Source organism: Mus musculus, chromosome 2, assembly GCF_000001635.26.
Source record: "Mus musculus strain C57BL/6J chromosome 2, GRCm38.p6 C57BL/6J".
NCBI lineage: Eukaryota > Metazoa > Chordata > Mammalia > Rodentia > Muridae > Mus > Mus musculus.
In genome coordinates this window covers 90,191,451-90,263,539 of record NC_000068.7, presented here as the reverse complement: position 1 = coordinate 90,263,539, position 72,089 = coordinate 90,191,451, and the positions used below count along the sequence as shown (strand labels likewise).

The 72,089-nt window shown below is 40.5% G+C and overlaps 2 protein-coding genes, 1 long non-coding RNA gene and 2 pseudogenes across 4 annotated transcripts; 2 read left to right on the top strand and 3 right to left on the bottom strand.

The window, feature by feature from the left end:
• Positions 1–10,553: 10,553 nt before the first annotated feature.
• On the top strand, positions 10,554–11,471 carry Olfr142 (olfactory receptor 142). Its single transcript, NM_146984.1, has one exon. The coding sequence runs from the start codon at positions 10,554–10,556 to the stop codon at positions 11,469–11,471; it is 918 nt and encodes a 305-aa protein (NP_667195.1).
• On the bottom strand, positions 22,117–24,059 carry Gm18953 (predicted gene, 18953; annotated as a pseudogene).
• Positions 39,069–46,145, top strand: Olfr1506 (olfactory receptor 1506). Of its 2 annotated transcripts, none has more exons than NM_146265.2 (2): positions 39,069–39,197; positions 41,019–41,973. In NM_146265.2, exon 2 carries the CDS (start codon positions 41,044–41,046, stop codon positions 41,971–41,973), a length of 930 nt encoding a protein of 309 aa, NP_666377.2. In that variant the 5' UTR covers positions 39,069–39,197; positions 41,019–41,043. The 2 variants fall into 2 exon arrangements, with proteins under 2 accessions (NP_666377.2, XP_017173795.1); XM_017318306.1 differs by lacking the exon at positions 39,069–39,197 and adding an exon at positions 46,129–46,145 and having other exon boundaries at positions 41,044–41,941.
• Positions 46,146–68,365: 22,220 nt separating this feature from the next.
• On the bottom strand, positions 68,366–70,496 carry Gm38718. Its single transcript, XR_866515.1, has 2 exons — positions 68,838–70,496; positions 68,366–68,658 (listed from the first exon to the last, which is right to left on the bottom strand). It is a non-coding gene; the product is annotated as a predicted gene, 38718 (long non-coding RNA).
• The window catches only part of Gm13768 (predicted gene 13768), a 17,941-nt pseudogene continuing 17,354 nt past the window's right edge, over positions 71,503–72,089 (bottom strand).

Below are 72,089 nucleotides of genomic sequence, written 5' to 3'. Positions count from 1 at the left end.
TCTTATATTCTATGAAAGACTGTAAGTATTTCCTGTTATCCACCTGATCCTACTAACTGAAGAGAGAACATTTTGACAAGTATTTTATAGGTGAATGATTACTTCTTGTCCTTCTTTCTGCCTTCCTCCCTTTCTTTTCATCTCCTGTCTTTCTTTCTTCTCCTTCTTTTCTTTTCCATTCCTCAAGATAACAACTTGTGTTTAGAAAAGGAACCAAGCAATGGAACTATCATGGCATATTTGGCCATGAGAATATTAATCTCTTTTTCTCTTCTAATGTAGACAAGTACATATTTCTTTTCTGATTGACGATGCTGATTGTCATCTTCTACCTTGGGTCATCTCATCATGATCATCAAAAAAGTTTGTGAGTCAGTTTTACTTCTTGTGGCACAATGGTGCAAAAGACAGACATTGTGCCCTATTATCATATCTAACACTCATACTAGAAAATAACATTAAAATGACAGTTATTCTGCCTACCAATCAGAATGAAGTAAAATAATTGTTATGAAAATGAAATAATTTTTGGCTCATCCCAATATAAAAATACAGAATATTATAAATTTATATATTTTCTTAATTCAGAGGAATCAGGCAGGAGTGAACTACTCGTGTTGACCACCATACTTAATGGATGTTTAACTCCAGACCTATGTTTCTTCTTTTAAGTTGATATACCAGATTTATTGCCTTCAAAGTCTGTTAACATTTCTTGGTGAGAAATACCAGAGAAGTGTGCCTAAAATGCCATTTCACCTTTCAGAATTTCCATGTCACCCACAATCTCTCTACAATGGACAGACTATCATAAAGTTGGCCCCTTTCAGCTTTGAGATGACTGTGGCCTGCACTTCATTTTCTGTGCATCTGTTGATATTTATCCAGACCAGGTAAATTAATGCCAGCAGCTTCCAGAGAAAATGGATCAAGCATGCTAGATGTGTGATCCATTTCTCTTAGGGATACCGGCTCAATATGTAGATGAGCAGTAGCTATAAAACCATCACACCAGTTTCATTCTCTTTGGTGTCTCCATTAATTGTTAATCATGGATGGTGTGATAGTTTCCATAGTCACATTGACAAAATCTAGAATCACCTGGGAAGGAAATTTCAATGAGGAATTGTCTAGTTTAGCTTGGCCTATGGGCATTTTGTGGAAGAATTATCTTGATTAATAGTCAACTCATCCACAGTGTATGCCACCATTCCTCAGGCAAGATATACTACATTTGGTAGAAGAGGAGTAGACAAACTGAAGAACAACAAACATGCTTGACTTAATCCAATGCTTTCTGCCATTAACTGTGGATATAATGTGACACTTGATTTTTGACAAAGAAGCCAAAACCATACAATGGACAAAAGGAAGTATCTCTAACAAATGGTGCTGGCTTAACTTCTGTTATAGGATAGAGAATATTTTAATATTTGCATACAAAGTATAATAATCATTTTACAGTGATAGGTTTATTGTTATCTTACAAAGTCAGCATATTTCTTTTAGTTTAAAAAGGTCAACATTCTTTTAAGTAGTCATTTTGAAATACTTACCAGTCATGGTTGCCTTACTGTGTTATAAAACATTTGGAATTGTTTTTCTTATCCATCTGGTTAAGGTTTAAATAACTTTCATTCCACTTGTTCATAAGTAACTTATGTTCCATCTAAAAGCAAGCCTACTGAAGGTATTAGCAGGAATTAATTGGTGATGCAGTTATGAATTTTTCATTTTCCTTTTTTGTTTTTTTAAAGAAAAAAATCATCAATATTTATTTATTTATTTTTCAATTTTTTATTAGATATTTTCTTCATTTACACTTCAAATGCTATCCCAAAAGTCCTCTATACCCTCCCTCTGCCCTGCTCCCCTATCCACCCACTCCCACTTCTTGGCCCTGGCATTCCCCTGTACTGGGGCATATAAAGTTTGCAAGACCAAGGGGCCTCTCTTCCCAATGATGGCCGACTGGGACATCTTCTGCTACATATGCAGCTGGAGACACGAGCTCTGGGGGTACTGGTTAGTTCATATTGTTGTTCCTCCTATAGGGTTGCAGACTCCATTAGCTCCTTGGGTACTTTCTCTAGCTCCTCCACTGGGGGCCCTGTGTTCCATCCTATTGATGACTGTGAGCATCTGCTTCTGTATTTGCCAGGCCCTGGCATAGGTTCATAAGAGACAGTTATATCAGGGTCCTTTCAGCAAAATCTTGCTGGCATATGCAATAGTGTCTGGGTTTGGTTCATTTTCTTTTTATTCCAATTTTAAAATTATTAACTTTACATCCCACTCACTGTCCCCTGCCAGTTACTCCCTTCCATAGTCCTTCCCCCATATACCCTCCCCTTCTCCTCTGAATGGGATGGGCCTCTTGGAAATCTTCTCTCACCCTGGCACTTCAAGTTTCTGAGATGCTTCTTCTCCCACTGAGTCCAGACAAGGCAGCCCAGCTAGTAGAAGATATCTCACATACAGGAAACAGGTTTTGGGATACCCCCTTCCAGTTGGTCAGGACCCACATGTTGGTCATCCTGAATGCTACATATTAGCAGGGAAGTTTAGGTCCAGCCAGTGTATGCTCTTTTGTTGGTAATTCAGATCTGAAAGCTCCAATGGTCCAGGGTAATTGACTCTGTTGGTCTCCCTGTAGAGTTCCTCTCCCCTTAGGGGTCCACAATGCTTCCACCTATTCTTCCATAAGAGTCCCCAAGCTCCATCCAAACTTTGGGTGTGAGTGTCTGTATCTGTTTGAGTCAGCTGCTAGGTTGAGCCTCTCAGAGGACAACATGCTCCTGCCATGCATGTCCTTTAGGGCCTGGGTTGCCTCACTCAGGATGATACTCTCAAATTCTGTACATTTACCTACAAAATTCATGATGTGTTGGTTCTTAATAGCTGAATAGTATTCCATTGTTTAGATGTACCATGTTTTCTTTATCCATTCCTCGACTGAGGGACATCTAGGTTGTTTCTAGTTTCTAGCTATTATAATAAAGTTGCTATGAATATAGTTGAACAAGTGTCTTTGTGGGGTGGTAGAACATCTTTGAGTTTATGCTCAGGAGTGGTATAGCTGGATCTTGATGTAGAACTATTCTTAGTGTTCTGATAAGAAGCCAAATTGATTTCCAAAGTGGTTGTACAGTTTGGACTCCCACCAGGAATGTTTCCCTTTCTCCACATCCTTGCTATCCACATGCTATCATTTGAATTTTTGATCTTAGCCATTATGATGGGCATAAGATGGAACTTCAGAGTTGTTTTGATTTGTATTTCCCTGATGACTAAGGACTTCAAACATTTCATTAAGTGCTTCTTGGCAGTTTGAGATACCTGTGTTGAAAATTCTCTGTTTAGTTCTATACCCCATTTTTAAATTGGGTTATTTGGGTTGTTGGCATCTAACTTCTTGTGTTCTTTGTAAACTTTGTATATTAGCCTTCTGTTAGATGTAGGGTTGGTAAAGATCCTTTCCCAATCTGTGGGATGCAGATTTGTTCCATTGACAGTGCTCTTTGACTTACAAAAAGTTTTGCAGTTTTAAGAAGTCCCACTTATGAGTAGCTGGGGTTCATTCTGGTTGATGCCAGCCCTGGGCCACCTTGGGTACCAACTTGGCAGACAGTCCCACGGTCCCCAGAGGACTCTATGCCGCAGGTGCCCTAGCACACCCAGGATCCTAGGATCACTGGTCTGGGTTAAAGATGAAGCTTCTTAGAAAACCAAGAAGATGGAATTATAAGAATTGTTGCCTGGCATTTGAATGATGGCATCTACGTTAGAGTTGTAATTTCTTTTTTTAAAATTATTTTTGACTCTGCTCACCTTCACCGCCAGAGGAGAGTCAGCCTCCAGGGAGGCCTCTGACCCTGGAACTCATGTGAGAGCACTATCTTGTATCCTGGGTCTCTCAGAGACCAGTCAGCTCAGGAGAGCATTCAGGCTGCATAAGCAACATAACTTCTTGAACAGGGTCCCTTCAGGCCTTGATCTTCAGCCCGGAGGTGGATCTGAGCTCCAGACCTCTGTGCACCTTCCCTGCAAGAGGATAGTTTGCCTGCAGAGAGTGCTCTGACCACTAGGACTCAGGAGAGAGTTGGACTCTCAGGACTACTGACAGAGGCTAACAGAATCACAGGAGGAACAAGCTCCAGCCAGAGACAGCTAGAACATCTAACACCAGAGATTACCAGATGGTGAAAGGCAAACATAAGAATTTTACTGACAGAAACCAAGACCACTCGGCATCATCAGAACCCAGTGTTCCCACCACAGCGAGTCCTGGATAACCCAACACACCCGAAAAGCAAGATTCAGATTTAAAATCGTATCTCATGATGCTGGTAGAGGATTTTAAGAAGGGCATTAATAACTCACTTAAAGAAATACAAGAGAACACTGCTAAACAGGTAGAATCCCTTGAAGAAGAAGCACAAACATCCCTCAAAGAATTATAGGAAAACACTACTAAACAGGTAGAAGTCCTTAAAGAGGAAACACAAAAATCCCTTAAAGAATTACAGGAAAACACAACCAAACAGGTGATAGAATTGAACAAAACCATCCAAGATCTAAAAATGGAAGTAGAAACAATAAAGAAAACCCAAAAGGAGACAACTCTGGAGATAGAAATCTGAAACCATAGATGTGAGCACCAGCAACAGAATACAAGAGATAGAAGATAGAATTTCAGGTGCAGAAGATACCATAGAAAACATGGACAAAACAATCAAAGAAAATGCAAAATGCAAAAAGATCCTAACCCAAAACATCCAGGAAACCCAGGACACAATGAGAAGACCAAACCTATGGATTATAGGAATCCAGTCCTCAGAAGCTCTGGGGGGTTTGGCCTGTTGATACTTGGGGCTGCAACCTCCCTCAGCTCCTTCAGTCCCTTCTCCAACTCCTCCATCAGGGACCTCTTGCTCAGTCCCATGGTGGCTGTGAGCATCTGCCTCTGTATTTGTCAGGCTCTGGCATAGCCTGGATATAAGCATGTTTTGAGAATTATACCCAGGGACTTTTCTATTCTGATTGGCTATTAGATTCTTATATTGTAGACCATCTGATATCAGCCACCACAATAGACAATTTTACTTCTTGAGTTAAACTGGTATCAAAGAGTGTCTTTTTGCTCTCTCACAACATTCAACATTTGTAAATCAAAGTACTATTAAAATGACAGCATTCTACTTATGAATTCAGAATAACTCAAATGTTTTCACAAAAGAAAATGATGTTAAGCCTATAAGATATTAAAAATAAACAATATTAAAAATGCTTATCGTCTTAACTTGAAGAATGAAAGACAAGTTGATTCTCACTAACCATCTATGAATGCACTTAAAGCCTATGTAACTTCCTGCCTCAGTGATCACCTGATTAGCAGAAGGACTACATGCAGCTAGGGATTTTTCTGGATTGTTTGTTGAATGAATGAGTGGATGGATATTATGCTTGAGGCAATTCTTGCATATTCAGTGGCTATGACCACTATCATCATAAAGAGGCAGAACTACAGAGAGACCAATGATTTTAAAAATAAGCATTATACACAAATATGCAAATGTGAGACTGAGAAGGTGAAGTGAAGACAATGTAGATTAACAGTACAGTTTTCTGTGAATGTGGCAACAGGAGAACTGGAAGTTGGTAGGCGATAAGCTGTCTTCGGTTGAATATTTAATCAGTAGCTTATCAAAATCTAGTGCCTAGGGACTTTCTTTTCCTTAAAAAAATTAAGATACTTCATTAGGTCAGAAACTCTGTAAAGCAATATTGTAGTGTCACTAAAATAATTGCAAAATATTTGTAAATATTGCCCAAGTCATTACTTATTCGGCTAAATTTTCCTATAGGGAAAAGAAATTCCAGGGGGAAGATAGACTCTTGATTATATGCGTGAACACATTTATCATGAATAGTCCAAGTATGTGAGCATTTATTCACAGCCTTGGATACTCTGTGGATGGAGAGACTACATTGAAACAAGAATTTTTAACCCCTGAGAATTCTATTCTTATGATTTTTCTTTATAGCCTAAGTATTGTAAATTTAAATATTATTCCTGATACAGATGCCCTACAATTTTCTTTCCTTGTGATTCGCCCCAGTCATCAACCTTGTTTTCTAAATACTCCATAGGTGTCTGACTTAGGGGAGAGATCTAAGCCTCAAATGACAGGACCATTTCCACCTCATATCCTCAAAGCATAATACATTGGAGAGAACATTGGTTAGACTGTGGCTTTGGGAAATTAATTCACCTCCCTCAGACTCTTCCCTTCTCTTGTATGTTCAGGACATAGACTAGTTTATTTCAAATTATTCTCCAAATTGTTGAGGGCAATGCTCCTAGGCTGGTTTAGCTGAGTGTGACCTGGGCTAAGCACTTTGGTGGAAAATCTTCTTGGTGTTAACATTAGTCAAGAGACTTCATTTATTGAAGAAATCAGAAGCTGCATGGAGGAATCTGATACTATCCCCTTGCCAGCATAACATTTCAAGCCATGCTCTGTTTCATGTGTGCAGAGAATCCTATGGTAAATTTATTTGAAATCAATTTGATCTGTTCCTTGTTCCAAGGCAGAGCATGAACACACCAGTTCTTCTAACCTGAAGGTAGGTGAAATGACTAGAGTCAAGGCACTAAGTCTATGGGTCACTATCAATATCAATTAACTCATTTTTCTCTATCCCTGTCTTTATAGGCTTAACATATTCATCTGAAGATTCTCCCCTTTGTTTCCATGTTTCTTGGTGAGTTATTCATTGCAAAAAGGGGCAGAATTTATCAATTGCTAAATGTGTTAGAGTAGAAGAGAGAGAGGAATAAATACAGAAAGGACAGAGTTGATGAATAGGAACAGGTCACCTTAAAATAGATAGGTTATCAGATGTGCTTCTTCTTCATGTTGGGAAATACATCCTGGAAACACAGGACCCTGAAAAATTTTTCCTACCTCTGAGTTTTGTCTCAAATTGGTGTATTAAATTAACATGGTATGTACAGATACTTGTATTTTTTAGTGGATCAGAAATGATGTTCAACCTCAGAGAAAAGGCATTACTCTTCTAGGTAAATAAATATGCACAATGACTTCTTTTAACTCCTTTGTTTTGTATCATGTTTATACTACTAATGATGTATGATTCTCGGTAAAATGGACAGGCATAGTGGTTAAACTGGTTGATATTAAATTCTGAATCTGCTGTTGTGTAGATATTCAGAAGCTATAAATAATACAAGTTAATTCATTTATTTGTGTTTGTATTTCTTCATATGAAAAATCTGATAACAGTCAGAGGCAGTTACAAGTTCAATATCAAAGTTGGGATGGATAAGCATACATGATTTCAAGCATGATACATAAGAAACACAAGACAGATCAATGGGTAAAGATACTTTGAAATGTGATGATTTGACTTCATTCCCTCACATAAGTTAAACAAGGTGGAAGAAGAGAAATGACTTCTGTAAGTTGTTCTCTGAGCACCACATCCACACTGTGGCACACATACACCAATAAATCAAGAAATGTCATTTAAAATGTTAAAAAATATCTGGAGCTCTGTGCGGGCATTAAAAGTATAGTGATGACTCAGTTGTTAAGAGCACTACTACTCTTGGAGAGGACTTGGTTTCTACTCTTATCAGTGACATGGGTGCTTACAACTTCTTGTAACTCTATTTTCTGGGTATGTGATGCTCTGTTTTGATCTTTACAGGACCCTGAATTCTTATGGTGTGCCTTCATACACTTAGAAACACACATATAGACACAAAATTATAAAAGAGAGCTAGCTTTTTGTGTTCACTAAAGTACAAAAAAAAATCTAAGAAAAATAACAAACATAGTTTTGAGTAATATAATATACTTTTGGTTGGAAAACATAAAATGCACACTACAATGGACATGCATACATACATATAATGCACAAAATAACATGCTAATTGTTATGCATGATAAGGTATCACAGTGACAGAGAGGCATGAGAGCTTTATTCTGTAGCAGTGAAATTCTGATTACCCTGTAGAGAGAAAGAACAGAGAGGGACCACCTTATGATAGGCAGTTGCTCCACTGTGTCTACTTGGGAACTGACTATAAGGGAGTAAATTGAGTTAGTGCAGTCTGAGAAAGACCTTGAACTCCTGGGAGCATGGGAATTTGTTCTGTGGGGCACAGGGAGGTTCTTGTATAGTTTAAAATGAATTATTCTTTGATCAGAGAACAGAAGATGTATTGTGGTAGCATCACTGAGAAAAGTCTCACTGTCTAAACAAGACTTGAATTGGACTTGCAAGATGGGTAGGGTTGGAGAGGACAGGTGAAGATCGTTTGGGTAAGTGAGGCTCTATGGTGGGAATCAGCAGTGTGCATGAGTGTGGTGGGGAGAGGACTCTTGAGTTGAGCAATGCTAAGTAGAAGCCCGGGCAGATAAGGGTGTGAATTCTTGAGGGACCTCAGATTATGGACAGAATTAATATTAACTGAGAAGGTTTTACAATTGCCCTATTTTCCTGGTTGCTGTCTTTATGATTGCTGAACTAATAAATGCTAAAACTTCAGAGAGAGAAGAAAAGATTCTTGTTGCTGACAGAGATGATAAGGAGGATGGAGGTTTATGTCACAAATGACTGTGGTAAAATTTAGTCCCTGAATTAGGAAAACAAACACACCTATCCACTCACCATGTTCAGTATGTTTAAAGTTGTTTTAAGAATATTTTTCTTTGCACATGATTTTAGAAATAATGCTTCAAACAGAAGACATCAGTCAGGAAGAGAATTGTGTAGGGTCCAGAGTTTCTAGGCATCAACTCAAATAGAAGTAATATATAATGGCCTCTCTCTTCAAGCATAACATTTTTTGGTTCTATAATACATTTTTATTGATTTTGAATGTCTATTAATTATTTTTTTCATTACAAATTCATACACTATATTTTAATAATATTTTCCAGTCCCCCCCTACTCCCAGATTCCCCTCCTAACCTAACTTCATGTTCTTTTTTCTTCCAAAAAAACAAACAAATAAACAAGCAAGAGTAAACACCCTCCTAATACTAGCATAGAAACCTCCACCATTCAAAAACCCCAGGAAAGTCCTGAGTCTGTTTTGTGTGGGCCAGTTACTTCTTGCTGTGAAGCCTGTCCTGGAATGTAGTTGATATACTCAGTATTATTCAATGGGAGAAAATTGATTTTTCTCCTTCTTAGAAGTTTTCAATGAAACATAGCTTTTTGGTTAGGGGTGGGACTTTCACCCACTTCTTCCCCTTCTCCATCCTGGGATTTTATCTGGCTTGGCCCTGTGCAGGTCTTGTGCATACTGTCAGTTTCTGTGAGTTCATATGGACATCAACCCTATTGTGTCTGGAAACATAACCTCTCCCTTTCAACCACTCTGTGTTTTCTGTATCTAATCTTCTCTTAGTTGCTCCTACTTACCGGATCCTACTGAGCTATTGAGAAATTTCTCTGTCTCTTTGTAGTGACTGACCCTCAATAGACTTAGTGGGAGATGGTGGCAAATGATTGTTGAAGAGTGTGGAGAATTTAGTTATTCCAATACTCTCAGAGATATGAACATTCGTTAGAAGATGTAGAGGATTCTGTCTTGAGTAAAGTGAGGATTGGCACAGCTGAGGATGGGACACAGCATGGAAGACATTGGGAAAGGTCAGAAGGAACAGGAAAATAGTCCTCTATAAAGTGTAGTTTTATTTCCTGGTGAGTTTATGATTTTGGGAGTTTGATCTCTAGTTGGTGACTGAATCATGCTGGCCTATTCTGCTTATGCTTCAGTAGATGTGAAGACTGAGCGGCATTGCTCCAGAGGGAGCTTTTCTCCTTAGGTTTGTTCTGAGTTACCATATGATATCTCTGCCATGCCACGGCACAGAGGGAAGGCAAGCCCCTTGATTCTGAACTTGCTTTGGTCTTCTCAGCTTGCAGAACTATGAGCTAATAAATGTCTATTCTTTGTAAATGATCAAGTCATATGAAGCATATGAGGCATTTATTTGCTTCAGGTGTAATAATTCTCTGAGGAACAGAAGAACACAAAGAATTGGAGCAGAATGGCATCAAAAGGAACATGCAAGAGGAAGACCTATTAAATGCAATGAAGATAATACAAATACATGATCTATGTATCCAACTCCCCACCTTTCTACCTATAATGTATCTTGAACTCTTAAATTTGTAATGCCTTTTGATGATTATAGAGATACCTGGGCTGAAAGTTAGAAAGACTCATTCTGAGTTATATTTTTTTGTGTGACTATGGATAAATAACCATTCCTCTGGACTTCTATTTTCTATTAATAGTAAATGAAATTAAAATATAATAAATTAACCCACTAGAGTAGTAACATTTAATGCTAAGTAAGAATGTACTGGCTGAGTAGTAAGTATTTAGCAAAACAAACAGTCTGAGCTTTTGGGAGTGCTTTTAGTGAAGTTAACTTGTGCTGCAATGCTTTGACTTTTTTTCAGCCTTCCTATCATCTGATGTCCAACACACGTGAACTGACTCCATGGCCAACAAAAATAATGTAACCGAGTTAATTTTCACTGGCCTTTTCCAGGATCCAGAGGTTCAGAAGGTGTGCTTTGTGCTGTTCCTTCCTGTGTACCTGGCCACATTGCTGGGCAACAGTCTTATTCTTGTGGCAGTCAGCATCAGTAAGACTTTACATTCTCCCATGTACTTCTTCCTCAGTTCCTTGTCCCTGGTGGAGATCTGTTACTCCTCTACAATTGTCCCTAAGTTCATCACTGACTTACTTGCTAAGGTTAAAACCATCTCTCTGAAGGGCTGTCTGACTCAGATATTCTTTTCCCATTTCTTTGGTGTTGTTGAAGTCATTTTGCTAGTGGTGATGGCCTATGACCGCTATGTGGCCATCTGCAAACCTCTTCATTACATGAACATCATGAGTCGTCAAGTGTGTCACATGCTGGTGGCTGGCTCCTGGCTGGGGGGCTTCATTCACTCCATAATCCAGATCATCATCACTATTCCATTGCCCTTCTGTGGTCCCAATGTGATTGACCACTACTTCTGTGACCTGCAACAATTATTTAAGCTTGCCTGCACTGACACCTTTATGGAGGGGTTTATTGTGATGGCCAACAGTGGTTTAATCTCTATAGTCTCTCTCTTCATCTTGGTGTCCTCCTATGCTGTCATCCTAATCAGCTTGAGGAAGCGTTCTGCAGAGGGGAGGCGCAAGGCTCTCTCCACCTGTGCCTCTCACATCACAGTGGTCATCCTGTTCTTTGTGCCTGGTGCATTTATTTATATGAGACCTTCCTCCACCTTCACTGAAGATAAGCTTGTGTCTGTGTTCTACACTGTCATTACCCCTATGCTGAACCCCATTGTCTATACTCTAAGGAATACAGAAATGAAAAATGCTATACGAATGTCCTGGAAGCAAAAGGACAGCTGAGGCTCCACAACAAAATTAAAAATATATCTTGTTTTTTGTGCTTATTGAAATGGGATCTGTCTTTAGTAGGATTTTTCTTTTTCTCAATTTGTGTTTAGAGATGGAGTCAAGCAATGGAATTATCATGGGATATTTGCCCATGAGTATATTAATCTTTTTTTTTCTAATGTAGACAAATACATCTTTGTTTTCTGAATGACGATGCTGATTGTAATCTTCCACTTTTGGTCATCTCATCTTGATCATCAAAAACATTTCTGAATCAGTTTTACTTTGTGTTATGTAATGGTGCAAAAGACAGACTTTGTGCCCTATTACTGAATCTAACATTAATACTAGAAGATAACTTTAAAATGACACATATGCTGTCTACCAACAGAATGATGAAGTAAAATAATTGTTATGAAAATGAAATAATTTTTGGCTCATCCCACTATAAAAATACAGAAAATCATAAATTTGTATATTTTCTTATTTCAGAGGAATCAAGCAGGAGTGAACTACTCGTGTTGACCACCATACTTAATGGATGTTTAACTCCAGACCTATGTCTCTTCTTTTAAGTTGATATACCAGATTTATTACCTTCAAAGTCTGTTAACATTTCTTGGTGAGAAATACCAGAGAAGTGTGTCTAAAATGCCATTTCACCTTTCAGAATTTCCATGTCACCCACAATCTCTCTACAATGGACAGACTATCATAAAGTTGGCCCCTTTCAGCTTTGAGATGACTATGGTCTGCACTTCATTTTCTGTGCATCTGTTGATATTTATCCAGACCAGATAAATTAATGCCAGCAGCTTCCAGAGAAAATGGATCAAGCATGCTAGATGTGTGGTCCATTTCTCTTAGGGATACCGGCTCAATATGTAGATGAGCAGTAGCTATAAAATCATCACACCAGTCTCATTCTCTTTGGTGTCTCCATTAATTGCTAATCATGGATGGTGTGATAGTTTCCATAGTCACATTGACAAAATCTAGAATCACCTGGGAAGGAAATTTCAATGAGGAATTGTCTAGTTTAGCTTGGCCTATGGGCATTTTGTGGAAGAATTATTTTGATTAATAGTCAACTTATCCACAGTGTATGTCACCATACACTTTCCTTGGACAGGAGATACTAAATTTGGTACAAGAGGAGTGGGCAAGCTGAAGACCAACATGCTTGAATTAATCCATTGCTTTCTGCTATTAACTTTGGATATAATGCGATTAGCCACTTCACGTTCTAGCCACCTGGACTTCCCTGCAATCATGGACTGTAGCCTGAAATTTTGAATCAAACAAGCCCTTTTTTTCTCTAAGTTGCTTTTGTCAGGGTATGTTATCACAGCAACAGGAAATGGCAGTAGGATAGATGAACACTCATGGAGAAAATTCTGCTTATTCCACATGGAATAACTTTACCTTCTTTTAACACATGGCAAAATCTTATACCTATTTTCAATCCTAGGTTAATTATAATCCTCTTTCTTTGAAAGTCTCTTGCAAACACCCTTGCAAGTTTACCCTAAGGTAGCCATTTTAGACTTACCTGATAGAACCTTTGTCACTTTCATTGTGATTATCCATATATGTGTCTTAGACATTAAGCTGTCATGTACACAGTTATGTATTGTTTCTTCTCCTTTGTAGTTCCTACTGCTCTGCCCACAAATTGATGCCCCATAAGCTCTTGTTGAGTATGAAACCTTGCAATATTAATTCACTTAGAATACTTTGAACACTTATGTGTTGGTACCCCATCTTTTCTTCAGTCTCTGAAACTCATTAGGCTAATCCAATTGTCTGTCACACACAATTTGAGGTACATGTTCCTTGACTTCTGTCAACAACTTTTTTATGATTAAATTAAAATGATATCAATACCATGATTAAACTCATAGGATTACTCTGAGCAGTAAATCAGATAATATACATGCTAAGTTTTTAGAAAGGAACATGGTACTCAATAAAAATTAACTATATCATCATTGTGCTGGTCATCAATTTTATTTTGAGTGATAACTTCATGTCCACAACTGATCTTTCTGAGATGTGGATCTACTCAGAATAGGTCTTAATTTCACTGCAGACCAAAACTATTTGGAATTTCATTCATATTTGGAGGGGGGATGATGGTAAACATAATTTATTATCCAATTAATTTCAAGTGTGTAGATAGGAACCTGGTATCTTAGGAATTAATTGATTATTTGTCAAGTGATTATTGACTAAAACATAGCCCCTACATTATATTTTATGTTGAATACTTTTATGCTTTGTTAAGGTATATTTCAAAATATTAGATCCTGAACTAAATAGAGTAGAGAGATCTTCCATTTCTCTTGATGTCTTATGCTCAATAGGCTAGGTATTTAGGATGTTGGCTGTCATAACATCCTTCAGTTCTATGAGGGTTTTGTTTTTGCAGTGGAAACTATGGGTAGACCTTCATCAGTGACCCCTGAAATGTTGGGAACCTCACAGGATGATAGTGTCTACTCTATTTGAAAGGTCAAAAAAATCCTCATGGTGTTCCTCATTGTCTGGAAGACAAGAGCTTGTAGATCCGTTAAGATCAAGTATTCACTTTGTTTTGACATCACTAGAAACAAAGGACCAATTTTTAAAGAACACAGAATATATTTTTAAATTTGCCTGTTTCTTTTTAAAAGATAGATAGATATTGGATGAATATATAGATGGATAGATAGATAGACAGACAGACAGATAGAAAGACAGACAGACAGACAGATTATCAGAGAGGAATTGCATGGATTTAGAGGTTAGATGGGTCTTAGGAGAGATAAATGAAAAGAGCCATGGTCAGAGCATATTGTATACAAAATTTATTTTCAATAAAAACCTAACCCATATAGTGGGTTGCAGTCAGGGATACATAGAAAATCCCTGCCTCCACAGCAGCAGCGGTCGCCATCTTGGTCCGGGACCCGCCGAACTTAGGAAATTAGTCTGAACAGGTGAGAGGGTGAGCCAGAGAACCTGACAGCTTCTGGAACAGGCGGAAGCACAGAGGCGCTGAGGCAGCACCCTGCGTGGGCCGGGGACAGCCGGCCACCTTCCGGACCAGAGGACAGGTGCCTGCCCGCCTGGGGAGGCGGCCTAAGCCACAGCAGCAGCGGTCGCCATCTTGGTCCGGGACCCGCCGAACTTAGGAAATTAGTCTGAACAGGTGAGAGGGTGCGCCAGAGAACCTGACAGCTTCTGGAACAGGCAGAAGCACAGAGGCGCTGAGGCAGCACCCTGTGTGGGCCGGGGACAGCCGGCCACCTTCCGGACCAGAGGACAGGTGCCCGCCCGGCTGGGGAGGCAACCTAAGCCACAGCAGCAGCGGTCGCCATCTTGGTCCCGGGACTCCAAGGAACTTAGGAATTTAGTCTGCTTAGGTGAGAGTCTGTACCACCTGGGAACTGCCAAAGCAACACAGTGTCTGAGAAAGGTCCTGTTTTGGGCCTTCTTCTTCGGCCAGGAGGAGGTCCAAATACAAGATATCTGCGCACCTTCCCTGTAAGAGAGCTTGCCAGCAGAGAGTGCTCTGAGCACTGAAACTCAGAGGAGAGAATCTGTCTCCCAGGTCTGCTGATAGACGGTAACAGAATCACCAGAAGAACAATCTCTAAACAGAGTCAACTATAACTACTAACTCCAGAGATTACCAGATGGCGAAAGGTAAACGGAGGAATCTTACTAACAGGAACCAAGACCACTCACCATCACCAGAACCCAGCACACCCACTTCGCCCAGTCCAGGGAACCCCAACACACCTGAGAACCTAGACCTAGATTTAAAAGCATATCTCATGATGATGGTAGAGGACATCAAGAAGGACTTTAATAAATCACTTAAAGAAATACAGGAGAACACTGCTAAAGAGTTACAAGTCCTTAAAGAAAAACAGGAAAACACAATCAAACAGGTAGAAGTCCTTACAGAAAAAGAGGAAAAAACATACAAACAGGTGATGGAAATGAACAAAACCATACTAGACCTAAAAAGGGAAGTAGACACAATAAAGAAAACTCAAAGCGAGGCAACACTAGAGATAGAAACCCTAGGAAAGAAATCTGGAACCATAGATTTGAGCATCAGCAACAGAATACAAGAGATGGAAGAGAGAATCTCAGGTGCAGAAGATTCCATAGAGAACATCGGCACAACAATCAAAGAAAATGGAAAATGCAAAAAGATCCTAACTCAAAATATCCAGGAAATCCAGGACACAATAAGAAGACCAAACGTACGGATAATAGGAGTGGATGAGAATGAAGATTTTCAACTCAAAGGTCCAGCAAACATCTTCAACAAAATTATTGAAGAAAACTTCCCAAATCTAAAGAATGAGATGCATATGAACATACAAGAAGCCTACAGAACTCCAAATAGACTGGACCAGAAAAGAAATTCCTCCCGACACATAATAATCAGAACATCAAATGCACTAAATAAAGATAGAATACTAAAAGCAGTAAGGGAAAAAGGTCAAGTAACATATAAAGGCAAGCCTATCAGAATTACACCAGATTTTTCACCAGAGACTATGAAAGCCAGAAGAGCCTGGACAGATGTTATACAGACACTAAGAGAACACAAACTGCAGCCCAGGCTACTATACCCAGCCAAACTCTCAATTATCATAGAGGGAGAAACCAAAGTATTCCACGACAAAACCAAATTCACGCATTATCTCTCCACGAATCCAGCCCTTCAAAGGATAATAACAGAAAAAAACCAATACAAGAACGGGAACAACGCCCTAGAAAAAACAAGAAGGTAATCCCTCAACAAACCTAAAAGAAGACAGCCACAAGAACAGAATGCCACCTTTAACAACTAAAATAACAGGAAGCAACAATTACTTTTCCTTAATATCTCTTAACATCAATGGTCTCAACTCGCCAATAAAAAGACATAGACTAACAAACTGGCTACACAAACAAGACCCAACATTTTGCTGCTTACAGGAAACTCATCTCAGAGAAAAAGATAGACACTACCTCAGAATGAAAGGCTGGAAAACAATTTTCCAAGCAAATGGTATGAAGAAACAAGCAGGAGTAGCCATCCTAATATCTGATAAGATTGACTTCCAACCCAAAGTCATCAAAAAAGACAAGGAGGGACACTTCATTCTCATCAAAGGTAAAATCCTCCAAGAGGAACTCTCAATTCTGAATATCTATGCTCCAAATACAAGAGCAGCCACATTCACTAAAGAAACTTTAGTAAAGCTCAAAGCACACATTGCGCCTCACACAATAATAGTGGGAGACTTCAACACACCACTTTCACCAATGGACAGATCATGGAAACAGAAACTAAACAGGGACACACTGAAACTAACAGAAGTGATGAAACAAATGGATCTGACAGATATCTACAGAACATTTTTCCCTAAAACAAAAGGATATAGCTTCTTCTCAGCACCTCATGGTACCTTCTCCAAAATTGACCACATAATAGGTCACAAATCAGGCCTCAACAGATTCAAAAATATTGAAATTGTCCCATGTATCCTATCAGATCACCATGCACTAAGGCTGATCTTCAATAACAAAATAAACAACAGAAAGCCAACATTCACATGGAAACTGAACAACACTCTTCTCAATGATACCTTGGTCAAGGAAGGAATAAAGAAAGAAATTAAAGACTTTTTAGAGTTTAATGAAAATGAAGCCACAACGTACCCAAACCTTTGGGACACAATGAAAGCATTTCTAAGAGGGAAACTCATAGCTATGAGTGCCTTCAAGAAAAAACGGGAGAGAGCACATACTAGCAGCTTGACAACACATCTAAAAGCTCTAGAAAAAAAGGAAGCAAATTCACCCAAGAGGAGTAGACGGCAGGAAATAATCAAACTCAGGGGTGAAATCAACCAAGTGGAAACAAGAAGAACTATTCAAAGAATTAACCAAACGAGGAGTTGGTTCTTTGAGAAAATCAACAAGATAGATAAACCCTTAGCTAGACTCACTAAAGGGCACAGGGACAAAATCCTAATTAACAAAATCAGAAATGAAAAGGGAGACATAACAACAGATCCTGAAGAAATCCAAAACACCATCAGATCCTTCTACAAAAGGCTATACTCAACAAAACTGGAAAACCTGGACGAAATGGACAAATTTCTGGACAGATACCAGGTACCAAAGTTGAATCAGGATCAAGTTGACCTTCTAAACAGCCCCATATCCCCTAAAGAAATAGAAGCAGTTATTAATAGTCTCCCAGCCAAAAAAAGCCCAGGACCAGACGGGTTTAGTGCAGAGTTCTATCAGACCTTCAAAGAAGATCTAACTCCAGTTCTGCACAAACTTTTTCACAAGATAGAAGTAGAAGGTATTCTACCCAACTCATTTTATGAAGCCACTATTACTCTGATACCTAAACCACAGAAAGATCCAACAAAGATAGAGAACTTCAGACCAATTTCTCTTATGAACATCGATGCAAAAATCCTTAATAAAATTCTCGCTAACCGAATCCAAGAACACATTAAAGCAATCATCCATCCTGACCAAGTAGGTTTTATTCCAGGGATGCAGGGATGGTTTAATATACGAAAATCCATCAATGTAATCCATTATATAAACAAACTCAAAGACAAAAACCACATGATCATCTCGTTAGATGCAGAAAAAGCATTTGACAAGATCCAACACCCATTCATGATAAAAGTTCTGGAAAGATCAGGAATTCAAGGCCAATACCTAAACATGATAAAAGCAATCTACAGCAAACCAGTAGCCAACATCAAAGTAAATGGAGAGAAGCTGGAAGCAATCCCACTAAAATCAGGGACTAGACAAGGCTGCCCACTTTCTCCCTACCTTTTCAACATAGTACTTGAAGTATTAGCCAGAGCAATTCGACAACAAAAGGAGATCAAGGGGATACAAATTGGAAAAGAGGAAGTCAAAATATCACTTTTTGCAGATGATATGATAGTATATATAAGTGACCCTAAAAATTCCAACAGAGAACTCCTAAACCTGATAAACAGCTTCGGTGAAGTAGCTGGATATAAAATTAACTCAAACAAGTCAATGGCCTTTCTCTACACAAAGAATAAACAGGCTGAGAAAGAAATTAGGGAAACAACACCCTTCTCAATAGCCACAAATAATATAAAATATCTCGGCGTGACTCTAACGAAGGAAGTGAAAGATCTGTATGATAAAAACTTCAAGTCCCTGAAGAAAGAAATTAAAGAAGATCTCAGAAGATGGAAAGATCTCCCATGCTCATGGATTGGCAGGACCAACATTGTAAAAATGGCTATCTTGCCAAAAGCAATCTACAGATTCAATGCAATCCCCATTAAAATTCCAACTCAATTCTTCAACGAATTAGAAGGAGCAATTTGCAAATTCATCTGGAATAACAAAAAACCGAGGATAGCAAAAACTCTTCTCAAGGATAAAAGAACCTCTGGTGGAATCACCATGCCTGACCTAAAGCTTTACTACAGAGCAATTGTGATAAAAACTGCATGGTACTGGTATAGAGACAGACAAGTGGACCAATGGAATAGAATTGAAGACCCAGAAATGAACCCACACACCTATGGTCACTTGATCTTCGACAAGGGAGCCAAAACCATCCAGTGGAAGAAAGACAGCATTTTCAACAATTGGTGCTGGCACAACTGGTTGTTATCATGTAGAAGAATGCGAATCGATCCATACTTATCTCCTTGTACTAAGGTCAAATCTAAGTGGATCAAGGAACTTCACATAAAACCAGAGACACTGAAACTTATAGAGGAGAAAGTGGGGAAAAGCCTTGAAGATATGGGCACAGGGGAAAAATTCCTGAACAGAACAGCAATGGCTTGTGCTGTAAGATCGAGAATTGACAAATGGGACCTAATGAAACTCCAAAGTTTCTGCAAGGCAAAAGACACTGTCTATAAGACAAAAAGACCACCAACAGACTGGGAAAGGATCTTTACCTATCCTAAATCAGATAGGGGACTAATATCCAACATATATAAAGAACTCAAGAAGGTGGACCTCAGAAAATCAAATAACCCCCTTAAAAAATGGGGCTCAGAACTGAACAAAGAATTCTCACCTGAGGAATACCGAATGGCAGAGAAGCACCTGAAAAAATGTTCAACATCCTTAATCATCAGGGAAATGCAAATCAAAACAACCCTGAGATTCCACCTCACACCAGTGAGAATGGCTAAGATCAAAAATTCAGGTGACAGCAGATGCTGGCGAGGATGTGGAGAAAGAGGAACACTCCTCCATTGTTGGTGGGATTGCAGGCTTGTACAACCACTCTGGAAATCAGTCTGGCGGTTCCTCAGAAAATTGGACATAGTACTACCGGAGGATCCAGCAATACCTCTCCTGGGCATATATCCAGAAGAAGCCCCAACTGGTAAGAAGGACACATGCTCCACTATGTTCATAGCAGCCTTATTTATAATAGCCAGAAACTGGAAAGAACCCAGATGCCCCTCAACAGAGGAATGGATACAGAAAATGTGGTACATCTACACAATGGAGTACTACTCAGCTATTAAAAAGAATGAATTTATGAAATTCCTAGCCAAATGGATGGACCTGGAGAGCATCATCCTGAGTGAGGTAACACAATCACAAAGGAACTCACACAATATGTACTCACTGATAAGTGGATACTAGCCCAAAACCTAGGATACCCACGATATAAGATACAATTTCCTAAACACATGAAACTCAAGAAAAATGAAGACTGAAGTGTGGACACTATGCCCCTCCTTAGAAGTGGGAACAAAACACCCATGGAAGGAGTTACAGAAACAAAGTTTGGAGCTGAGATGAAAGGATGGACCATGTAGAGACTGCCATATCCAGGGATCCACCCCATAATCAGCATCCAAACGCTGACACCATTGCATATACTAGCAAGATTTTATCGAAAGGACCCAGATGTAGCTGTCTCTTGTGAGACTATGCCGGGGCCTAGCAAACACAGAAGTGGATGCTCACAGTCAGCTAATGGATGGATCACAGGGCTCCCAATGGAGGAGCTAGAGAAAGTACCCAAGGAGCTAAAGGGATCTTCAACCCTATAGGTGGAACAACATTATGAACTAACCAGTACCCCTGAGCTCTTGACTCTAGCTGCATATGTATCAAAAGATGGCCTAGTCGGCCATCACTGGAAAGAGAGGCCCATTGGACACGCAGACTTTGTGTGCCCCGGTACAGGGGAACGCCAGGGCCAAAGGGGGGGAGTGGGTGGGTAGGGGAGTGGGGGTGGGTGGGTAAGGGGGACTTTTGGTATAGCATTGGAAATGTAAATGAGCTAAATACCTAATAAAAAATGGGAAAAAAAAAATAGATTTTAAGGAATGATGTCCAACAGGTTCCAGTTGCCACCTGGGACAGCAGACAGCAGCACTCATGGAGAACACCTGGCCACCAGCAGCCACACCATCAAGCTGTCAGAACCCTTCTCAATCAACAAGGAGGCAGAAACATCCTGCAGAGGACTCTGGTGGAAAAGGAGGTGTGGGAATCACTGACTCGGGGACTCGAGAAAGGAATATACACTTGGGGGCGGGGTGCAGAGGAGAGGGAGAGAGAGTATATACCTTATTCTAGGCATAGGATCTCATGCCAACAATCTCATTACTTAGAAAGCTGAAGCAGGAGAATTGCTCTAAGTTCAAATCCAACCTAGGCTAAGAGTGAAGCCCTCTCTCAAAAAACTAACAAAACAGAACAAGAACCACTAATAGCTGGGGTATTGCTCAGTGGCAAAGCATAGCACGCTGAGACATGTAGTGTGGACTCAGCCAAGACCCCAGATCCAGTCCCCAACACTAAATAATAATAGTAATTAATAACTCTCCAGAAAGTAATATTAATTGTCATTCTTCAGGTACACAGTTTTTTAATTTAGCATGTGTTTTTTTTCAACTCATCTCTATTTAAAGAAATATGACATTTTTATTCCCAGAACAGATCCTCCTTTCTGTGACAGAAATGGCAGGAGAGTTCCAGGCCACACAGGAAGAGAGGGGGCTGCTGAGATGCACCTGGAGATAAGTCTGAAAATCAGAGATTTAGGAGACCGCACAGAGAGGCTTTATAGGCACAGAGCTGACGACAGACGACTGCAAGGCTTGCAGTGTCCACTGCACTAACCTCCGGTGTCCACTGCAATGCTCGCAGTCTCCACTGCACTAACCTCTGGTGTCTACTGCAAAGCATGCAGTGTCTGTCCACTGCACTAACCTCTGGTGTCCACTGCAAGGCTTGCAGGGTCCTCTGCACTAACCTCTGGTGTCCACTGCAAGGCTTGCAGGGTCCTCTGCACTAACCTCTGGTGTCCACTGCAAGGCTTGCAGTGTCCACTGCACTAACTCAGTTCTATCCACTCATTAACTCCAGCAGCACAGAGTCAATCACAGACATCAATATGACCCCACAATGAAACATAATAAAAATATTCTTCAAGATATATTTAAATCTTCTATGTGAAAGCTAAAAATACAGAACATTTTCTAAGGGTGAAAGTATTAATGTTTGGGAAGACATTTTTTAAATGCCTTTTTTAAAAGACAGATGGATTTCAAGATACCCTCTACCACAATAAAAATTAATTTATGAATTTTTAAAAGACACTTACCCTTCCCTGCTCCACGCATTTGGTCAACATAACAATGGCATATACGTTTTTCTCCCAAACCATACGCCAGAAATCTTTCAAAGTGTTGGGTAAAGGTCCTTGTGTGGCAATGAAATCTTTCTTGGAATGGTAGCCCTAGAAACAGACAGCTCAGTCACCATCAAAGGCACAGACAGACACACTCCTCTTCAGATGAACCCTGGGCCGTGAGAGCAGCCACCTACTTACAGGCATATAGTTGGCATTGATGTAGTCATCTGTCGAATGGGTCTGAACTGAAAGTTTGACTCGAGAAATATCATCTGTGGCATTAAAAGAAAGAAAGGTCCTCATTCTACACCATGCTTCAGGAAAGTTGCAAGCAGGAAAATTTTTTTAGTACAAACTGGCAGCCCATGGCTGCCATGCTGCTTCACATATTACATTCATGATCTCATTTGATCCCTGTGGATAGGCTATGACAGTGACACAGAGAAAATGCACAACAGCCTTTGGAGACCTAGGACTGGAACCTAGGCAGCCTGACAGCCAGGCCTACATTCTCACCCCTTCAGTCTAAAGAAGCCCTCACTCCTGCAGCCTTGGGCATCTGCTCTGAGCAGAGCAGGTGCCAAGCAACCATATTCACACAACAAAACCATCCCACAAGCTTTCAAGATAAGGAAATCAGGAGTTTCAGAGACAAAGTGGCATTTCCAAGGCCTTCTAACTGGGGAAACAGCAGACAGAATGTGAACTCAGAGCCTATTCTACTACGGCAAAGAAGGCATCCAAGTTAACTTTCTCCTACAGCTTTAAAAAGTTGTTACTGGGATGGTGAGATGGCTAGGCCATTTAAGGTGCTTACTGACAAACCTGATGGCCTAAGTTTGACCCCAAGGTCCACATAATGGAGGGAGAGATTATTCTCTGACCTCAACTCATATGCTGTGGCACTGCCACACCCATACATATAGACAATCAATAAATTAAAGACAGATGAATAGATAGACAGACAGACAGACAGATAGACAGATCAGTGATGGATGAATGATAGACAGACAGACAGACAGACAGAATGTTGTGGATACCCCTGAGGCTAATTATATTTGATGTTAATTCCGTTCTCTGGTAAGTGGCTACGAACAAGGACTGAGTCAGCACTCAGGTGATTTCCTGTAAACCTGCTTCCCACCTTAATTTGTAAAATAAAGAAGAGGTAATGATTGGGCAGAAAAAAGGGAAGGTGGAGCAGAAGGTGGAGAGAGGGAAGAAGGAGAAAATGGAAGAGGGAGAGGACATAGAGGAGGAGGAAGAAAAGCGGAGCAGAAGCACATGGCCTGGAGAAACTGCAAGTTCTAAGGGGTCTCATAGATGTGGAAGATGGTAGTGTAGTGGAGAATCTGCCCAATCTAGGCACACAGCATGTATTCATATTAATTGATTCCTGTTTTCATTGCTGGGCATATTTGGGTTAGAGATTTACCACAACATAGATAGACAGATAAAGTTCTAAATTTGGAGTTGTAAAGATAGCTCCATCAGTGAAGTGCTTGCCATACAAGCCATGAGGACCCGGGTCCAAACCCTAGTACCCACAGTGCACCCCTATAATCCGTGTACTGGAGAAGGAGAAACAGGAGGGCCCTTGGAGCTCAATGGCCAGCTAATCTACTTGACTCAGCAAGATCCAGGTCTCAAAACTGAATGGGTGGGGAGGTGGAAAAGATCTGGGGGGAGATGAGGGAGAGAAATATCTGGTGCTAAATGGTGGTGGAGATTCCGGGTGGGAATCACTGATTCCCATCTCTCTGCCATTCACAGTGCGATGGCCAGGAACAAGGGAAGACGAAAGGAATAAAACCACTCATAGGGCAGAACATTGTTGTAGTGGTTCTTCCCTCTGTTCTCGGCTATCTCAGCTGTGTATTTAGGTAAACTTATCCCAATCAGCTTCAGGTCCTGGAAAAAAAAAAAAAAACGAGTTTTATGTTTAATCAGAGCATGGGGTGCGGTTGAACTAAGTAGGAATGCAGAGGCAGATCATGTTAACTACTGCAACCTAGAAAGAGGTGCCAAGCATCTAACCTCCAGTACCTTAGAGTAGGCTCTCATAGGCTATGGCCATGGAAGAGGCAATCAAGGTGAAGTCACTGGAATAGGGTAATGTCGTTATAGTATGGGTACAAAAACTGAGACGAAAGGATGGACCATCTAGAGACTGCCGCACCCAGGGATCCATCCCATAATCAGCCTCCAAACGCAGACACCATTGCATATGCCAGCTAGATTTTGCTGAAAGGACCCTGATATAGCTGTCTTGTATGAGGCTATGCCAGTGCCTGGCAAATACAGAAGTGGATGCTCACAGTCATCTATAGGATGGAACACAGGGCCCCCAATGGAGGAGCTAGAGAAAGTACCCAAGGAGCTAAAGGGGTCTGCAACCCTATAGGTGGAACAACATTATGAACTAACCAGTACCCCCGGGAGCTCATGTCTCTAGCTGCATATGTAGCAGAAGATGGCTTAGTCGGCCATCATTGGGAAAAGAGGCCCTTTGGTCTTGCAAACTTTATATGCCCCAGTACAGGGGAACGCCAGGGCCAAAAAGTGGGATTGAGTGGGTAGGGGAGAGGTGGGGAGGGTATGGGGGACTTTTGGGATAGCATTGGAAATGTAATTGAGGAAAATACATAATAAAAAATATTTAAATAAAAAAAAAGTAAAGTAAAATACAAAAAAAAAAAAAACCCTGTGTGTGTGTGTGGGGGGGGTGCTAGATATACAAATGACATGAGAGAGAAAGAAAGAGAGACAGAAAATGGATTTTGGAGCTCTCCCAGGGACAGAGGGAAATTGGGAGATGTCCTGTTTTCTCTCTGGCCCCTACAGGAGACATCCTTAGTTCTGGTTACATCAAGTTCTCTACACTCTCTGTATTGTCTGTGTTGGGTGCAACAATCTGTCCATGTGTCGATTCATGTCTGTCTTTGTTTCGTTGACTGAATGACAGTTGTTCTATGTTTCATGTTGAAAAGAAAAAAAATGGTTAAAACTTTATCTTCTGGCTATCCATCTCTTGATTCTGACTCAGTTTGCCTGTAGCTTAGGGCTTACAATTGCTTGAAATTGTTCCTCTTTTAGATACTGCTAATTCTCAAAATTGTAACTGTTTATACATATACAACTTAAGTTAAGAAAAATACTGTTCCTTTAAAGGACTGTCTTTGGACATTTAAGAACTCATCCTTGATTGCCTGGACAAGACATCTTAAGGCAATGCCACCCCAGATTTATATCCCAGGAAGATTACAGGCCTTACACAAGAACAATTGGCCACATAATCACATTCTTTACAAAATAGTAATAGCTTGAGATAATATTTTGTCGCGCCCGCTCTAGACCAGCAAGAACGACGCGACCACCAGTCCTTCTAACAGCAGTTTATTCAGTCCTGATTCTTCTTGTTTATATCTCCCCTGAACCCTGGGCCTCTCACTCCTTTTATACTCTCTCTCATCCAAGCACCGCAGGCCACGCCCCCTCGCCAGTCACAAGGCTTCAGCTAATCAGGGCAACAGGGGCAAATCTCCACCAAATTGGATTCACCTGTATCCTGGTACACCTGCGCAGCACTCAAGATGTTTGTGTCTTATATGAGGAAGTCAGGTGCAAGTCATATGACTTACCTGCAGTCCCTGGCGCCTTTGGGACTGCCGCCACACCCGCTCCCCACAATATTTTGGTATTTTTAGAGAATGTGTATGTCAAATTGTAAAGACTTGTTCTCAATGCCCTCAGTTTCTACCTGTTCCACCTAATGGTGTTAATTCCCAAGGACTTATACTTAATCAATTATTGCAAATGGATATAAATATTTCTGATTTTAGAAAAATAAAATCATGTGACTATTGATATATTTTCAGGCTTTCTAGTTGCAACTGCTCTAACAAGAGAAGCAACTAAAAGTGTAATTAGTCATTGCCTATGTAAATATTTTTATGCTTAGTGTTCCAAATCAGATTAAAACAGATAATGGAACTGGCTATTACAGTCAAGAATTTGAAATGTTTTGCAAAAATTTAATGTTACCCATGTTACTGGGACTTTTTGTAATTCTCAAGGACAAGGTATTGTGGAACTTTAAAACAATATCTTCTTTAAAAAAAAAAAAACAAAATAAGGGGGGATTATATCCCCATGCACATTATTTAAATCATGCTTTTTATTTTTAAATTTTTAAAATTTAGATGCCAAAGAAATCCTTACTGAGTGCCTTATAGTATCCTACAACTAGGCATACTCATGCCTAGGTGAGATGAAAGGATCCACTTATTGGCATATGGCATGATCTTGATCAGGTAATATATGGGGAAGAGGGCATGTTTGTGTTTTTTCCACAGAATGCTGCAGGATCATGCTATCTGTCAAAATGATTCATGTGACAAGCTAACCTGTGAGCTTGCTGAGTGCCATAACAAGGGTGACAGGAAAGCTATATTGGGTATACGCTCTTGACCAACCTTTGCTTGCCTATGTTCCAGATTAGACAAACTAAGCTGCCTTGCTTCAAGCTTTTTAACCTTGTGGGACAGAGAATGTCGAAACTGTGGAAACTGATTTAGAAAAATTAATCAATAGGAGGAGTTACAATGACTCTTCTTTTTCCTTTATGTGATGAGTTATGCTGACTCAATCATGGACTGGTCTAGAAATAAATCCAATATTGGATATTCCTATTATGAAGATAGCTGAAAATTTTTATCAGCCAGCAGAGTTAACTTGGAGCATAGCCTCCACTATTTCCATGAGAAGTAACAGCTTTTCTGTTGATTCTCAAAGCCACCTCCCCCACTCTGGGAGGCCAGACTTGGGCCTGATCATTGCTAATTTGCAACTGAATTGAGTGGCTGGGACATCCCCACAGACAACCTTAATCCTGTTGCTTTCAACTTTGACTTTGTGCTTCAAGAAGGTTGGTTACCTCCATACAGGCTCGCCTTCATCAAAGTGCATATGGCAGTGATTCATCCCTATGAAGAAATGCATTGAGTGCATATTGTGGCTTTGGTCTGATTAGGAAAAAGGTGTGCAATGAGGGCTGACAGCCAAAGATGGGCCACTGTTCTATGGCTTTTATTTCAACCTGAGACAGAGGCATGTGCCAAATGCTGTGTTTTTTCATAATAAACACTAAAATGCCGTGTTTTGTTCAAATAAACGCAAACAAGTTGCACATGGTCTCCAAGAAAGTCTAATTAGATTCAGTCCTAAGACAGGCATGGCCATCAGCCACCATAATTCCCAGGAAGGACCATAGAGCATAAGTAAATTTTATGCCCCAGTTCAGCTAATTTTTAACAAATAGAAAGGGAGAAACTGTACCCTTCCCCCAGCCTTGAGCAGGCTGGCTCAGACCTGGCTTGCCACAGCTGGCTAGCCCACCTAGGGTGGAGTCTTCCAACCTAGGTGAAGTCTATTGTCCTGCCATATCTGCAGATTTCTTCCAAGATGCCACTACCTGCTGAGAGACTAAACCTGTTCCCCTGATTCTACCCTGACAAAGCAACAAGATTCTGGCATGGTGGGAGATGCCCCCCCCCCATAAGCTTAGACTCATAAGTAAACATTGGCCTTGATCAGAGAACTTTGTCTTGGCTTGTTACTTTTCTCACAACCTTGCCCATCCAAAACCCCATCTTTCCTTTCGGGAACCCAGTAGTGCATGGCCGCTGGTGGCTACAGAACTCTAGGAGGGGGGACCAGGAAATGGGAGCAACACTTGGAATATAAATAAATAAAATCATTTTAAAAGAAAAAGAAAAAACATCCTACAGATTGGGGAAAAATCTTCACTAACCCTACATCCGACAGAGGACTAATCCAAAATATATGAAGAACTCAAGAAGTCAACCTCCAAAACCACAAATAACCCAATTAAAAATGGAGTATAGACCCAAACAGAGAATTCACAATAGAGGAATCTTGAAAGGCAGAGAAGCAGTTAAAGAAATGTGAAAAGTCCTTAGTTATCAGAGAAATGCAAATCAAAACAACCCTGAGATTCTAATTCACAACAATCAGAATGGCTAAGATCAAAAACTCAAGGGACAGAACAAGCTGGGGAGGATGCAAAAAAAGAAGAACACTCCGCTACTGCCAATGGGATTGCAAACTGGTACAACCATTCTAGAAATCAATCTGGCCGTTCCTCAGAAAATTGGAAGTAGTTCTACCTGATATACCACTCCTGGGCATATACCCAAAAGATACTCCAACATGCCACAAACACATGTGCTTCACTATGTTCATAGCAGCCTTATTTGTAATAGCCAGAAGCTGAAAACAACCCAGATGCCCCTCAAAGGAAGAATGGATACAGAAAATGTGGTTCATTTACACAATGGAATACTATTCTGCTATTAAAAATAAGGACATCATGAATTTTGCAGGCAAATGAATGAAACTAGAAAATATCATCCTGAGTGAGGTAACTCAGACCCAAAATGACATGCATGGTATGTACTCACTGATAAGTAGATATTAGCCAAAAAATACAGAATACCTAGGATACAACCTACAGACCATAAAAAAGTATAACAAGCTGAAATGCCCAAGTGAGGAGGTTTCAACCCCATTTAGTAGGAGGAAAGAAATAATCATGGGAGGCAGAGGCAGTGTGGTAAACTGTATAGTAGAGGGGAGGGGGAGAGGAAAAGGGGAACAAGATCAGATATGGGGGAGGGAGCAGGAATGGCACAAATGTAGCAGAGGTCTACCAGGTCTGGCAGAAGTGGGAAAAGATGCACTTAATCCTCGAGAGCCTTTTGGGCCCAGGTAAAGGGAAGGACTGATGGAGAAGGGGGAAGAGTACCCTCTCAGAGGCAAGGGAAAAGCAGAATTGGGGGAGGGGAGACAGAAGCAGGGCAATGACTGGAATGAAAATTTAAATTAGAAAAATTAAAGGAAATAAAAAATAAATAGGAAAAAAATCTTAAAACAAACAAAAATGGTTAACATCCTTAGTCATCAGGGAAATGCATATCAAAATGACCCTGAGATTCCACCTCACACCAATCAGAATAGCTAAGATCAAAAATGAGAATGACAGCAAATTCTGTCGAGGATTGGAGAAAGAGAAACACTCCTCCATTGCTGGTGGGACTGCAAGCTGGTGAAAACCACATTGGAAACAGTGAATTTCTTAGTCATGGCTTCATACTGGCTTTTTCTGATCAAACTGCAATGTTTTTCAACTCTTGCTCCCAGTTCAATGTTAGATCGCAATTCTCACATGAACTTGCTAAAAGCAACTAGCCAGGCTATATGCTGGACTGCCTTAATATTTCCTCTACCAGATCAATACAACCATCACCTTCAAACTCTACTCTCCAAAGAGTTTCATGACAGAGACTTTGTGTACATAAATCCTCACCAAATGTAATACGAATGGTCTCTACTCCAATTCCCAGTAGAATAGTCTTCTCCAAAATCCTGCTGTGTGAGTATAGTCTTCAGGCATTTCTAATGCATTCTGCTCTTCTGCAGTCCCATCAGAACCCCTAGAGCTTTGGTTACAACACCCAATGCTTCTTTTACTTATATCCTCAAACTCTTCCAAGTTCCTCCTGCAAACTAGCCATAAAGGCTAAAGCCCACATGTTCAGGGTTGGTCACAGAAGTGACCCTGTTTATTTAGAACAAGGATTTCATGTTAGTTGCTTCTCACATCACCATGACAGAATGAATAACAGAAACAACCTAAGAAAGGAAATGCTTATCTGGGTCCATAGATTGAGAAAGGTCCATTTATGGTTCTTGACTCCATGACCTTGAGTAGAAAATCAAGGCAGCAGAAACATGTGGCAGAGGCGGTTCTTCACTTCTTGGTAGACACAAAGGTGAAATCATGAAATTCCAGTGCTTGGCTGGCTTCTTTTTTGCATTTTTTACTCTGCTCACACGCCAGCCTATGGAGCTGAACTACCCACAACCAAAGTGGGCTTCCCCCCTCAATTTACCTTCTCTGGAAATGCCCTGAAAGATGCACCTGGGAAGGAAGCAGATCACCCGGCCTGATCTGAGGCTCAAGTCCCTTACGGCCCACTGCAGCACCGGGGTCCCTGGCCCAGGGAGTCTCCGGACAGCCGCAAGGACCCACACAGGATTTTCCATGGGATCTTAAGACCTCTGGTGAGTGGAACACAGCGCCTGCTCCAATCCAATCATGCGGGACCTGAGACTGCATTTATTAAGGAAGCAGATAACCCGGCCTAATCCGGGGCTCAAGTCCCTTCCGGCCCACTGCAGCACCTCGGTTCCTGGCCCGGGGAGTCTCCGGACACCCACAAGGACCCACACAGGATCCGCCACGGGATCCTAAGACCTCTGGTGAGTGGAACACAACTTCTGCCAGGAGGCAGGTTCAAACACTAGATATCTAGGCACCTTCCCTGCAAGAGGAGAGCTTGCCTGCAGAGAGTACTCTGACCACTGAAAATAAGGAGAGAGCTAGTCTCCCAAGTCTGCTGATAGAGGCTAATAATCACCTGAGGAACACGCCCTAACCACAGACAACTATAACAACTAGCTACAGAGAATACCAGATGGCAAAAGGCAAACATAAGAATTCTACTAACAGAAATCAAGACCACTCACCATCATCCGAACGCAGCACTCCCACCCCACCTAGTCCTGGGCACTCCAACACAACCGAAAAGCTAGACCCGGATTTAAAAGCATATCTCATGATGATGGTAGAGGACATCAAGAAGGACATTAATAACTCACTTAAAGAAATACAGGAGAACACTGCTAAAGAGTTACAAGTCCTTAAAGAAAAACAGGAAAACACAACCAAACAGGTAGAAGTCCTTATAGAAAAACAGGAAAACACATCCAAACAGGTGATGGAAATGAACAAAATCATACTAGACCTAAAAAGGGAAGTAGACACAATAAAAAAAACCCAAAGTGAGGCAACGCTGGAGATAGAAACCCTAGGAAAGAAATCTGGAACCATAGATTCGAGGATCAGCAACAGAATACAAGAGATGGAAGAAAGAATCTCAGATGCAGAAGATTCGATAGAGAACATCAGCACAACAAAGATAATACAAAACGCAAAAAGATCCTAACTCAAAACATTCAGGAAATCCAGGACACAATGAGAAGACCAAACCTACAGATAATAGGAGTTGATAAGAATGAAGATTTTCAAATTAAAGGGCCAGCAAATATCTTCAACAAAATTATAGAAGAAAAATTCCCAAACCTAAAGAATGACATGCCCATGAACATACAAGACCTACAGAACTCCAAATAGACTAGACTAGAAAAGAAATTCCTCCCGACACATAATAATCAGAACAACAAATGCACTAAATAAAGAGAGAATATTAAAAGCAGTAAGGGAGAAAGGTCAAGTAACATATAAAGGAAGGCCTATTAGAATTACACCAGACTTTTTACCAGAGACTATGAAAGCCTGAAGAGCCTGGACAGATGTTATACAGACACTAAGAGAACACAAATGCCAGCCCAGGCTACTATACCCGGCCAAACTCTCAATTACCATAGATGGAGAAACCAAAGTATTACACGACAAAACCAAACTCACACATTATCTTTCCACGAATCCAGCCCTTCAAAGGATAAGAACAGGAAAAAAAAAATACAAGAATGGAAATCACATCCTAGAAAAAGCAAGAAAGTAATCCCTCAACAAACCAAAAAGAAGACAGCCACAAGAACAGAATGCCAACTCTAAAAACAAAAATAAAAGGAACCAACAATTACTTTTCCTTAATATCTCTTAATATCAATGGACTCAATTCCCCAATAAAAAGACATAGACTAACAGACTGGCTACACAAACAGGATCCAACATTCTGCTGCTTACAGGAAACCCATCTCAGGGAAATAGACAGACACTACCTCAGAGTGAAAGGCTGGAAAACAATTTTCCAAGCAAATGGTCTGAAGAAACAAGCTGGAGTAGCCATTCTAATATCGGATAAAATCGACTTCCAACCCAAAGTTATCAAAAAAGAAAAGGAGGGACACTTCATACTCATCAAAGGTAAAATCCTCCAAGAGGAACTCTCAATTCTGAATATCTATGCTCCAAATGCAAGGGCAGCCACATTCATTAAAGACACTTTAGTAAAGCTCAAAGCACACATTGCACCTTACACAATAATAGTGAGAGACTTCAACACACCACTTTCATCAATGGACAGATCGTTGAAACAGAAACTAAACAGGGACACAGTGAAACTAAAAGAAGTTATGAAACAAATGGATCTGACAGATATCTACAGAACATTTTATCCTAAAACAAAAAGATATACTTTTTTCTCAACACCTCACGGGACCTTCTCCAAAATTGACCATGTAATTGGTCACAAAACAGGCCTCAACAGATAAAAAATATTGAAATTGTCCCATGCATCCTATCAGACCACCATGGCCTAAGGCTTATCTTCAATAACAACATAAATAAGGGAAAGCCAACATTCACGTGGAAACTGAACAACACTCTTCTTAATGATACCTTGGTCAAGGAAGGAATAAAGAAAGAAATTAAAGACTTTTTAGAGTTTAATGAAAATGAAGCCACAACATACCCAAACCTATGGGATACAATGAAAGCATTTCTAAGAGGGAAACTCATAGCTCTGAGTGCCTCCAAGAAGAAACTGGAGAGAACACACACTCGCAGCTTGACAACACATCTAAAAGCTCTAGAAAAAAAGGAAGAAAATTCACCCAAGAGGAGTAGATGGCAGGAAATAATCAAACTCAGGGGTGAAATCAACCAAGTGGAAACAAGAAGAACTATTTAAAGAATTAACCAAACGAGGAGGTGGTTCTTTGAGAAAATCAACAAGATAGACAAACCCTTAGCTAGACTCACTAGAGGGCACAGGGACAACATCCTAATTAACAAAATCAGAAATAAAAAGGGAGACATAACAACAGATCCTGAAGAAATCCAAAACACCATCAGATCCTTCTACAAAAGGCTATACTCAACAAAACTGGAAAACCTGGACGAAATGGACAATTTTCTAGACAGATACCAGGTACCAAAGTTAAATCAGGATCATGTTAACGATCTAAACAGTCCCATATCCCCTAAAGAAATAGAAGCAGTCATTAATAATTTCCCAGCCAAAAAAAGCGCAGGACCAGATGGGTTTAGTGCAGAGTTCTACCAGACTTTCAAAGAAGATCTAATTCCAGTTCTGCACAAACTATTCCACAAGATAGAAGTAGAGGGAACTCTACCCAACACATTCTATGAAGCCACAATTACTCTGATACCTAAACCACAGAAAGATCCAACAAAGATAGAGAACTTCAGACCAATTTCCCTTATCAATATCGATTCAAAAATACTCAATAAAATTCTCGCTAACCGAATCCAAGAACACATTAAAGCAATCATCCATCCTGACCAAGTAGGTTTTATTCCAGGGATGCAGGGATGGTTTAATATACAAAAATCCATCAATGTAATCCATTATATAAACAAACTCAAAGAAAAAAAACCACATGATCATCTCCTTAGATGCGGAAAAAGCATTCGACAAGATCCAACACCCATTCATGATAAAAGTCTTGGAAAGATCAGGAATTCAAGGCCCATACCTAAACATGATAAAAGCAATCTACAGCAAACCAGTAGCCAACATCAAAGTAAATGGTGAGAAGCTGGAAGCAATCCTACTAAAATCAGGGACTAGACAAGGCTGCCCACTTTCTCCCTACCTATTCAACATAGTACTTGAAGTCCTAGCCAGAGCAATTGGACAACAAAAGGAGATCAAGGGGATACAAATTGGAAAGGAATAAGTCAAAATATCACTTTTTGCAGATGATATGATAGTATATATAAGTGACCCTAAAAATTCCACCAGAGAACTCCTAAACCTGATAAACAGCTTCGGTGAAGTAGCTGAATATAAAATTAACTCAAATGAGTCGATGGCCTTTCTCTACACAAAGAATAAACAGGATGAGAAAGAAATTAGGGAAACAACACCCTTCTCAATAGTCACAAATAACATAAATTATCTTGGTGTGACTCTAACTAAGGAAGTGAAAGATCTGTATGATAAAAACTTCAAGTCTCTGAAGAAAGAATTTAAAGAAGATTTCAGAAGATGGAATGATCTCCCATGCTCATGGTTTGGCAGGATCAACATTGTAAAAATGGCTATCTTGCCAAAAGCAATCTACAGATTCAATGCAATCCCCATCAAAATTCCAACTCAATTCTTCAATGAATTAGAAAGAGCAATCTGCAAATTCATCTAGAATAACAAAAAACCTAGGATAGCAAAAACTCCTCTCAAGGATAAAAGTACCTCTGGTGGAATCACCATGCCTGACCTAAAGCTTTACTACAGAGCAATTGTGATAAAAACCTGCATGGTACTGGTATAGTGACAGACAAGTAGACCAATGGAGTAGAATTGAAGACCCAGAAATGAACCCACACACCTATGGTCACTTGATCTTCGACAAGGGAACTAAAAAAATCCAGTGGAAGAAAGACAGCATTTTCAACAAATGGTGCTGGCACAACTGGTTGTTATTATGTAGAAGAATGCAAATCGATCCATTCCTAGCTCCTTGTACTAAGGTCAAATCTAAGTGGATCAAGGAACTTCACATAAAACCAGAGACACTGAAACTTATAGAGGAGAAAGGGGGGAAAAGCCTCAAAGATATGGGCACAGGGGAAAAATTCCTGAATAGAACAGCAATGGCTTGTGCTGTAAGATGGAGGATTTACAAATGGGACCTCATAAAACTGCAAAGCTTCTGCAAGGCAAAAGACACCTTCAATAAGACAATTAGGCCACCAACAGATTGGGAAAGGATCTTTACCTATCTTAAATCAGATAGGGGACTAATATCCAATATATATAAAGAACTCAAGAGGGTGGACTCCAGAAAATCAAATAACCCCCTTAAAAGATAAGGCTCAGAGCTAAACAAAGAATTCTCACCCGAGGATTACTGAATGGCTGAGAAGCACCTTAAAAAATGTTCAGCATCTTTAATCATCACGGAAATGCAAATCAAAACAACCCTGAGATTCCATCTCACACCAGTCAGAATGGATAATATAAAAAATTCAGATGACAGCAGATGCTGGCAATGATGTGGAGAAAGAGGAACACTCCTCCATTGTTGGTAGGATTGCAAGCTTGTACAACCACTCTGGAAATCAGTCTGGCAGTTCCTCAGAAAATTGGACATAGTACTACCGGAAGATCCAGCAATACCTCTTCTGGGCATATATCCAGAAGATGCCCCAACCGATAAGAAGGACACATGCTCCACTATGTTCATAGCAGCCTTACTTATAATAGCCAGAAGCTGGAAAGAACCCAGATGCCCCTCAATAGAAGAATGGATACAAAAAATGTGTTACATTTACACAATGGAGTACTACTCAGCTATTAAAAAGATTGAATTTGTGAAATTCCTAGGCAAATGGTTTTAACTGGAGGGCATCATCCTGAGTGAAGTAATACAATCACAAAAGAACTCAAATGATATGTACTCACTAATAAGTGGATATTAGCCCAGAAATTTAGTATAGCGAGATATAAGGTACAATTTGCAAAACACATGAAACTGAAGAAGAACGAAGACCAAAGTGTGAACACTTTGCCTTTTCTTAGAATTAGAAACAATCACCCATGGAAGGAGTTACCGAGACAAAGTTTGGAGCTGAGACAAAAGGATGGACCATCTAGAGACTGCCATATCCAGGGGTCCATCCCATAATTAGCCTCCAAACAATGACACCATTGCATACACTAGCAAGCGTTTGTTGCAAGGACCGTGATATAGCTGTCTCTTGTGAGACTAGGCCGGGGCCTAGCAAACACAGAAGTGGATGCTCAGAGTCAACTATTGGATGGATCACAGGGCCCCCAATGGAGGAGCTAGAGAAAGTATCCAAGGACCTAAAGGGATCTGCAACCCTGTAGGTGCAACATTATGAACTAACCAGTACCCTGGAGCTCTTGTCTCTAGCTGCATATGTATCAAAAGATGGCCTAGTCGGCCATCACTGGAAAGAGAGGCCCATTGGACAGGCAAACTTTATATGCCCCAGTACAGGGGCACGCCAGGGCCAAAAAATGGGAATGGGTGGGTAGGGGAATGGGGGGGGGACTTTTGGGATAGCATTGAAAATGTGATTGAGGAAAATACGTAATAAAAAAAAAAAAGATGCACCTGGAAGTACCTCACAAATCTCTTAGTTGAATCTATCTCCAGTCAAGTTGATAATGAATACTAACCATAATCCGATGAAGCACTGCATAAATATCAGATGATAAACATGCAGAGCATGCTAAATAAACAAAGGAAATCAACGTGAGCTAACATTGTTTAGCTTCATCATTTAGAAATTGTTTGGGCCAGACATGAGTCACAGGGAAAAACAAACAATTTTCTTGGGGTTTGCCTTTGAGATATAGAAGTCATGTTAATATTAATTTCTTGCAATGAAAAGTTAGCAACTCATAAACTATCTGGAAATTCCCAACCACAAAAAAAAATCACTTGGATTAGGTTTTAGCTGTAAAGAACAAAATATGAAAGAATATAGAACTCAAGAAGAAAACAATTCACTATAGAAATGCTATCATGTCTCTCTATCCCTAATAACATAGCTTCCATTTCCATGTTCACTCACAGCCCCAGATAAATATTGAACCTCTCGTAATATTGGCAGCATTCCTGTTATTGAGAAAAGACAAAATAAGTGCATATCCACTCCCTTGAAGGGAAGCTGAGTGGTCTAATTTTTATTGCAGTGAACATGTACTCTGATAGAATTTCAGTGGTTGAAATATTGTGGGAGAAAAGAGAAAATAGGTATCAAATAATACCAACCATCACTACAACATAAACCAGGCACAATGCCTGGGCACAAACTCAGGCACTCTAATTCCCAGGACCAGTGTTTCTCTCCATGTGAACAAAGCTTAGAAATATTAACCTATCATAACAAACACAATGTACCCATTTTAGAGAAAACCATCAGTTTTCACTGCAAATATTTAACAAATATAGTTTCCTACAACAAGCAATCGTATACACACATTTTGAAATCTACCTTACTGATCCTAGAGAGATGGCTCAGAGGTTAAAAGTACTGTTGCTCTTGCAGAGGACCTGGGTTCAATTCTCTTCTTTTTTTTTAAAAAAAAATTGGGTATTTTCTTTATTTACATTTCAAATGTTATACCCTTTCCCAGACACCCCCAGAACTCCTTATTCCCTCACCCTGCTTCTATGAGGGTGTTCCCCCACCCACCCACCCACTCCTGCCTCCCCACCCTCGAATTCTTAGCACTGACATGTTAGTTCACAACCACCTGTAAATCAAGTTGCATGCCATCTGATGACCTCTTCCAGCCTCCACAGGCACCAGACAGAAATGCGGTACAAAGATAAACATGCAGGCAAAACATCCATACATATATATAAATTCCAAAATTAAAATAAATAAATAAATAAATAAATAAATAAAATCTACTTTCTTTTGGCTTATTAATCAGATCCTACAATACTGAAGATACTGGGTCTGAAAATCTTTCACAGAAACTCAATTCCATGTAAACACATTAGAGTTCAAATTTCCCTTAACTATTGCGTGTTTTGATGCAATTATTCACTATTCTTCCCTGCATTCCTCTTTCTATAAAGTATAATGCTTGATTCACTGTTTGTATGCGCAAAAGCAATTGTTTCAAAACATCTTTTAAATCTTGATATCTCATAGTCTTCATATTAATTATCAGTAAAACTTGAAATACCTTGCTTACTCTCTTTACAGATTGTATTAGATCAGTTTTAGGTTCACAGAACTTGGGAAAATACAGACATTTCCTAGGTGTTCCCTACCCAGTGCCTGTATGCTCAACCCAATCTCTGCCCAACCCCCACCGTTATCAAAAACTCTCACTAGACACATCATTGTCACCCAAAGTTCATAACTTATTTTGATCTATTCTAGGTGTTGAACAGAGGCTTGTCCATACACAAATGGATAACGACATATGACCATCATGAGAGCATATGTTCACTACCGTAAAACTCTTCTGATTCACCAAGCATGGTGATGTACACCCTTAATCCCAGCACTTAGGGGACAAAGACAGGTGAATCTCTAATTTTGAGGCCAGCCTGATCTACATAGAGTTTCAGGCCAGCCAAGGCTACAAAGAAAGACTATTTTTGTTTTTTTAAACCTTACCATAGGAAACTTAAATCACTCAATTTTAAATGGTTATACTTCCAGGGAAATTCTTGTTTGTCAATAGCAGGGCATCATAACGGCAAGTCTGTGCACTCCTTGGGTTAGGATATTCTGTTATACAGGAGTATCTCATGCATTGTAAGATGTTTCACTGAATCACGACCTCTGCCTCTTTAATGTCAGTGGCACTGCCCACCCGCCCCTCACCCCCACAGCCAGGTTAGTCAAAGGAAAAATGTCCCTAAGCAATACTAAGTGCTGCACAGGCATAATGATCCCCCGTTGAGAAATACTAATAAATCTAATTCAACACAGGTAGTGTCCTCACTTCTGTGGTTCCAAACCCCCTGAACCATCTTAAAGGATGTAATTTTCCATAAAGTTACATGACTAAGTTCCTGATATGCAGGTGAGATATCCCCACACAATTAGTACTCTCTAAACAATGGGGGAGTCCTACTATCACACATTTCTCACTGATTTCTGAAGTTGTTTCCCACAGGGACTTCGAGGTCCTGCTTCCAGTTAGATGTTCTTCCTAATTAGGAAGGGGTGAGGATGAAGATCCCCGAGGACTTCCCACCTCTCGCCATGACTTCTCCCCTGGCTTCTCTTGGCGAGAACTTAAAGCTGAGAGCTTCTTGGTTCTCTGAGGAACATCTGAGAAACAAATCTGCTTTGCTCTTATTTCTAATTCACGAGAAGGTGAGGCTGTGGATCTCGCATTTCCAAGTCCATGGGAACTTAAATCTTCATGCTGTGATTCCTCGGGGTCCATAAGTGGCCTATGCGTCTCTATCAGGTAACTGGGAAGTCATCATGAGCCAGGGCTGGTTCCACAGAGTTGTCTGGGTCTGTATGTTTAGATCATAAAACATCACTGTGCTCAGAACAGCAAAGGGATTGCACCGCTGGTGTGAGCTTTGCAGCCACAGGCTTAATTTAGCTGTGATAGTTTGTTCCACATGGAAAGTAAAGGGAATGGTACCATGAGACACGTGACATTTCCCAGAGCGTGCCTGCATGAATATTTGAGAAAAACTCTGTACTAGACTTTGGGTGGGACTCTGAAATGAATACAGTGTGATATCATACCTCAGGGAATTTTTGTTCTTTTGGTATTTACTGAAAACTTACAATACGCGGAACTACAGACTAAGGAGACTAAGTTAGGTACCAGTGATTCACTTACTCTTCTGACCTGTGCTGAATGCTATTTTATAACTTTCACTTTCATGAGAATTGGAAATGAAGGGAAGAGCAAGGCATACTCTATCCTTGGGGATCTCACACTGCAGTAGGCAATATAATTCATAGTGGTAAGTGCTATGGTTGCAGAATGTCCCAAGAGAAGGCCAAGACATTGTATGGACTATAAACTGGGGAGGGATATTTCTCATCTCTGACATATCTAAGACATCAAGGGTCGGAACTTGGCTAATGGCAGAACAGGGCCTATAGGCTTTGTGCTCTCCTCCTCTGAGGTATGTGCTGTCAGCATGTTACAATTTGGATCTTGCATATCTGAAAACTTATAGAATTTGGTAGACATCACAGAGGTTACTGCCTGAGAGCAGCTGAAAGTGCACCCAGGACTTTGGCTGTTTTCAATGCTTTCTTCTACAAGTAGCATCCTGAGAGAATTTTCTAATAATCTAGGAATTTAAGTCTGCTCTCCACCCTCTCTGTTTCTATAGTTGTAAGGTATATTTCCTGAATTCCCTCTACCCTGGGCAGGTCTTTATCACTTGTCTGTATCAGTGAGAGAGAAATATTTGTGATATGGGCAGATTCATCTGGCTCCAAACCTCAGGTCTCACTGGAGGAAACACAGAGTTAATGCAGTCTCGGCTACCTTGAGGGCTGGGGGGGAGCAGAGTTTTGAAGTTAGTTAGTATGGATTCTGGGTAATACCCTGAGGTAATTATGTAGCTGGGCACTGAGGAAGGAGGTTAGATCATTATTACTGCCACATTGCTCTGAGTGTAAGAGTGGAGGAAATCAACATGCCAGAAGAGAAAAATAAATGGATTAAAGTGAAGGTTATGGAAAAGGTCAATAAGCATTCAAAGATAGAATAAGGACAAGAGCTGGAGAAGAAATATATTCACAGGACACATCTGTAGTGAGCTTTGGTTCCCTTAAAGGATACTGAGCATCAAGGGACCTATACCAGTTTATCTATTCTGAAAACACTGATACTGTACATAAAAGGATGAGAAACTTTGTTCTGCAAACCAAGGAAAGACATAATAAAAGAACAGCGCAGGGGAAAGATACTAAAAACATTCAAAAGCAATAGAAAGACATGTAACACAGATGAAAACAGTGCTCTGGAAACCTCTTCTTCATGAGGAAATACAACTTTTTAATAAATCTTTCCTTCTTTGATCTGTTTCCAAAATTCTACATTCTGCATACAAAGTGATTTACTCACCAGATAATAGACATTCTTGCTACTGTTAGTCCATAACAGTCCTTCATGCACTGGTGGTGGGCTCTTCTATAGCTTTATACTTTGCTATTTCCTACACTATTCCAGCCATTTGCACTCTCTCTCCGTCTTCATGTCACCCTCTTCCTTCTTCATGTTACTAACTCCCCGTCTTTTGTATTATTTCAGATCACAGCACCCAAATTGCTCCCCTATGGCTGACATACACAATGTGACTGAGTTCTTTTTTCTGGGACTCTCTTCTAATCAAGAGGTGCAGAGAGTTTGCTTTGTGATATTTCTGTTTTTGTACATGGCCATTGTGCTTGGGAATCTTCTCATGGTGGTCATTGTGGCAGTCAGCAGAAATCTTGGATCCCCCATGTACTTCTTCCTCAGCTCCCTCTCCTTTGTGGAGATCTGCTACTCCTCCACGACAGCCCCAAAACTCATCGTGGATCTCCTAGCTGAAAAGAAATCCATATCTGTATGGGGCTGCATGGCACAGCTTTTCTTCATGCACTTCTTTGGTGGCATTGAGATGTTCCTGCTCATGATGATGGCCTATGACCGCTATGTGGCCATTTGCAAGCCTCTGCACTATACTAGCATCATGAACCGACAGGTGTGTACAGTCCTTGTAGGAATGGCATGGATGGGAGGTTTTGTCCATTCCCTTGCCCAAGTTCTTCTCATCTTCCGCTTGCCCTTCTGTGGCCCCAATATCATTGACCATTATTTCTGTGATGTGCTTCCTGTGCTTAAACTTGTCTGCTCAGACACCTTCCTCATTGGTCTGCTGATTGTTGTCAATGGGGGAACACTGACTGTGATCAGCTTTGTGGTCCTCTTATCATCCTATGCAGTCATCTTGTTTCACCTGAGAACTCAGAGTGCTGAGGGACGTCGCAAAGCTCTGTCCACCTGTGGGTCCCATGTCACTGTGGTTGTCATATTTTTTGCACCCTGTGTCTTCATCTATCTGAGACCGACAGCCACTCTTCCTATAGACAAGATGGTAACTGTGTTCTACACGGTGATAACTCCCCTCCTCAACCCTATCATCTACTCCCTGAGAAATGCAGAAGTGAAGAAAGTCATCAAGATTCTATGCACCAGGGCAACAAAAGTAGATAAAAAATAGAGGTGAATTTGTTTATTGCCATGCGTCTGGAATAATGTTGAATACAAACTGATGGGATAAAAGGAGTAGAAAGGCCGGGAGGTGGCGCACCTTTAATCCCAGCACTTGGGAGGCAGAGGCAGGCGGATTTCTGAGTTCGAGGCCAGCCTGGTCTACAAAGTGAGTTCCAGAACAGCCAGGACTACACAGAGAAACCCTGGCTCAAAAAAAAAAAAAAAAAAAAAAAAGGAGTAAAAAGAAAATTCTCAGGGCTTATTAGTTCTAGAGAGTTCTGTATCGTCTACCCTAAATGTTTTACTTTAAACACCTGTGTAGTGGCTATTCCTGGTTGTCAACTTGACTATATTTGAAATGAACTACAATCCAGAGTTGGAAGGCTCACCCGCGACCCTTATCTGGAGGCTTGGAGATCCTTATCTGGATCTTGGTATGGAGATCTTGAGCCATAGTGGCTATGGATTCCAGAAGATTAAATCTCTGAGTTTAAGGAACACACCTTTAATCTGGGCTACACCTTTTCATCTGGGATTAAGGGTGTGGTGGAACACACCTTTAATCTGGGCTACACCTTCTGCTGGAGACAATATAAGGACATTGGAAGAAGGGAGTCTAGCTCTTGCTCTTGCTCCTTCGCCTGCTTGCTGTGTGAGACTGAGTAACTGCTAGATCCTTGGACTTCCATTCACAGCTGTGACTGAACAATTGTTGGGAATTGGGCTGCCGACTGTAAGTCATCAATAAATTCCTTTACTATCTAGAGACTATCCATAAGTTCTGTGACTCTAGAGAACCCTGACTAATTCAACCTGTAAAGTATTTCTGGCTATAGAAATATTTTAATACATCTAGCCATTTTAGAATGTTTTGAGTTTGTATCCCTATAAATAATAATGTGAAAAATATGCAAAGGGAAATGTCCAACTATAGACTCACTCACTAGAGTGAATTTACCTTGTTGAAGAATATGAAGACCTTTGTTGCTCTGTGAAGTTGAATTGCAAAATGCTCCTCACAGAATCAAGACATTCTAATTAAATACATAGAGGACTGGGGATGTGGCTCAGCTGCTAAAATGCTGATATTCATAAAGCATGGGATCGGTGGCCAGCACCCATAAACTCAGCATTGGTGCATGCCTGTGATCCCAGCCTCTGGAAACTGGATGACCTCAAGGTCATCTCTCACTATGAAGACAGTTTTAAGCCAGCCTGAAATATAAGATCCTCATTTATTCTATATACATTTTAATAAATAAAATTATTTTATTTGAGATTATAATTATAACATTTGTTTTTTTTCGTTTCCCTGCTCTAAACCCTCCCACACATCCCTCCTAATTCCTCTTCAAATTCATGACCCCTTTTTTCACTAATTGTTATTATATGCATATATGTTTATGTATATACATATATACTCCCAAATATAACCTGTTCAGTTCACATTATCTAACTTGTATGTCTATTCCAAAGCTGATAGTTTGGTACTGGACAATCTATTAGTATGCTTTTCCCTGAAGAAGACTACCTCTCCTGCTCCTGGCTTTCCTCAATTGCCTATACTTTTTTGTGCAAGACTCAAGCCTCAAGAGCGTGTGTGTGTGTGTGTGTGTGTTTATGTGTGTGTTTATGTGTTTTAAAACTGTCTCAAGTTATCCCCTAACAATATATTTATTAATTTCAAAAGGAAATGTACCATTTCCCACTCCATTTACAATTGTCCAAATTTTACACACCAAATGAGACAAACTGACATCATGTGCCCCCTAACGGCCAACTAGACAGTCATAACACCTCCTAGGTGGGAAACTTGGCCTGAATACTAAATGAGCACAGCAGAAAGACTGTGGAAAGAACTATAAAGCCATAATTATTAAAACACAAAATACCACTGAAAACAAAAAACAACTCCAAAAATTTTGGGGGTTCAGGAGTTATCCACAAACCACACAAACACCAATCTCAGTCAGACATACATCCTAATACTGACCAATCAGAGCCATAGAATTTAGGGGCTGAGCCACAACATCGAACATTTCCTCAGCAGATTATAAAGGCTAAAACTGCAAAAAACACAACAAGCTCATACGCAGGTGCAGGAAGTGCTGCCCCTGTGTCCTGTAGCCTGCCTTTAGAAACCTGGAAGTCCTGCCTCTTCCACCCAATCATTTTTATTGATTGATCAAGAGCCAATTGGAGAACAGAACCTTCAGCATTCACAGGCAGGTTCCCAATCAAAGAATCAGAACCAACTCCTACAGTTAACAACCTAAATAGACACACAATAACTGAGAAAATGGAAACAGTAATAAAAAGACTTCCAAAAAAAGGAAAAAAAAAAAAGAGGCCAGGGCAAAGTGATTTATAGCAGAATTCTACTACACTTTCAAAGACCTACAACCAATCCTTTTTAAACTATTTGAGAAAGTGAGAAAGAAAGAAAGAAAGAAAGAAAGAAAGAAAGAAAGAAAGAAAGAAAGAAAGAAAGAAAGAAAGAAAGGAAGGAAGGAAGGAAGGAAGGGAGAAATGAAGGAAGAAAGAGAGAGAAAGAAGAAAAAAGAGAAAGAGAGAAAGAAAGAAAAGGAGAGAAAGAAGAAAAAGGAGAAAGAAAGAAGAAAACAGAGAGAAAGAGAGAGAGAAAGAAAGAGGAAGGAAGGAAGGAAGGAAGGAAGGAAGGAAGGAAGGAAGGAAGGAAGGAAGGAAGACTACAGGCCAACATCTCAAAATACTCAATAAAATAGTAGCAAACAGCCTACATCAAAAAGATTTTGGCCGGGCAACCTTGGGCACAAACTCAGTGGAGAGTCCCATGGTCCCCAAAGGACTCTCCAACACGACCAACCCAGGTGCCCTAGCACACCCAGGATCTTAGGATCACTGATGAGTGGAATACAACATATGTTCCAACAACAACTGGGAGTGCTGGGTCAAGCAGGAGCAGGGACACAGGAGCCCTGCCCAACCAGTGGCTCTGGTTCCTTCCAGTTGATGCTGGTCTACCTTGGTTTTGAAACTCAGCAGACAACCCCATGGTCACCAGATGAGGTACCATATCCAGGTGCTCTAATACAACCAGAATCTCAGGATCACAGGATCCCAGAATCACAGGATCACAAAAAAAGGTGGACTCTGAGGAGTTCTGACTAAACTGTGATTACAGGAAGGACAGGCTCCAATCAGATATATCAAGGGCAGGGAACACTTGAGATAATCAGTTGGCAGGAAGCAAGCATAAGAGCAGAAGCAACAGACACCAAGGTTACTTGGCATCATCAGAACCCAACTATCCCACCATAGCAAGTCCTGGATACACCATCACACCAGAAAAGCAAGATATGGGTCCACAGTACTTATGATGATGATGATGATGATGATGATGATGATGATGATGATGATGATGGAGGAGGACTATAAGAAGGACATAACTCCCTAAAAGAAATACAGGAGAACACAGGTAAAGAGCTAGAAGCTCTTACAGAGGAAACACAAAAACCCCTTAAAAAATTACAAGAAAACAAATCAAACAGGTGAAGGAAAGGAACAAAACCATCCTGGATCTAAAATTGGAACTAGAAACAATAAAGAAATCACAAAGGGAGATCACCCTGGAGTTAGAAAACCTAGGAAAGAGATCAGGAGTCATAGATGCAAGCATCACCAACAGACTACAAGAGATAGAAGAGAGAATCTCAGGTGTAGAAGATACCATAGAAAACACTGACACAACAATCAAAGAAAATGTGAACATCAAAAACATCCAAATCCAGAATAACAGACTGGTTACATAAACAGGACCCAACATTTTGCTACATACAGGAAACCCACCTCAATGACAAAGACAGACACTACCTCAGAATAAAAGGTTGGAAAACAATTTTCCAAACAAATGGTCCAAAGAAACAAGCTGGAGTAGCCATTCTAATATCAAATAAAATCGACTTTCAACCTAAAGTTATCAAAAAAGACAAGGAGGGACACTTCATACTCAACAAAGGTAAAATTTACCAAGATGAACTCTCAATTATGAACATCTATGCTTCAAATGCAAGGGCATCCACATTCATTAAAGAAACTTTAGCAAAGCTCAAAGTACATATTGCACCACACACAATAATAGTGGGAAACTTCAACACCCTACTCTCAACCAATCAACAGACAGATGGAAAGAGAAACTAAACAGAGACACAATAAAACTAACAGAAGTTATGAAAGAAATGGGTTTAGCATATATCTATAGAACATTTTATCCTAAAACAAAAGGATATACCTTCTTCTCAGCACCTCATGGTACCTTCTCCAAAATTGACCATATAATTGGCCACAAAACAAGCCTCAACAGATATAAAAATAGTGAAATAATCCCATGCATTTTACATCAGATCAACACAGAATAAGGCTGAGCTTCAGTAACAACATAAATAATAGAGAGCCCACATACATGTGGAACCTGAACAATACTCTACTCAATGATAAATTGGTCAAGGAAGAAATAAAGAAAAAAATTAAAGACTTTTTAGAGTTTAATGAAAATGAAGCCACAACATACCCAAACTTATGGGTAACAATGAAAGCAGTTCTAAGAGGAAAACTCATAGCTCTGGGTGCCTCCAAAAAGAAACTGGAGAGAGAATACAATAGCAGCTTGACAGCACACCTAAAAGTGCTAGAACAAAAAAGAATCAAATTCACCCAAGAGGAGTGGACAGCAGGAAATAATCAAACTCAGGGCTGAAATCAACCAAGTGGAAACAAAAAGAACTATACAAAGAATCAACCAAACCAGGAGCTGGTTCTTTGAGAAAATCAACAAGAAAGATAAACCCTTGGCCAGACTCACTAGAGGGCACAGGGACAGCATCCTAATTAACAAAATCAGAAATGAAAAGGGAGACATAAGAACATAATCTGAGGAAATCCATAAAATCATCAGCTCCTACTACAAAAGGCTATCCTCAACAAAACTGAAAAACCTGGATGAAATGGACAATTTTCTAGACAGATGCCAGGCACCAAAGTTAAGTCAGGATCAGATTAATGATCTAAACAGTCCCATATCCCCTAAAGAAATAGAAACAGTTATTAATAGACTCCCAACGAAAAAAAAGCCCAGGACCTGATGGTTTAGTGCAGAGTTCTATCACACCTTCAAAGAAGACCTAATTCCAATTCTCCTCAAACTATTCCACAAAATAGAAACAAACGGTACTCTACCCAATTCATTCTATGAAACCGCAATTACTCTGATACCTAAACCACATAAAGACCCAACAAAGAAAGAGAACTTCAGACCAATTTCCCTTATGAATATCGATGTAAAATTCTCGCAAAATGAATCCAAAAACACATCAAAATGATAATCCATCATGATCAAGTAGGCTTCATCCCAGGGATGCAGGGATGGTTCAATATACAGAAATGCATCAATGTAATCCACTATATAAATAAACTCAAAGACAAAAACTAGATGATCATCTCTTTAGATGCTGAGAAAGCATTTGACAAAATCCAACACCCATTCATGATAAAAGTCTTAGAAAGATCAAGAATTCAAAGCCCATACATAAACATAAGCACAGCAATATACAGAAAACCAGTAGCCAACATCAAACTAAATGGAGAGAAACATGAAGCAATCCCACTAAAATCAGGGACTAGACAAGGCTGCCCACTCTCTCCTTACCTGTTCAATATAAGTACTTGAAGTCCTAGCCAGAGCAATTGGACAACAAAAGGAGATCAAGGGGATATAAATTGGAAAGGAAGAAGTCAAAATATCACTATTTGCAGATGATATGATACTATATATAAGTGACCCTAAAAATTCCACCAGAGAACTAAACCTGATAAACAACTTCAGTACAGTAGCTGGATATAAGTTAACTCAAACAAATCAGTGGCCTTTCTCTACACAAAGGATAAACAGGCTGTGAAGAAATTAGGGAAACAACACCCTTCACAATAGTCACAAATAATATAAAATACCTTAGTGTGACTCTAACTAAGGAAGTCAAAGATCTGTATGATAAGAACTTCAAGTCTCTGAAGAAAGAAATCAAAGAAAATCTCAGAAGATGGAAAGATCTCCTGTGATCATGGATTGGCAGGATTAATATAGTAAAAATCACTATCTTGCCAAAAGCAATCTATAGATTTAATGCAATCCCCATCAAAATTCCAACACAATTCTTGCAGAGTTAGAAAGGGCAATTTGCAAATTCATCTGGAATAACAAAAAAAACCTTGGATAGCAAAAACTATTCTCAATGATAAAAGAACTTCTGGTGGATTCACCATGCCTGACCTCAAGCTGTACTACAGAGCAGTTGTGATAAAAACTGCATGGTACTGGTACAGTGACAGGCAGGTAGATCAATGGAATAGAATTGAAGACCCAGAAATGAACCTATACACCTATGGTCACTTGATCTTTGACAAAGAAGCTAAAACCAGCCAGTGGAAAAAAAGACAGCACTTTCAACAAATGGTGCTAGCTCAACTGGAGGTTAGCATGTAGTGAGGGCTACCTCACTCTGGATGATATTCTCAAGTTCCAACCATTTTCTTGCCAAATTTATGATGTCTTTGTTTTGATATCTGAATACTATTTCATTGTGTAGATGTACATTTTCTTTATCAATTCTTTTTTTTCCCATTTTTTATTAGGTATTTAGCTCATTTGCATTTCCAATGCTATACCAAAAGTCCCCCATACCCACCCACCCCCACTCCCCTACCCACCCACTTCCCCTTTTTGGCCCTGGCGTTCCCCTGTACTGGGGCATATAAAGTTTGCGTGTCCAATGGGCCTCTCTTTCCAGTGATGGCCGACTAGGCCATCTTTTGATACATATGCAGCTAGAGTCAAGAGCTCCGGGGTGCTGGTTAGTTCATAATGTTGTTCCACCTATAGGGTTGCAGATCCCTTTAGCTCCTTGGGTACTTTCTCTAGCTCCTCCATTGGGAGCCCTGTGATCCATCCATTAGCTGACTGTGAGCATCCACTTCTGTGTTTGCTAGGCCCCGGCATAGTCTCACAAGAGACAGCTACATCTGGGTCCTTTCGATAAAATCTTGCTAGTGTATTCTTTATCAATTCTTAAGGTGAGGGACATAGATTGTTCCCAGTTTCTGGCTAATAAGAATAATGCTGCTATGAACATCTTAAGCAAGTGTCTTTATGGCATGTTGCAGAATCTTTAGGTATGTACCCAGGAATGGTATAGCTGGGTCGTGATGTAGAATTATTCCCAGTTTTCTAAGAAACTACCAAATAGTAGAAGAATGCAAATTGATCCATTCTTATTTCCTTGTACAAAGTTCAAGTCTATCTGGATCAAGGAACTCAACATAAAACCAGAGACACTGAAACTTATAGAGGAGAAAGTGGGGAAGAGACTCGAAGATATGGGCACAGGGGACAAATTCCTGAAGAGAACAGCAATGGCTTGTGCTGTAAGATCAAGAATTGACAAATGGGAACTAATAAAATTCCAAAGCTTCAGTAAGGCAAAGACACTGTCAATAAGACAAAAAAGCCACCAACAGATTGGGAAAGGATCTTTACCAATCCTAAATCTGATAGGGGACTAATATCCAATATATACAAAGAACTCAAGAAGCTGGACTCCAGAAAATCAAATAACCCTATTAAAAAATGGGGTACAGAGCTAAACAAAGAATTCTCAACTGAGGAATACAGAATGTCTGAGAAGCACCTGACAAAATGTTCAACATCCTTAATCATCAGGGAAATGCAAATCAAAACAACCCTGAGATTCCACCTCACACCAGTCAGAATGGCTAAGATCAAAAATTCAGATGACAGCAGATGCTGTCGAGGATGTGGAGAAAGAGGAACACTCCTCCATTGCTGGTGGGATTGCAAGCTGGTACAACCAGTCTGGAAATCAGTTTGGCAGTTCCTCAGAAATTTGGACATAGTACTCCTGATAGATCTAGCAATACAATTCCTGGGCATATACCCAGAAGATGCTCCAACATGTAATAAGCACACATGCTCCACTATGTTCATAGCAGCCTTATTTATAATAGCCAGAAGCTGGAAAGAACCTAGATGTCCCTCAACAGAGGGATGGATACAGAAAATGTGGTACATTTACACAATGGAGTACTACTCAGCTATTAAAAACAATGAATTTATGAAATTCCTAGGCAAATGGATGTACCTGAAGGATATCATCCTTAGTGAGGTAACCCAATCACAAAAGAACACACATGATATGTACTCACTGATAAGTGGATATTAGCCCAGAACCTCAAAATACCTAAGATATAATTTGCAAAACACATGAATCTCAAGAAGAAGGAAGACCAAAGTGTCGATTCTTCAATCCTTCTTAGAAGGGGGAACAAAATACCCATGGAAGGAGTTACATAGACTAAGTTTGGAGCAGCGACGGAAGGAATGACCATCCAGAGACTGCCCCACCTGGGGATCCATCCCATCAACAACCACCAAACCCAGACACTATTGCAGATGCCAACAAGAGTCTGCTGACAGGAGCCTGATATAGCTGTCTACTGAGAGGCTCTGTCAGTGCCTGGCAAATACAGAAGTGGATGCTCATAATTATCCATTGGACAGAGCACAGGGTCCCTAATGAAGGAGCTAGAGAAAGTACCCAGTGAGCTGAAGGGGTTTGCAGCCCCATAGGAAGAACAACAATATGAACTAACCAGTAACCCTGAAGCTCCCTGGGACTAAACCACCAGTCAAAGGAAAAATGTGGAGGGTCTCGTGGCTCTAGCTGCATATTTAGCAGAGGATGGACTAGTCGGTCATCAATGGGAGGAGAGGCCCTTGGTTCTGTGAAGGTTATATGTCCCAGTATTGGGGAAATCCAGGACCAGGTAGCAAGAGTAGGTGGGTTGGGAAGCAGGGGGATGGGGAAGGGGCTAGGGGATTTTTGGAGGGGAAACTAAGAAAGGGAATAACATTTGAAATATAAATAAAGAAAAATATCTAAAAAATAAAAAAAAAGATTTCATACCATGATCAAGTGCTTACTCCTAAAATTCAAAATGGTTCAACATATACAATTCAATAAATGTAATATACCATATAAATGATCTACCAATATCACAATTATCTAAATAGATGCAGGAAAAGGCTGTGACAAACTCCAACATGTCTTTAAGATAAAAGTCCTAGAGAATGTAGACTAGAGAGCATATACTTCAACACAATAAAAGCTATGAACGAGAAACCCATCAACCTAAATGGAGGAAAGCTTGAAGTATTCCGCTGAGGTCAGGAAGGAGACAGGAATGACCACTACTCCACTCCTTTGCACTATTGTATTTGAAGCACTAGCTGGAGCAATATGACAAGAGAAGGAATTAAAGAGATATAAATAGGGAAAACAATAAGTCAAACTATCCCTATTTGAAGGTGACATGATCCTACATATTAGAGATCACAAACATTCTACCAGAATACTTGGAGACACAAAAACAAATTCAGCAGTGTGACAGGATCAAGAACCAACCTGAATAAATCGATAGCTTTTCTATACCTCAGCAACAAACATACAGAAAAGGAGATAATGGATACACTCCCCTACACAATAACCTAAAGAAAATAAAGTATATAGGAATAAACCTAACCAAGGAAGTGAAGGACCTTACAATGTGAACTTCAAACCTCTGATAAAAGAGCTAGAGAGAGAGAGAGAGAGAGAGAGAGAGAGAGAGAGAGAGAGAGACTAAAAACTGCAATCTTACATTTATGTAAGTGTGATGGTTTAGATGAGAATGGCCCCCATAGGTTCTTAGATTTGAATACTTGGTCACCAGAAAATGGCACTATTTGAAAGGATTAGGGAGTGTAGCATTGTTGGAGGTATCACTGGCAGTGGGTTTTGAAGTTTCAAAAAGCCCATTCCAAGCCCAAAGTCTCTCTCTTCCCACCGCCTGTGGTTCGGGGTACAGAACACATAACTACTTCTCTAGCACCTATGTGTCTGCTTGTGTGATGCCAGGCTCCTTGCCATAATGCTAATGGTCTAAGCCACTGAAACTGTAAGCAAGCCCCATTAAATGCTTTCTATTATAAGAGTTGCTGTGGACAGGGTGTCTCTTTACAGCAATAGAATATTAAGACAACAAGTACTAACAATTTTTTTTAAACAACACAGATTCAAAAGACAGCATGGAGAATTTTGTGAGGTGGGAGGAGGGGCTTGAAGGGAAGAATGGGATGGAAGAACTAATGTAATTATATTACAATCTCAAAAATAAAAGAAGGGGGCTGGAGAGATAGCTCAGCAGTTAAGTACACTGACTGCTCCTTCAGAGGTCCTGAGTCCAATTCTCAGCAACCACATAGTGTCTCATAACCATCTATAAAGGGATCTGGAGCCCTCTTCTGGTAACTCTGAAGACAGCTACAGTGGACTTCTATGAATAAAACAAACTTTTAAAAAAGAAAGAAAGAAAAGAAAAATATTTTAATTTTTTAAATATATGAGAGAAAACACAGTACTTATTCCTAAATCCAGCTTGTTTTTCTTAACATGGTTACCTCTAGTTCCATTCATTTCTCTGCAAATGATCCAAATTTGTTCTTCCTTGTGGTTGAATCAGACTCCATTGTAGGACCTAGAAAGGTGGTCCCACGGTTAATACCACTTGCTGTTCCTGAAGAGAGCTAGATTTGATTCCCAGCATCCACATGGTGTCTCACAACTGTCTGTAACTCCAGTTCCAGGGGATCTAGCGCTCTCTTCTGGCCTCAGTGAATACTGGATGCAGATAAACTGATACACATAATATAAAAATAAGCAAAAATAAAAGAACAATAGAATATGTATATATCATATATAGAGAGGAACAGAAATATATGTAATGAGAGGCTAGTAATATCACATTTGCTGCACCTGTATATCTTTAATGAAGACCTAAGCTGATTCTATACCTTGGCTATTATGAATCACACAGCAATAAACACAAGCATACACTGTCCCTTTGGCATGTGACTTAGATTACTTTGGGCACACACCCAGATGTTGTACAGCTGGATAATCTGGTAGTTCCATTTTCAGGTTTTGGAGGGAGCTCCATTAATATTCATACTGGCCAAAACAATTTACACCCCTTTCACAAAAGTATATAAGTGTATACATACACATACTTAATAATGTGCACAAAATAAAATATTTGCAATTGTTAAAAATAAGCAATATGTATTGTCTTGTCAAACCTACACAAAGAAGTACAGGCAACTAAAGAATGCTAAGAGTGAAAGAAATAGTCTTTTCCTGGAAAGAGCACACCAACTAGTTATCCAATATCAAATGGTCAACTCTGAAAACATACTTATAAGTAACATTATATAGGCTAAGAAGGCTATATTAAGGATATATTTATATACATAAATGTATGTAACAAAAGTTCATAGAAAAAAAGGACAGGATTTTGAGGGGAATCATGATAGGTATATGGGAGGCTTTGAAGGGAGGAAAGGAAAAATGATATGATTATATTATACTTTCAAAAATAAAAAATAATAGGACCATTATTAAGTAAAACAGAGGTTACTTGGAAACATACACATACAAATAATGAATGTGCCTTTGCATATTGACATTGGGAAAAGTCCCAAAATGCATTGTTGTGAAGAAAAAAAGCAAGTTGCAGAATTATGCACATGATAGTACTATAGACGGAAACAGTACTTGCTGTCTCCTCCAGCCCTCCACAACCCAGACACCAGCCTCTGAACTCAGTAGAAAATGTTCTTTCCAATACAGTGGTCTCCAGGGAGAGGAAGGGCCAATTAGTCCTCTGTTCTCTGAGGTCAACTATCCATCTTTAGCTTCTGGTCCTGTGCCCAGGCTTTGTGAGGAGGCAGCAGGCTTCAGCAGCTAATTATACCCAAAGGAGTTGAGGTAGAGAGTCAAGAAAAGCTTGAAAGGAGGCAAATTAATGCCTTGGAGGCTCTTCAGAGCTGAAAACTTCTGGATTCCCAGGAGCTCCAGATCTGTAACTAAGGACACAATTAGAGAACAGAAGCACAGACTCACAAAATGAGCTACAGTGTCAGGCTTGTCTCCAAAACACCAAATGAAAACAAATCGCATGTTCAAATCACTAATGAGACAGAATGTGTGGTTCCAAGCTCCATCTGTAACCATAGTGTGAACCATATGATAGTCTACCAATGCCCCATTAGGTCCCTAACAATACATTCAGAAGATCTGGATCACCTTGCCAACACAGGAAAACAAACTATTTGTCCCCTCTCTACTCCAAGCAGATCAAAATGAAAGGCAGGGTACTGTCATTTATGGAGTCTGTATCATGTATAAACACTGAACCAACTACTTAGACAATGCCCTGGCCAATGTGACAGATAGTATCAACACCCACAGTTTTCTTTCTGGGCACGCAGCTCAATGTTGCATGGACTGTGAATGAAAGTGATGACATTTCTAAAAGAAATATTTCTAATATTCTAACTGGTCGTTGTTGTGGCTCATTGCTATATAGGTCCCATTTGATCTGGAAAGCATGGCTCTACAGCTGCAATAATATTGCTGCAGGTCTGGACCGCTATTACTTCATAGTTGGTCTTCACACTTGAGCTCCAAGGTCATAGTTATCCGGTTCATCTTAACATGCTCAGCTATGGATTCCCCAAAAACACAGTGATCCAGGGTGGCTATATCCATATTCTACACATAGCCTCCCATATACCTCAGAGTTGTATATACAGTACAAACAGGTCCTATAGGAACTCTACCTGTTCCCTCATTGAAAGATCCCTAGGGGAAAAACCAACATTCTTTTAAGAGGCCAATTCTACTCTGAACCACTAAAGTAATTTTCCTTAACTGAAATCTCAATCAAAAGTTGGGAGTCCCTTAGATATGGAAGAAAAAAGTTGGGGGTCCCACCTCCTTCGTTTCCTGAACATTTTGAGGGGAGGGTGTTTCCATACACAAGGAGAGGCTCTTTTCTTTGGTTCTGCCTCAGAAAAGTGGGGTTGATACCTCTTCTGACCACATCTGCATTCTCAACTAGGACACTCAGTTGATTTCCCATAACAAAGACACTTACCCAAATGCAGATTTGTGTCTCTGCCTGTATGAAGAAGCTAGCATTTAATCTTAAATTTAGCAAGTCTCCTTTAAAACTGTTAGTAGTCATTCCTGTTTATTGCACCATTATTCACAATAGCCAAGCTATCCATCAACAGGCAAATGGTTAAAGAAATGGAATACATATACACAATGTAGTTTTACTCTACCATAAAAATGAAATTATTAATTTTTTTGTTTGGTTTTTTTTTTCAAATGAAACTGATGCCAGGAATGATGGTGCATATCTGTAACAATGTTTGGCAGGTGACAGCAAAAAAAAAAAAAAAAAAAAAAAAAAACTCAAGTTCAAGGCTATCCTGGGCTACTTGTGGAGTTCACAGTAAACCTGGGCTATGTGCAATACTCTCAACTTAAAGAATAAATGAACACATCATTCCCCACTTCCCTTCCTCCCTCCAAAACTTCTCAAGTATTCCCTGTCTTAGTCTCTCTTTCAAGTTCATGGCCTCATTTCTTTAACTGTTTTGTTGTTGCTTGTGTGTGTGTGTGTGTGTGTGTGTGTGTGTGTGTGTGTGTGTATTATAGTTATACAATGTATGTATGTATTATATGTATACATGTATATACTTATAAAATATATGTGTATATGTATATATTATAAATATAATGGTCTCTACAAGCACCAGCACTCATATGCACATACTCATGCAAATAAACAATTTTTATTTTAATGAAAGGAAATTATTTTTAAAATAAATAAAATGATGACATTTTTAGGAAAATAGATGGAACTTTAAGCCAGCCCCAATGTTAAGTAAAATAAACTAAACTTATAAAAATATACATCATGTTTTCTTTCATATGCAGACTAGGCATTTAAAATATATAAGTGATAGAGTCTATAGATAATAGATGCATAGATAGACAGATAGATAGATGATAGATAGATAGATAGATAGAAGATAGATAGATACATAGATAGATACATAGATACATAGATAGATACATAGATAGATAGATACATAGATGCATAGATACATAGATGCATAGATACATAGATACATAGATAGATAGATACATAGATGCATAGATACATAGATAGATAGATACATAGATAGATACATAGATAGATAGATAGATACATAGATGCATAGATACATAGATGCATAGATACATAGATACATAGATACATAGATGCATAGATACATAGATAGATACATAGATACATAGGTAGATGAAGGATAGGAATCTAACATGAAAGTAGAAGGCTAGTACTTGTGAAGAGGAAGGGAACCATCAAGACAGAGAAGAAGAGTGAACAAAGTAGAGGCAGTATGATTAAAATACATGATATGCATGTATAAAAATGTCACCCTGGGCAGAAACCTTTAAGAAGCCAGACAGACTGACTATCTGGTAAATCTAGCTGTGAAGATTGTGCACTAATCATTTCTTCTTTCCTAATAAGTATTCTGCAGAGGCTTTGAGTGATGGGTCACTCTCCTTACTCACTGCCAAACCAACCTGTCTTTTCTATTTGTCCTACCCATTGTGGCACCGTTAGGAAGTGTCGCCTTGTTGGAATAGGTGTAGCCTTGCTAGAGGAAGTATCACTGTGTAGGTGAACTTTGAGGGCTCCAAGTGCTTAAGTTCAACCCAGTGTAGAAGAAGGTCTCCTCCTGGCTGCCTGCAAAAGATAGTCTCCTTCTGGCTGTCTATGGATCAAGATGTAGTATTCTTGACTCCTCCAGCACTATGTCTGCATGTACTCTGCAGTGCTTCCTACCATGAAGATAATGGACTGGCCCTCTGAAACTGTAAGCCAGCGCCAATTAAATGTTTGCCTTTATAAGAGTTGCCTTGGTCATGGTGTCTCTTCAAGCAATGAAAACCCTAACTAAGACACCCATCAAATCAATGGATTTTAATATTTCATATGAGGTGATTGGTTGCTGACAACAAAGATAAAGGCCTTTGCTGCCAAGCCTGACAACCTGAGTTTGATCCCCAAAACTCACATAGTAGGAGAGAATCAACTCCTGTAGGTTATCTTTTGGCTTTCTTAATTATGCCATTATATACAAATGCACACAAGAACACATATGCACACACACACATACATAACCCACAGAAACATACATTTATTCACCCACATATCAAAATTAAGTTAACACATGAAAAGTTACTATTTATTTCCCCATTCTAAGAAAGAATGAAGTACCCACACTTTGATCTTCCTTTTTCTTGAGTTTCATGTGTTATGCAAATTATATCTCGGTTATTCTAAATTCCTGGGCTAATATCCACTTATCAGTGAGTGCATATCATGTGTGTTCTTTTGTGATTGGATTACCTCACTCAGAATGATATCCTTCAGGCCCATCCATTTGCCTAAGAATTTCATAACTTCATTGTTTTTAATAGCTGAGTAGTACTCCATTGTGTAAATGTACCACATTTTCTGTATCCATCCCTCTGTTGAGAGACATCTGGGTTCTTTCCAGCTTCTGGCTATTATAAATAAGGCTGCTATGAACATAGTGGAGCATGTGTGCTTATTACATGTTGGAGCATCTTCTGGGTATATGCCCAGGAATTGTATTGCTGGATCTATCAGGAGTACTATGTCCAAATTTCTGAGGAACTGCCAAACTGATTTCCAGAGTGGTTGTACCAGCTTGCAATCCCACCAGCAATGGAGGAGTGTTCCTCTTTCTCCACATTCTTGCCAGCATCTGATGTCACCTGAATTTTTGATCTTAGCCATTCTGACTGGTGTGAGGTGGAATCTCAGGGTTGTTTTGATTTGCATTCCCTGATGATTAAGGATGTTGAACATTTTGTCAGGTGCTTCTCAGACATTCTGTATTCCTCAGTTGAGAATTCTTTGTTTAGCTCTGTACCCCATTTTTAATAGGGTTATTTGATTTTTCTGGAGTCCAGCTTCTTGAGTTCTTTGTATATATTGGATATTAGTCCCCTATCAGATTTAGGATTGGTAAAGATCCCTTCCGAATCTGTTGGTGGCCTTTTTATCTTATTGACTGTTGTGTCCAGCCAGCGGATCACATGTTTGGGTTCTAGTCTGGAAAGGCATCTTGGAAACCAGGAAGAGAAGAGGGGCTAGGCAGCGTGAGAGAAAGATGCAGCTAAGACAGTCATCCTGATCAAAACTCTCTTTTACTATTCCGACACTCAGTTAGGAAGGAGGGGGAGGGGCCTGATTCCCGCCAAATAATCCTGGGGTAAGGTTGCAGGTGAACATATGATGGCTTCGGAACAGCAAAGTGGCAGGATCCAGCAGTGGGTGTGGCAGAATGATTGAGCAGCAAACTCCACCCCTGAGCAATTAGGTTTCAGGTTAGGGAGGGGAGGCTACAATTGACAGTGTCTTTTGCCTTAAAGAAGCTTTGCAATTTTATGAGGTTCCATTTGTCAATTCTTGATCTTACAGCACAAGCTATTGCTGTTCTGTTCAGGAATGTTTCCCCTGTGCCCATATCTTCGAGGCTTTGCCCCACTTTCTCTATAAGTTTCAGAGTTTCTGGTTTTATGTGGAGTTCCTTGATTCACTTAGACTTGAGAGTTACAGAGACAAAGTTGGAGCTGAGACAGAAGGAATGAACATCCAGAGACTGCCCCACCTGGGGATCCACCCATAAACAACCACCAAACCTAGACACTAGGCAGATGCCAATAAGAGCCTACTGACAGGAGCCTGATATAGCTGTCTCCTGAGAGGCTCTGCCAGTGCCTGGTAAATACAGAAGTGGATGCTCACAGTCATCCATTGGATGGAGCACAAGGTCCCCAATGAAGGAGCCAGTGAAATACCCAGGGAGCTGAAGGGGACTGAAGCTCCATAGAAGGAACATCAATATGAACAAAACAGTACCTTTGGAGCTCCTTGAAACTATACCACCAATCAAAGAAAACACATGGTGGAACTTGTGGCTCTAGCTATATTTGTAGCAGAGGGTGGCCTAGTCAGTCATCAATGGGAGGAGAAAACCTTGGTTCTGTGAAGGCTCTATGCCCCAGTATAGGGGAATGCCAGGACCAGGAATAGGAGTGGGTGGGTTGGGGAGCAGGGGGAGGGGGGAAGGGGATAGGGGATTTTAGGAGGGGAAACTAGGAAAGGGGATGACATTCAAAATGTAAATAAAGAAAATATCTAATAAAAAATTAGTATTATGATCAAATCAAAAGAAAAAGAAAAGTTACTATTTCATATAAAGGGCAGCTTAACTGTAAAGCATTCTGGCTTGATTTTGACTACAAACTTACTTCAGAGGTTTTCTCCACAGACAGCTTGCTCTATCACTGTGGGCCTGTGGTAAGGTCAAGCATAGAGATAGAAGCCACGAGGGTCCAATATTGTTCACCTCATGACCACCAGAAAGCAGAGAGAGGGGAATAGGCTAGCAACACATTAATTACATCTTTCCTGGATACTTCTCAAATAACCTACTTTGTTAAAGTATTACCAATTCCTAAAACTGGTATATGGTGGCAACAGCCAGGATAGTGGGTAGATTTACCAGAATGTGCCTGGAGGAGTCCCCAACAGGGTTATTATTCTTCAAACCACAGACTTGAAAAAGAAGCCCGAGATCTTCTGTGCAGACTCCATGAGGTAGGCATCTGCAGTGCCTTGTGGCTTAGAAAGAGGCTTCCTGCTGTTCTCCTAGGATACTAATGTGAGGGAAGAAGAAACCCCTATCTCAGAGAGTTACTGAATTAATGGATTCCCCAAGACCTGTTCAAATTATTGTCTGCTCCTGGGTTATATCACCTGTTTTGTGACCGATACAATATTTTGTTTGAAAAACTCAAATCATTTCTCTGATTTTTATGATCTTGATGTTTAAAACATTGATCACCTTTCCTTGCTTTAAATGCTTTCTCAGATTCCTCTTGGACTTATCACTAGCTATCAGGAAAGATGACCTAAGGTGTAAGGGGACAACGTGCAGAGAATGAGAGGCTTGGGAGCACTCAGAGTCAAATGGGATGCCTTCGCCAAGCCAGACCCTCGGGGCTCAGGGAACGATGTAGAAGAGGAAACAGAAAGACTGTAAAAGTCAGAGGGGATGGATGACTCCAAGGAAACAGTATCTTCCAGACACAACAGGACCAATGCACATCTGATCTCACAGAGACTGTGGCAGAATGCCCAGGGCCTGCACAGATTCAAACCAGCCTCGGTCCTAGGTCCCACCACTAACCAAGAAGCTAACTGCAATTGATACAACTGGAAAGGGTTTTTTTCTCCAATGGAGTGTCACTGGGTATATCAACTACACTCCAGAACAGGGCCCAAATCTGGGAGTATTTGCTCAACACAAAACAAACTCCATGGGTTGTTTGTTTGTTTGTTTGTTTGTTTTTGAGGGTGCACGGATTTGGTCTGGTTTGGGTTGGATTAGGTTTGGTTTGGTTTGGTTTGGTTTGGTTTGGTTTGGTTTGGTTTGGTTTGGTTTGGTTTGGTTTTGGTTGGGAATACTTTTGTCCTTTTGGTCTTTTGCTTATTTGTTTTGATGTTTCACTTTTGTGGTTTTGTGGGTTGTATTTGTTGGGGGTGGTCTTTTTTATTTTTTGTAAAAGAAAGAACATAAAGTAAGGTAAGTAGAGAGATGAGAGATCTGGGAGGAGTTAGGAGAAGGGAAAGAACAAGATCAAAATGTACCGTGTGAAATTTTTTTTCTAATTAAAAACAATAGGAGTTGCAAACTTCTGCAATGTCATCGTGTTCCCTGTTCAGCTTAGAAAGGCCAGTCTTTCCATGGTTGTGTACATTTTGTACATTACAAACTTTTGTACACCTCTTCCAGGAAAGTATTAGTAGTAGGTCTGAATATGACAGTGAAATTACTGTGGCCAAGATGTGATCTTTGGAGCAGAACACGTTCACCGAGAATAAAACCATCTCAAAACTTGGCATCATCGGTCACCCACACTGAATTATTAAAAGGTAGCAAATGTATTTCTCATTCCAAGCTGGTGACAACGAGCCACATTTTCCTATGGTACATGCCATTCTTGGATACTTTGGAAGCATTCACTTAGGATTCCTTTGATGATCTTTGTAGAACTTTCTGCTTAGAAGCACAAAAGCTGTCCCAGAGAAGGAGCAATGCACTATGAAAGATTGACATCCAAAGTATTCCAGTTTCTCTCCAGTGTTGTAGTAATTATTTAATCTCAATCAGGGGTTTCACCCTGCCTTTGAACATTCTGTTCCCAGATAAAAGACACAAAACTTTTATCCTTATGATAATCCTTTAAAGCACTAGAGCTGGACAGATATCTATCCTATAAGCTATTAGTATCTACTTCTCCATCAATAACTCTGAGCTATAACTTGCCATACTCCATCTGGGCCACTCTTAACTCCAATTGGCCAGTCCTCCTGGCCATGTTTTCATGATCCACAATGCCCATTGTGGTTTTGCCTTTCGCCCTACCACTGGGGTAAAATGGCTGGGCAGATGAAATGTGGAGAGACTAGACTGCTTTTACCCTATGCCTGCTGTCAGGTGAAGGGATCACGGGAAGTGCAGATACACCACCTACACCACCGCTCAGGGGATAGGACAATGCAGCCTTGGGTGTGGGAGGCTGAAGCTGGAGTTCCCTGACTCCCGAGTGTCTAGTTGCAGCTGGAAATGGTAGGATTGGAGAGTCAGGGTCCCTGGGCCTGCAATGAGGAGCCTGGGGTTGAGGGCTCCCAAACTCCTGGACATCCAGACACTGCTGGGTCTTTGGAAATGGAGTTAGGTCCACAGGCCTGTGAGGAGGCTCCAGACACCATTGGAAGTCACAGAGGAGCCAAGAATGAAGGATGCCAGCGGGCTGAGGACGGAGCACTGGGCTTTCTGCAGGAGACTTAGACTACACAGCTCTGTAGACAAGGCTTCCTCCGTGCTCCCCATGGTGGTTCTTGATGAAAGAGACAGTCCTTGGTTCCAAACTGCTTATTGATTGTTCATCGTGGAAAATGGGTGCATACAACCTCCTCAAGATGGACCGAAGATTAAATACCTTTTACAGGAAGGAATGTCCAGGAAAGCAAGCTTATTGGCTAACTCTCAGGGCTCTAGATACCTCATTAGCACAGAGAATTCTATTCTGGTCTACATGATCATAGGTCACGTTCCTATGTAGGGAGTGCGGTCATATGACCGGGGTCTGGTGGGAAGCAGGTGACACTTCTGCCGCCCTCTCAGAGGTTCTGGGGCTTCCAACCTGCTCAATCTTACCAAGTTTCCTGGCCTGGTCCACTGTCCCAGACCCCCAAGGCATCTTCTCCTCTCTCCACCTTCTTCTCTACCCACCCACTCCCACCCTATCCCCACCATGGTCTCCTGTCTCAGACCTCAAGCCCAGGATCCAAAACAAAACCTATCTCTCTTCTGCCCAGCTATAGACTGTGGGCGTCTTTATTCTCTAATCAGGAATAACTTGGGGGCAAGGTTACATAATGTCACTTGGGTCTCTGAGAATCTCCATATCCATGGACAACCAGGGCCAGTATTTAGCATTACAAAACACAGCAACAGACCAAACACCTCCAGCTTCTTCCCATACTAGTTTTCTTGTCTAACTAAATGTCACTAGCTCAATTATTTGTTAGGAAATTTTAAAAGAAACCTTTATCATTGGGTGAAAGGTTTATCTATGAAAAAAAACATCAATAATACCCTAACTTCCACTTGATAGATGCCCCAGTGTAGAAGAATCAAGGGCCAGGAGGTGGGAGTGGGTGGGTGGGTGGGTGGGTGGGTGGGTGGGTGGGTGGGTAGAAGAACATCCTCATAGAAGCAGAGGGAGGGGGATGGGATAGAAAGTTTCCAGGAGGGGGGGAACTGAGAAAGGGGATAACATTTGAAGTGTAAATAAATACCCAATAAAAAATTACACACAAAAAAAAATAAAAATAAAAATAAAAAACCCTACCTACCTTCCTTGCCAACTTTCCTAAGGATAAAAGGGAAAGTTATAAGGAATTGCACTGCTTGTGCTATAGCTACACACTGTTTGAATGGCAAGCAACCGCTTTGTTGTAGATCCTGAATGGCTTCTCCACTGACATGATACATCAAATTGAGTTGAATTTATAGTAAAAAGGCAGGTTTTTAGGGGCAGCTCTTGGTGGGTTCACTGACCTCACAGGAGGGGATCAGTAAAGTTGCAAGGCTGGGCTGGGGTAGGGGCTTCTTAAAGGGGAGTTGGGGGGGGGGGTTGTAAAGTGATGGTGAGGTTCTGGCTATAGCCTTATTTAGTGGGCTTAGGGTCCTGTAGGTGGTCTTAGGTCCAGTGGTCACTTGGAACCCAGAACTAGAAGCTGGCTTCGTCCAGTGCTCTGCGTGGGCTTTGGCAAGCACGGACTCCTAGCCAGAAGAGAAGGGCAGGACCTCTTGGCCCAAGCCATCTTGCCTTTGTCACCTAATCAGGTCCAGATCAGGGATGGAAACTGAAGTTCCATTCAGAATCTCGTTATTTGGCAGCTGATTCAGTTAACTTGAAATGTGGCAGACTTTAACTTTATGCCTCTCTACGCTGTGAGGCTAAGAAGTTAATGGTAGTAATTCTAATCATTTCAGACAGCAAAGGGCATCACACGCCTCTACCTGGCGGGTCACTAGGAAACAGAGCCAGCTGAAGTGAGGAACTCATGTCTGTGGTTCTCAAGCAGGAAGCTGCAGCCTACATTCTATGCTGTGTCATGGCCATCCAAACGCAACAGAAACCCTAAGAGAGCACTCCTGTTTAGTCAGCTCAGACATATTTACTCATTCTGCCCAAGACATGATTAATCTGACCCATGTATTGCCTGCCACCTACATGAAATATTCCTGAGTTTTCAGGTCAAAACACAACTAGTCAAATGTTTCCATTTTGTTGCTAAAACTAACTCATAATTTGTCAAATCTAAATACTGCTGTTTGTACCTTCATAAAGGCCCAACAATATGAATCCCTCAAGCTTTTCCCTGATATGATGGACTGTAGCCTGGAAATGTGAGCAAAGAAAGAAAGAAATCTTTCTCCCTTGGGTTGCTTTTGTCCAGGTATTCTATCAGAGCAACTGTGTAACAACTGATTCCAAACAGCAATAGCCTTTCAGACACATCAAGAGAACCTGGATAAGTGGTGCTCTGGGAAGGTCTTAGATGAGGCCATGGTCAAGCTGGAGTCCCTTGCTTCTGGCATCCAAACACAACAAAGAGTTGAAAAGCCCTCCTAAAAAGGCTAGTCACCAGTGGCATGGGTTCCTTCAGGTCTGTCTAGGCTGGCACCCTGAGCAGACCTTGGGCACAAACTCTGCAGTCAGCCCCACAACACCCAGAGGCAGCTCCACTCCTAGGTGCTCTAACATGCCCAGGATCAGAGGATCCCAGGATCCCAGGAGCTTGGTCACACCGGGATCTCAAGGTCCCAAAGGCAGCTTGACTCCCACCAGCTCCGACACACCCAGGATCTCAGGATGGAAGGATCCCAGAATCACAGGCTCACAGAGACAGTTTGACTCAGAGGGGTTCTGACACAACCAGGATCACAGGAAGGACAGGCTCCAGTCAGACATAGCCAGGGCAGGTAGCACTAGAGATAACCAGATGGCAGGAGGCAAGTGTAAGAACACAAGCGACAGAAACCAAGGTTACTTGGCATCATCAGAACCCAATTCTCCCACCATAGCAAGTCCTGGATACCCCAACACACTGTAAAAGCAAAATTCAAATCTAAAGTCACTTCTCATGATGATGATAGTAGACTTTAAGAAGAACATAAATAACTCCCTTAAAGAAATACAGGAGCACACAGGTAAAAAGCTAGAAGCCCTTAAAGAGGAAACACAAAAATCCCTTAAAGATTTACAGGAAAACACAATCAAATAGACGAAGGAAAGGAACAAAACCATCCAAGATCTAAAAATGGAACTAGACACAATAAAGAAATCACAAAAGGAGACAACCCTGGAGTTAGAAATCCTAGGAAAGAGATCAGGAGTCATAGACGAAAGCATTGCCAACAGAATACAAGAGATAGAAGAGAGAATCTCAGATGCAGAAGATACCATAGAAAACATTGACACAACAATCAAAGAAAATGTGAAATGCATAAAGATCCTAACCCAAAACATCCAGGAAATCCAGGACACAATGTGAAGACCAAGCCTAAGGAAAACAGGTATAGACGAAGATTTCCAACTTAAAGGGCCAGTAAATATCTTCAACAAAATTATAGAAGATAACCAGATGGCAGTTTTCTTCCCCAACCTAAAGAAAGAGATGCCCATGAACATACAAGAAGCCTGCATAACTCCAAATAAACTCAACCAGAAAAAAATTCCTCCCGACACATAATACTCAAAACACCAAACACACTAAACAAAGAAAGAGTTTTAAAAGCAGTAAGGGAAAAAGGTCAAGTAACATATAAAGGCAGACCTATCAGAATTACACCAGACTTCTCACCAGAGACTATGAAAGCTAGAAGATCCTGGGCAGATGTCATACAGACCCTAAGAGAACACAAATGCCAGACCAGGCTACTATACCCAGCAAAACTCTTCATCACCATAGATGGAGAAAACAAGATATTCCATGACAAAACCAAATTTACACATCTTTCCACAAATCCAGCCCTACAAAGGATAATAGATGGAAAACACCAACACAAGGAGTGAAACTACACCCTAGGAGAAGCAAGAAAGTAATCTTTCAACAAACCCACACAAACATAATTCCACCTCTAACAAGAAAATTAACAGGAAATAACAATCACTTTTCCTTAATATCTCTTAATGTGTAAATTAATATTACCAACATATCCTAAGCAATTGAAATTCAAAAATATGAGGAATTAGAAATTTGTCGACTGTCATCCTGTGGTCTCTCTAATTTAGTAATGGGAGAAATAGGTCCAATATTGTACAATCCATATATACTTGTTTGTACTTGACAGGGTTAAGTCTATACTTGCTTGTTGTACATGACAGGGTCTTGCTGTGGGCCACATAATGGTCTTGAAATCATGCTTCTCCTATCTCAGCCTCTCTATCAGTAGGGTTGTTTATTTGATGTTTTTACACTATACTATGGTTTTCAGAACATCTTACATATTTCAAAATTATTTATACAGCCAAAAGAAATGTAGACAGTTAATTTGGGAGGTGGCTTGTAAGAGAACAGCAAAAAAGTGAGACTGAAGGCTTTGCTTGCTCTTTATTATTATTGTATCAATTTTGAAGAAGACGACTTTATAAATTACTCTTATTCTAAGATGAATGCTTTTCAAAATCATCACAGCCAATGAATCAGCATCTTACCTTCACCTAATGTCTGTGCCACTCTCCAAGCAGAACCACTGTTCATTGAAACAGTTGATGAATAACTTCATGGATAGATAATCTTAGTACACACACCATTTCTTAAATGAATGTAACCTGCTCCCTAGGGGCTGAGAATGATGACAATCACTCAAGTCAAATAGCTTTGACTGTAGCAGGAAATCTGTACCCAAAAATCGTGCCTACAATTCATTCCTTGGTACAGCAGAACGGTCAACTCTTAGCATATCTACTATAGAGGTAAAATCCCTTGGTGATGTGAGGGACATTCAAGTACAGCCTTATTACAATGAACTCCAATGTCCAAAAACTGTTCTTATTTTGTGTTTGTACCACAGTAAGAGCTAAGATTTTTAAGATCTACTAAAAAAAACAAAAAACAAAAAAACAAAAAACAAAAAAAACAAAACAAAAAAAGGACTTTATCTATTTATGTTCATTTAAAAAAAAAAACTAAGCCGGGCGTGGTGGCGCGCACACCTTTAATCCCAGCACGCGGGAGGCAGAGGCAGGCGGATTTCTGAGTTCGAGGCCAGCCTGGTCTACAAAGTGAGTTCCAGGACAGCCAGGACTATACAGAGAAACCCTGTCTCAAAAAACCAAACTAACAAACAAACAAAAACAAACAAACAAACAAAAAACTAATAGTGATATATTATTTTAAAATAACATACAGTTAATATATTTGGAGTTATTTAAAATTTATATTGAGAAAAACATATTTTCAGTATTGCTGTAGACAAACATCTACATAACTGTTTAATTGATTGTTATTTTATATCAAACAACTTTTATAATACTCATTTTTATTGTTACAATATTTCAACAATTTTAAAGAATATGATGAAAATGAAAGGCATTGTAGGTTTTGAAGGGGGGGCTCTCCAGGAGGAGTTGGGGTACAAAAGGGAAAGAAGAATGTGATGTAAGTCTATTTACTCAAAATATGTTCTGAAATGTTAACAAATTCATATAAATTGAAATTATATATCTTTTCTCATCATAATGCACTAAAACTTAAATCAAATGAAAACAAATAAAACAAGGCTAGTCGTTCTGTAGTTGAGGGGGGACTCAAGTCCACCACTTACCTAGGGTTGCTCAGGACATAAACAACACATTGAGATCGGGGGAATAGCCTTGCAGGGTTTTTTGTTCCTTGCCTGGTTAGTTTATTCTGTTTTGCTTTGTTTAACAGAATACCAAGCACCCCATCAAACTCACTCTGCAGTCCTTGCAAGTCCACCCTCCTACCCTTGTGACCTGCCCCCCCCAAAAGTAAAAATAAAAATAAAAATTTTTAATGAAATTGGAAAAGAACAAAAACAAGTCCAATTTGTGTTATCCATACACTCACTGGAGCACGGTCAAACTGTCCGTGGTCTGCTCCTTACACAGAACTGAGACCTCCCCATCCGCACCCTGCTGCGGCCGTCAATTACAGAGAGCTACACTTCAGCATCCCCATCACTCTTTCTAAGAGTTCTCTGGGATGGCTTCCAGTCTAAGCTGTTACTTGGGGGGGGGGGGGGGGGGGGGAGGGGGAACGGCTGTGGGAGGTAGGGGTTGTCACAGAATCCTTCCATGTCCTTCCCTCTCCACTGTGCGTCTGCAGTGATCAATAGCACAGCAAATGTAGTCTCCTTGTTCTTCACAGTCAGCAGGAACACAGATCGAGGCCTCCACACAGTATCTGCCAACAGCACAGACCACACACATGGCCCCCCGGCTGTAGTAGAGCCACAGACTCAGGCAAGGCTCTTGGAGGCATCCTCGACCACTGACATCCACTTGGCCTTTGGTGGTAACACAGATCACAGACATCAGCACGGAGCCCAGATGCCACAGAACCACAGACCCTCTAGTTTTATGACCTGATCCTAGACTTGAGACACCATCACCATTCTGCAGGTCACAAATAATTGTGTCAAGTTGTAGGAAGGGACTCTTGGGGTGTGAATGAATACTGTAGTAAAATCAATGTTCTAAGATTTTTTTTATTTTGTTTTCCTTTTTTATTTATTTTATTTTTTTTTTTTTGCCATGAACATGAACATATTATGTAATAAGCGGGATTGGAAAGGCTACCAAATGCATGCAAAGGCACTTCCTTGGCTTGTTGACTTGCAGGTTTCTCAGGAGTGAACAAGTTAAGTTTCTTTTTCTGGGTCCTCTTTTGCCTTACACGGCCCTGGTGCTCCTTCATACCAGTGCTCTGGCTCCATCTAGTGGCCACATCTAAAACTGAGGCTTTCAGCGGGACAATTTACCTGTTAACATAAGGAAGTTTTCCTGGTTAACAGCTACCATAAAAGTCTAGGATCTCCTGTTCTCCAAGAGGCCTAAGAGATATGAAGTCAGCCCTAAAAGGACCTGTGACTCCAGGAGAAATATGAGAGCTGCGATTACTTCTGCTAGGGAAACCTAAACATCTGTTCTCCCTACTTACATCTTCCCAGATGTCAACAAGGCCCTGGATCCTAGCAGACCAGCAACAGCCAGGACCTAGAACCCAACATCCAAAATCGTTCAGCTGTGGATGAAGCAACATAGTCACATTCAAGGAACTCTGTAAAGCAAGACCAACACATTTTAAAATATGTTGCCATTTTCTTCCATAAATGCTGTTAACTGGATTTCTTTTTAAAAAATGGTCTCAGACAACCTGCTATGTAACTCTACCCTCCCAACAGAATCACCTCCCAAAAGTCCCCACTCCTGATACTTTTAATGTACATGCATGTACACATCACACCACTTGACAAGTCCCCATTATTTATTTCCTAAACCATTGCTGAATCACACCAAGTCAGTCTCCCTCTGTAACTGTCTACTCCGTGACTGGCCCAACCATGCCACCATCCAGTGTGAAACTCTGATGGCTTCTATTACTCACAGACCAATGCCCCACCTCCTTGCCATGGCTGACTAAGCCTTGCTTCCAACTAATCCCCAATAAGCTTAGACTCCCAACTACACAATTGCCAAATTGTCTCAGCATACACCATTTCTTCTCCCTTCTCTTCAATCCTCTCTGACCCATTGATACTACAAAGCTGACTTGTTCTGGCCACAGTGTATCGGTATATACATGTTAATTCCCCTCACTCTTCCCTAGGTCCTCAAATTGCACACAGGCAGAGATGTCTGGTTTGTCCACATATGTACAACTCACTGCCAGCATAACAGACATAAAACTGAGGTTGAATAGCCATCACTGCGCCCTAGGCAATGCATGAAGCATCTCAGAATATTAACACATCGAATTCTAATGGCATTCATATGTGTCTTTTTTTCCGACCTTTTTTTTTTTTTTTTTTTTTTTTACTGAATATTGTGGCTTGAATACAAAATGTCTCCCATAGCTTGTGTGTTTGAACACGTGGTCCCCAGGTGATGGCTCCGTGTAGTAAGGCTACATGGAGGAAGTGCAAAGGAAGGCCCATAAACTGGCCCTACTTCCTACTCATGCTTGGCTTCCAGACAGCAGATGCAATATAACCAGCAGCCTCTCCCATTGCTGTGATGAACTATAATCCCTCCCTCAAACTGTTCCTCTGTTCAAGTTGCTTCTAGTCTGATACTTTTGTCATGACACCGAGAAATGTAACTAACACACCAAAATTACCCTTTGATGAGTTCCAGGGTCATCGGCAGGAGAGAAGATGTGATGGCCTGGTGTATCAGGGACCAAACCCACAGGGGAGGGCTCCCAACCAGAAGCTTCATCCTAAACTGGTTGGGCTTTAGCAAGATGTCAACCCATGCCTTTCTGAGCAGACCCAGGTCTTGCAACATGTCCGTGGTCCTCTCTCTTGTGACAAACTTCAGCTCTCTGCCAACTAATGCTGACCGCAAGGAAAAGGTTAGAAAAGCCCTTACTGTTCCGTGTCTGGGCTGGTATATTCTCATACCACGTATGTCCAGTACATACTTTCTGCCTTTAGACAGAACAAACCTATTGAGTAACTACATTATCAGCTGTCCCCAAGTTTGTGCTTTTTGCCTAATCAGAAAAGTGATAAACAACAAAGGCCCTTGAGTCAGTCAACTTGGACATACTAAAAGAAATTACACTGAAGTTTTATTTCCCATTAAATAACTCAAAAAAAAAAATGGTGTGGGGAATGATAGCACATGCTTATTCCCAGAACTCGGAAAGTAGAGGCAAGAGGATTAGAAGGTTGGATTACATGAGGCCCTATCTTAACCCCCAAAACCATTTTGTATCAGGAGACACAAAAGATGAAATTAAAGTATTACCACAGTGGTTCTCAACCGATGGGTTGTGACCCCCTTGGAGGGGTCAAATGACCGTTCTGCAGGGTTCACCTAAGACCATCAGAAAACATGGATTCATAACTGTAGCAAAATTAAAGTTACAAAGTAGCAGCAAGAATAATTTTATGTTTGAGGGAGTCACCACAGCATGAGGAACTGTATTAATAGGTTGCAGCCCTAGGAAGGTTGAGAACCACTGATCTATCAGATTGTCACAGTAGCCCAACAATTTTGAGATTCCTCAGAAACATCAACAGAAGACCCCCTAAAAATTCTGGGGGCCTCCTAAGGTGAGGTTATCTCTCTACCAAACTAAGAAACACACAATTAGCCCCATGCACCCACATTGCCACGTCCTGAGGTATAAACCTCTCATAGCTCAGAATGTGACTCTACTTGGTGACGGGATCTCAGTAGCAAAGAAGGTAAAATGAGATGCTGCGCATAAGGCCATAACCAGCATCGCTAGGATCCTCAGACCTGTATAAAGGAAAGGCCATATGTGGACAGGGAGAGGCCATACCAGGAGGGAGTCCCTACCAGCCCTTGATCTCGGATCTCCAGCTTCCAGATTATAAAAATAGAATTCTTCTGGCTTAAACCACCCAGTCTGTGGTATCAGAAACAGTAGCCATAAAAAGCAATATAGAAAATTCCAGTGGAAACATGATCTTGCTAAGGATTCCCTGGTCAAATAAAACAAAACCAGTGAAGTACATGGTAAGTGGTATAGATGTAAAATAAGGGGGGAGGGGGAAGAGAGAGGCAGAAGAGCGAGAGAGAAAGAGTGAGAGAGACAGAGACAGAGAGAAATGAATCAATCGAAGACATAATGTGTTGACATATTTTTATATTTGGTATTTGTAAGTCTTTAAAAAAAAAGTTTTTCAGGCCATTTTTTTCCTTTAAAAAAAAAAAAGCAACCAAGAGCAATACTCTGTACAAGTATAACAGACATTAGAAATGTGCATCATTCCAAAATAGTTACAAGAAAAGTACAGTTTAGAGTCCACATCAACACTTCTATTCTGTGCCCCAGGGAGAAAAAGCCACAGGTGTTAAACACACAGTTGCTACGCAGCAATCTGAAAAATGCGGCATCCCAACTCTGTTTTGAGGTGAACTAGCTTCAGTCACTGGCTTGTTTAGCTCAACAAGCACAATCAAGCATTTCGGGGGTGGGGGTGGGGGATAATTCCAGGCTTCTCCATCCCAGAAAACAAGTATGAATGAACCAGCTGCATAGTTGACCCTTCCCTGCTTCCTCCCCACTCCCACCCCCACCCCCCAGAGCCTCCAACTTCACAAAGCACAAAGCCAGCAGGTCCATTGTGCCAAAGTCTGGCTGGAGATCACAAAGGGGCCTCAGAGAATGGACACCAAATGTCCCACTGGTGCCAATCGTTGCTAGATTCAGCTC

Coding starts and splice junctions, on each gene's coding strand:
- Olfr142 (NM_146984.1), top strand. CDS start 10,554: ATGGCCAACAAAAATAATGTAACCGAGTTAATTTTCACTGGCCTTTTC.
- Olfr1506 (NM_146265.2), top strand. CDS start 41,044: ATGGCTGACATACACAATGTGACTGAGTTCTTTTTTCTGGGACTCTCT.